The sequence below is a fragment of the Lithobates pipiens genome, unplaced genomic scaffold, assembly GCF_037356315.1.
Source record: "Lithobates pipiens isolate NorthernLeopardFrog02 unplaced genomic scaffold, aLitPip1_a1.2 Scaffold_8, whole genome shotgun sequence".
In the NCBI taxonomy this organism is placed as follows: domain Eukaryota; kingdom Metazoa; phylum Chordata; class Amphibia; order Anura; family Ranidae; genus Lithobates; species Lithobates pipiens.
Window position 1 is genome coordinate 433,097,319 of NW_027507903.1, and position 72,089 is coordinate 433,169,407.

At 44.5% G+C, this 72,089-nt stretch overlaps 1 pseudogene; it reads right to left on the bottom strand.

Moving 5' to 3' along the window:
- Positions 1 to 49,890: 49,890 nt before the first annotated feature.
- On the bottom strand, positions 49,891 to 51,204 carry LOC143963086 (small ribosomal subunit protein uS14 pseudogene; annotated as a pseudogene).
- Between the last annotated feature and the right edge of the window lie 20,885 nt (positions 51,205 to 72,089).

Sequence of the window (72,089 nt, forward strand, 5' to 3'; positions counted from 1 at the left end):
TGTCACACACCACTTTACCAACTGTCAAATTGAGCGGTGTTAGCCACTCATCTGCCTGTGAACGCAAAGCTGAAAGGAGTGCCGGGCCAGTGTGGCTCTTTGCTTCCAGGCACAACAGACGCAGCACGGCATGGCAACGTCTCACCTGGCATGTGGAATAGGTTCTGGGGAGCTTGGGCGGTGCAGTGGAAGAGACGCTAGCAGCGGAAAAGGAGGAGGCAGCTGAGGAGGAGAGGGAGGAGGATGGAGTAGGAGGAGGAGAAGAAGAGTCAGGCCTGCATGCAATCCGTGGCGGTAAAACCAAATCTACACGGGTGCCACGGGTTACATGCTTGACGGCCGTCAGAAGGTTCACCCAGTGGGCAGTAAAACTGATATACCTTCCCTGCCCGTGTTTGCTAGACCACGTGTCTGTGGTCAGATGTATCTTGGCACCGACACTGTGTGCCAGAGATACATTCACTTGCCGCTGAACATGGCCATATAGCTCTGGGATGCCCTTCTCTGAGAAATACTTCCTTCCTGGGACCTTCCATTGTGGTGTTCCAATGGCCACAAATTTGCGAAAGGCCTCCGAGTCCACCAGTTTATATGGCAGTAGTTGGCGGGCTATGAGTTCTGACAAGCCAGCCGCCAACCGTTGGGCAAGAGGGTTATCCGGCATCATCATTTTTTTACGCTCAAACATTAGGCCCACGGAAGCCTGCCTTTTTGCAGAAAAATGTGAGCTTGGCGTGATGGAAGGTGGAGTGGAGGACAATTGTGAGGAGAGAGGAGAAGGAGAAGTAGAAGACGAGGCTGGACGGTGAGAGCCTGCAGTGTGGCTTTGTGTGTTCCGTTGCTCCCACTGGGCTCGGTGATGGCTGCTCATGTGCCTTCTTAAGGCGGTCGTCCCTAGGTGAGTATTGGGCTTACCGCGACTAACGCGTTGACTGCAAAGATTGCAGATGGCAACGCTATTGTCAGCAGCGGACACGTTAAAAAAAGCCCACACTGCGGAGCCATGTGCCGGTGTCCTGGGAGCGCCAGATGTGACCGTACATGGTCGATGACTCGCTCCTGATACATTTGCAGTCTGCTTTGTCCCTGCTGTGCAATGTAAGTCATTGCTGCTTCTCCTCCCTATCTGCTGGTCCATATCTCCCTCTGAACTCCCCTCCTCTTCCTCTCTTGTGGGCACCCACGTGACATCACTAGACACGTCATCATCAACGTCACCTTCCCCACCGCTATAAGTAGAGATCTCGGAGTAGGCAGCAACACCGGGGACCAACCTCCTCCTTGGGCTGATCTGGGTACTGGCGTCAGACTGCTGAGTAGCGCTTGTTGCTACCTCCTCTTCCTGATCCAATACCAAGAGTGGCTGCGCATCAGAAATGTCCTCTTGATATGGATCGGAAAATAATTCCAGTGACTCAAGCGGAAGGTATGTGGTGGTGGTGGTGGTGGTCGTGTTGTTGGTGGTAGTGTCTTTGGGGGTGCACATAGCAGAGAGTGAAGAAGAGGGTGCAGATCGAGAGGATGAGGAGGGTGCAGAAGAGTAAGGCTGAGCGAGCCACTCAACCAAGTCTGGTGCATCCTTTAAAGTAATTGAACGCACCTTCTGCAACTTCCCACTTTGGCTCAAGCCTGTTGCTCCTGCCCTACCCCTACCACCCCTGCGGAAGGGCCTGCCTCTTCCTCTGCATGTCATTTTTTAAATGACCCTGTGACAAAACTCTTAGTCCCTATACCGCTGAAGGACTGCTGCAGTATAGGTGAGCGGTCAGCAGTGGTGCACGTCAACCCTATCTATTGTGGACCTATAGCGGTCCTTACAGAACAGCAGACTGTACCGCACTCAAGCCTATGTACCGTAGCACCCTATACCAAGTTACCAGTCCTTATAAGAACTTTTGTGGACCAAGCAGGTTGTGTATTAGTGTTTAGCAGACTGTACGTCAGTCCCTATACCGCTGAAGGACTGCTGCAGTATAGGGCAGCGGTCAGCAGTGGTGCACGTCAACCCTATCTATTGTGGACCGATAGCGGTCCTTACAGAACAGCAGACTGTACCGCACTCAAGCCTATGTACCGTAGCACCCTATACCAAGTTACCAGTCCTTATAAGAACTTTTGTGGACCAAGCAGGTTGTGTATTAGTGTTTAGCAGACTGTACGTCAGTCCCTATACCGCTGAAGGACTGCTGCAGTATAGGGCAGCGGTCAGCAGTGGTGCACGTCAACCCTATCTATTGTGGACCGATAGCGGTCCTTACAGAACAGCAGACTGTACCGCACTCAAGCCTATGTACCGTAGCACCCTATACCAAGTTACCAGTCCTTATAAGAACTTTTGTGGACCAAGCAGGTTGTGTATTAGTGTTTAGCAGACTGTACGTCAGTCCCTATACCGCTGAAGGACTGCTGCAGTATAGGGCAGCGGTCAGCAGTGGTGCACGTCAACCCTATCTATTGTGGACCGATAGCGGTCCTTACAGAACAGCAGACTGTACCGCACTCAAGCCTATGTACCGTAGCACCCTATACCAAGTTACCAGTCCTTATAAGAACTTTTGTGGAACAAGCAGGTTGTGTGTTAGTGATTAGCAGACTGTACGTCAGTCCCTATACCGCTGAAGGACTGCTGCAGTATAGGTGAGCGGTCAGCAGTGGTGCACGTCAACCCTATCTATTGTGGACCGATAGCGGTCCTTACAGAACAGCAGACTGTACCGCACTCAAGCCTATGTACCGTAGCACCCTATACCAAGTTACCAGTCCTTATAAGAACTTTTGTGGACCAAGCAGGTTGTGTATTAGTGTTTAGCAGACTGTACGTCAGTCCCTATACCGCTGAAGGACTGCTGCAGTATAGGGCAGCGGTCAGCAGTGGTGCACGTCAACCCTATCTATTGTGGACCGATAGCGGTCCTTACAGAACAGCAGACTGTACCGCACTCAAGCCTATGTACCGTAGCACCCTATACCAAGTTACCAGTCCTTATAAGAACTTTTGTGGAACAAGCAGGTTGTGTATTAGTGTTTAGCAGACTGTACGTCAGTCCCTATACCGCTGAAGGACTGCTGCAGTATAGGTGAGCGGTCAGCAGTGGTGCACGTCAACCCTATCTATTGTGGACCGATAGCGGTCCTTACAGAACAGCAGACTGTACCGCACTCAAGCCTATGTACCGTAGCACCCTATACCAAGTTACCAGTCCTTATAAGAACTTTTGTGGAACAAGCAGGTTGTGTGTTAGTGATTAGCAGACTGTACGTCAGTCCCTATACCGCTGAAGGACTGCTGCAGTATAGGTGAGCGGTCAGCAGTGGTGCACGTCAACCCTATCTATTGTGGACCGATAGCGGTCCTTACAGAACAGCAGACTGTACCGCACTCAAGCCTATGTACCGTAGCACCCTATACCAAGTTACCAGTCCTTATAAGAACTTTTGTGGAACAAGCAGGTTGTGTATTAGTGTTTAGCAGACTGTACGTCAGTCCCTATACCGCTGAAGGACTGCTGCAGTATAGGTGAGCGGTCAGCAGTGGTGCACGTCAACCCTATCTATTGTGGACCGATAGCGGTCCTTACAGAACAGCAGACTGTACCGCACTCAAGCCTATGTACCGTAGCACCCTATACCAAGTTACCAGTCCTTATAAGAACTTTTGTGGACCAAGCAGGTTGTGTATTAGTTTTTAGCAGACTGTACGTCAGTCCCTATACCGCTGAAGGACTGCTGCAGTATAGGGCAGCGGTCAGCAGTGGTGCACGTCAACCCTATCTATTGTGGACCGATAGCGGTCCTTACAGAACAGCAGACTGTACCGCACTCAAGCCTATGTACCGTAGCACCCTATACCAAGTTACCAGTCCTTATAAGAACTTTTGTGGAACAAGCAGGTTGTGTGTTAGTGATTAGCAGACTGTACGTCAGTCCCTATACCGCTGAAGGACTGCTGCAGTATAGGGCAGCGGTCAGCAGTGGTGCACGTCAACCCTATCTATTGTGGACCGATAGCGGTCCTTACAGAACAGCAGACTGTACCGCACTCAAGCCTATGTACCGTAGCACCCTATACCAAGTTACCAGTCCTTATAAGAACTTTTGTGGAACAAGTGAGTTGTGAATGTTTAGCAGACTGCAGCAGAAGGGCAGCAGTCAAGTATAATATCCTTTCTATATTTGGAAGAAAGAATATTATACATGTACAAGCCTATTACTGTACCACTGATACCAGTCCTGAAAAGAACCTTTGTGGAACTAATAATAACAGCAAGTCTTTAAAATTACCCTCACTGCCTGACAACACTGCTTCCTTCCTGTCCCTATACAAATTGGCAAAAAAAGAGAACGATTAGTGGTTACTGGAACAGCTCTTTTGTGGACCTTGATAGTAACAGCTAATGATGATGATGATGATGATGATGATGAAAGACTAATCTGGCTGTCCCTGTAGCATACACCGTCCTTTCCCTTTCTCTAAACTAACAAAAGACACTCAGGCTGCTGCAAGAATCAGCAGCACAGCAAACCTATCAACACCTAACACCTATACCAGTCCTGAAAAGAACTTTTGTGTACCAAATAGCTAGTGGTTTATCTCTCCCTACTCCACACAGGAACCTGTCCCTATCTTAACAGAAGAAAGAATGTAAAATGGCCACCGGATCGGGTGTATTTATAGGTTAGGGGGAATGTACAAGTGTCCATGTGCTGTCATGTCTCAATTGGCTGTCCTGTATCACATGATAAACGTGTCACCAAAGGTTAAAGTTCTTGTATACATTAAACACGTAAGTCCGCCGCGGCGAACGACGGAAAAAGGCGTTCGAACGTGCGGACCGCGAATGTCGGAAATTCGCCGCGAAACGACCGCCGGGCGAACCGTTCGGCCATCACTATAGATAACAGCATAGAGGAAGAGAGAGCTGGGAGGAGGTGAGGGATGTACTCTCCCTCCTCTCTGTACATATAAGTTAACAGAATAGCCCTTTCATGATTGGACTGTAAAGGGCATTATGTAATTTTGCTGCAGCAACCCTGGAGACTGTTTGCGGCACCACATATGAAAAACCCTGGTCTACATTATACCACTTCATAGGCAGGTTCAAGGCACCACTTAAGCATATTTTTCAAAGAATTCAGCATTTTATTTTTTAATTTTAAGCATTATTAAAATTTCTACTCCCCAGAAAATGGGAGTGAAGGGCCCTGGGATCAGTGGGGCCCTTCATGTTTTTTTTTTTACACAGGGGCCCTGGAGGTTCTAGTTACGCCTCTGGGGCCAAACCACCACTTCCAAGACTCCTTGTTCTTCTTTACATTGAAGATAGTTCTTAATGACATTGGCTGTATGTTTAGGGTCATGGCACTGAATTTGGGGCTAATCACACACCTTCCTGATGGTTCTTCCTGTATTTTTCAGCATTGAGGACACCATTGATCCTGACCAAATCGCCAACTACATTTGCAGAAATGCAGCCCCACACTTGCAAGGAACCTTCACCATGCTTCCTTGTTGCCTGCAGGAGCTCATTATTGTAACACTCTGCAGCCCTTCAGTGAACAAACTGCCTCCTACAGCCAAATATTTAAAATTTTACCTCATCAGTCCAGAGCACCTGCTGCCATTTTGCTGTACTCCAGTTGCTATGTTTTCATGCATAGTTAAGTCGCTTAGCCTTGTTTCCACGTTGTAAGTATGGCTTTTTGATTGCATTCTTCCATGGAGATCACTTCTGGCCAGACATCTCCAGACAGTAGAGGGGTGTACCTGGATCCCACTGGTTTCCATCAGTTGCGTGCTAATGGCACTGTTGGACATCTTCTGATGTTGTAGGAAAATAAGTTTGATGTGTCTTTCATCTGCTTCGTTAGGTTTCCTTGGCCAACCACATTGTCTACGGTCTTGAACGTTGCTTATTTTTTTTCTGCTTCTTCAAAAGAGCTTGAACGGCACATGTTAAAATCCCAGTCTGATTTGATATCTTTTCCTGGGAGAGACCTTGCTGATGCAGTAAAACTACCTTGTGTCCTGCTGCTGTCCTCAGTCTTTCCATGCTGTATATGACCTGTGACATGAAACTGTCTTCCGCAACCTCACCTTTGTAGCACAGTTTGGCTGTTCCTCACCCAGTTTTAAGCCTCCTACACAGCTGTTTCTCTTTCAGTTAATGACTGTGTTTAAACCTACATATGAAATTGATGATCATTAGCACCTGCTTGGTATAATTGGGTAATCCTAAACCTGACTCTAATCCTACAAAATCCCTAACTTTATGCAGCTGTACAAAGTTTGCAAGTGTACAAATTTATGTTGGTTTGAATTCAAAGGGTAGTCACAAAAAATGTTGATTTGCTTTAGATTTTTCTTCTGTTTGCTCACTTTGCATTTTGTAAATTGATAAAAATAAACAAATAAAATATATATTTTTGAAAGCAGTCTTCACAGCATTTCTTCACACCTGCCTAAAACTTTTGTACAGTACTGTATTCCAGAGACAAACTGTAGCGTTTTCATAAAAAGCAAATCTAGACAAGTAATTTTATCTAGGCACTTCTATATAATGTATGAAACAACATTTTCAGCTAGGAAAAATATGCTGACCCAGTTGTAGGATGGAGGAAGTTGACACCGGCCTGTCATGAAGAAATAAAGACATCAGGGAATTACAGTGATTAACCGATTCAGCCTTGTAAGATTTTACCCCCTTCCTGACCAGAGCACTTTTTACGATTTAGCACTGTGTCGCTTTAACTGACAATTACGCGGTCGTGTGACGTGGCTCCCAAAAAAACTTGACGTTTTTTGATCACCCCTGTGGTTTTTATTTTTTGCGATATAAACAAAAGAAGAGCAACAATTTTGAAAAAAAAAGCAATATTTTTTACTTTTTAAAAAAATATCCCTCAAAAAAATATTTAAAAAAAAAACAAATTTCTTCCTCAGTTTAGGCCAATATGTATCCTTCTACATGTTTTTGGTAATAAAAAAAAATAAAAAACGCAATAAAATGCAAAAAAAGCGCAAAAGTTATAGCGTAAAAATATCCACTGATTACTGTATAAATGTCACTGGCAGGGAAGGGAGTTAACACTAGAGGGTGATCAAGGGGTTAAATTTGTGTCCTAGGGAGTGATTCTAACTGTGTGGGGATGGAACTGCCTGAAGGAGGAGACCGATTGCTGTTCATACTTAGTATGAACAACAGATGTGTCTTCTCACCCCTGACAGAATGGAGATCTGTCTGTTTACATTGACAGACCTCCGTTTTGTGTCTCTCAGGAGCAATTGTGGGTGCATGGTGAACATCGCGGCACCCGGGCATGTGCTTTGTCATCACGTCGTGGGTGTGCGTGCACGCCCCCTAGTGGGCTTAAAGCGCCTGACGTATACCTACAGTGATTTTCCTAGGCGAGCCAGCCTGGCACAGTATAACTGCGCGGGTGGTCATCTAGCGGCTAACAGATCAAACTGTCCAGCAAAAGTGGTAGTTAGAGGGTTGAGACAAACCATTAAAGTAGAAGTATTGGATGGTACGAATAAATAGTATTAATGACCCTCATCACAGAACAGCTTTTCTTTCTGTTCTGTCCCATTCTAAAGTCCTGGTAAGGGATAAGTAATTGTCCTCTTCGGGTTTGAAAGTTTTAAAGGGGGTGGATACATCTGGAGTGATCTGCCCCCTCAATCTTTCCTTCTTCAGCTCTCAGCTGTGGCCTCGCTTTCCCCACAGAGTCACAAGCTTGAATGTGCATGCTTGTCATGTGCCTGTTTCTGTGACATTATACTGCTAGCATGCTGATGATGGATTTACAACTCCAGGAAACTTTACTGTACAAGAAAAGAATATTGAAATGTTCTCCAGCTGCTTCCCTGCTCCACTCTGCAGAGAGAAAGCACCTCTGAGTAGTGATGGACGAACTTCCGACAAGACGTTTCGCGAACGCGGACCGCGAACACGGCCGATAGTTCGTGAACCGGAACGTTCGCGGCGGGCCCCATTGACTTCAATGGGAGGCGAACTTCGCAAACCTACAGGTCAAATTTGCAGCCACAAAATAATTAATAGCTGTGCAAACATAGTCCCACCACATGGCCAATGACATAACACATGTATGAGGTGAATCTGGGATCGACAACTACAAGCATTCTTTTATTATATGGGACATTGTTGTGACAATTCAGGACTGTGGAGCGCATGAAGGCAATGGAGGAGAGGGAAGGTCAGGGACCAGGGTAGGCAAAGAAGAGGGTGCAGGAGATGATCACCAGCAGCGTGACATACAGCAATGACACCTGCACCGTGATAGAGTCATCTGACAGCAGCACCGTAACAGAGAGCACTGACATCAGCAGCGTGACATACAGCAATGACACGTGCACCGTGATAGAGTGATCTGACAACAGCACCATGATAGAGAGCACTGACATCAGCAGCATGACATAAAGCACTCACACGAGCACCGTGATATACAGCACTGACAGCAGCACCGTGATAGAGAGCACTGACATCAGCAGCGTGACATAAAGCACTCACACAAGCACCGTGATATACAGCACTGACAGCAGCACCGTGATAGAGAGCACTGACATCAGCAGCGTGACATAAAGCACTCACACCAGCACCGTGATATACAGCACTGACAGCAGCACCGTGATAGAGAGCACTGACATCAGCAGCGTGACATAAAGCACTCACACCAGCACCGTGATATACAGCACTGACAGCAGCACCGTGATAGAGAGTACTGACATCAGCAGCGTGACATAAAGCACTCACACCAGCACCGTGATATACAGCACTGACAGCAGCACCGTGATAGAGAACACTGACATCAGCAGCGTGACATAAAGCACTCACACCAGCACCTTGATATACAGCACTGACAGCAGCACCATGATAGAGAGCACTGACATCAGCACCGTGATATACAGCACTGACACCTGCACCGTAAGCAGCCCCAGGAGGAAGTCAGCATAGCACAGGGATGGTGGGAGCCCCTCATAATGAGCATAGCACAGGGATGGTGGGAGCCCCTCATAATGAGCATAGCACAGGGATGGTGGAAGCCCCTCATAATAAGCAGCCCCAGGAGGATGTCAGCATAGCACAGGGATGGTGGGAGCCCCTCATAATAAGCAGCCCCAGGAGGATATCAGCATAGCATAGGGATGGTGGGAGCCCCTCATAATAAGCAGCCCCAGGAGGAAGTCAGCACAGCACAGGGATGGTGGGAGCCCCTCATAATGAGCATAGCACAGGGATGGTGGGAGCACCTCAAAATATGCACAGCAGAGGTACAGCCCAAGGAGGAAGTCAGCACAGCACAGGGATGGTGGGAGCTCCTCATAATAAGCAGCCCCAGTAGAAATATGACACCGCTCAACCTCTTCAAAGAGGAGGGTACGGGCATATAGTACGGTGTGCTTTTTTTGGTCAAGGAAGTGAGCCAAATGAAGAAATAAGGTCTCTGTGCTCGATTAAAAAAATTGTTTATAGACATATACATGGTCTACTGGTCACATGTGTTGAATTCCTCCGAGATCCATGCCTCATTCATTTTTAGAAATGTGAGGTAGTTAACACTGTCGTGAGCTAGGCGAGTACACTTATCGGTCACGATCCCCCCTGCTGCGCTGAACGTCCTTTCGGACGGGACACTGGATGAGGGGCAAGCCAACAGTTCGATTGCAAATTGGGCAAGCTCTGGCCAGAGGTCAAGCCTGCCCACCCAGTAGTCCAGGGGTTCATCACTCCTCAGAGCGTCCACATCGGCCGTTAACCCGATGTAGTCGGACACCTGACGGTCTAGGCGTTCCCTGATGCTGGATCCGGATGACACCTGTCGATGGGTCGGCTGAAAGAATGACCTCATATCCGAAGTCACCAACACATCTTCAAACCGGCCTCTTCTTGCAGGCGCTGTTGGATTGGTACCCGCAACTCCTTCTCTGGGAGTGGGAATTGCTCCTCTGCCAGCGCACGCAAAAGCAGAATGCAGCATTTCTCGAAGCAAGGCCTGGAAGTGCTGCATTCTGACAGCCCTCTGTGACGGCGGTAACATTTCCGCCATTTTGTGTTTGTACCGGGGGTCTAAGTACGTTGCCACCCAGTACTGGTCCTTGACCCTTATGTTTTTTATACGGGGGTCCCTATTAAAACACTGGAGCATGAAGGCCCCCATTTGCACTAAAGTAGAAGCGTTGTGGTGGCCTGGCTCCTGCTCATCATCCAGGATAATGTCGCCCTCTTCATTCTCCTCTCCCCATCCACGCACAACAGGGATTCCAGAAAGGTTTAAAGCATGCTCTTCTTGCTCCTCCTCATCCGCCCCGGCACCATCCTCCTCTGACTCCTCTTCAGACTCCTGTTGCTGACTTGTCTCAGATAGAGTAGCCCCCCCTGGGAATTCATCCAGCATTGCGACTTCCTCATCTTCCCGCTCCTGCTCCTCCACAGCTTGATCAATGACACGACGCAATGCACGCTCCATAAAGAAGGCATAAGGTACCATGTCACTGATGGCGCCATGGCTGCGACTGACCAGTTTGGTGATCTCCTCAAATAGGCGCAGAAGTCTGCATGCGTCGCGCATGAGCAGCCACTGGCTCCCCAGAACCGGTTCTGCCGCAGAGTTCATACAGGTAGACGTTAACTGCACGTTTCTGCTGGAGCAGCCTATCAAGCATATAGAAGGTTGAGTTCCATCGCGTCGGGCAATCGCAAATAAGACGTCTGACCGGCAGATTGTGTCGCCGCTGAATGTCAGCAAGGCGAGCCATGGCCGTGTAAGATCTTCTGAAATGGGCCGAGATTTTCCTTGCATGCCGCAAGATGTCCTGGACCCCAGGGTATTTGACAAGGAATCACTGCACGACCAAGTTTAAGACGTGTGCCATGCATGGCACGTGCGTGATTTTTCCCTGTTTCAATGCGCTAAGCAGATTGGCACCGTTGTCACACACCACTTCAATTGTCAAATTGAGGGGTGTTAGCCACTGATCTGCCTGTGAACGCAAAGCTGAAAGCAGTGCCGGGCCAGTGTGGCTCTTGGCTTCCAGGCACAACAGACGCAGCACGGCATGGCAACGTCTCACCTGGCATGTCGAATAGGTTCTGGGGAGCTTGGGCGGCGCAGCGGAAGAGATGCTAGCAGCGGAAAAGGAGGAGTCAGCTGAGGAGGAGAGGGAGGAGGATGGAGTAGGAGGAGGAGGAGAAGAAGAGTCAGGCCTGCATGCAATCTGTGGTGGTAAAACCAAATCTACACGGGTGCCATGGGTTACATGCTTGACGGCCGTCAGAAGGTTCACCCAGTGGGCAGTAAAAGTGATATACCTTCCCTGCCCGTGTTTGCTAGACCACGTGTCTGTGCTCAGATGTATCTTGGCACCGACACTGTGTGAACATGGCCATATAGCTCTGGGATGCCCTTCTCTGAGAAATACTTCCTTCCTGGGACCTTCCATGGTGGTGTTCCAATGGCCACAAATTTGCGAAAGGCCTCCGAGTCCACCAGTTTATATGGCAGTAGTTGGCGGGCTATGAGTTCTGACAAGCCAGCCGTCAACCGTTGGGCAAGAGGGTTATCCGGCGTCTTCATTTTTTTACGCTCGAACATTAGGCCCATGGAAGCCTGCCTTTTTGCAGAAAAACGTGAGCTTGGCTTGATGGAAGGTGGAGTGGAGGACAATTGTGAGGAGAGAGGAGAAGGAGAAGTAGAAAGGTGAAAGCCTGCAGTGTGGCTTTGTGTGTTCCGTTGCTCCCACTCGGCTCGGTGATGGCTGCTCATGTGCCTTCTTAAGGCGGTCGTCCCTAGGTGAGTGTTGGGCTTACCGCGACTAATGCGTTGACTGCAAAGATTGCAGATGGCAACGCTATTGTCAGCAGCAGACACGTTAAAAAAAGCCCACACTGCGGAGCCATGTGCCGGTGTCCTGGGAGCGCCAGATGTGACCGTACATGGTCGATGACTCGCTCCTGATACATTTGCAGTCTGCTTTGTCCCTCCTGTGCAATGTAAGTTATTCCTGCTTCTCCTCCCTATCTGCTGGTCCATATCTCCCTCTGAACTCCCCTCCTCTTCTTCTCTTGTGGGCACCCACGTGACATCACTAGACACGTCATCATCAACATCACCTTCCCCACCGCTATAAGTAGAGATCTCGGAGTAGGCAGCAACACCGGGGACCAACCTCCTCCTTGGGCTGATCTGGGTACTGTCGTCAGACTGCTGAGTAGCGGTTGTTGCTACCTCCTCTTCCTGATCCAATGCCAAGAGTGGCTGCGCATCAGAAATGTCCTCTTGATATGGATCGGAAAATAATTCCTGTGACTCAAGCGGAAGGTATGTGGTGGTGTTGTTGGTGGTAGTGTCTTTGGGGGTGCACATAGCAGAGAGTGAAGAAGAGGGTGCAGATCGAGAGGATGAGGAGGGTGCAGAAGAGTAAGGCTGAGCGAGCCACTCAACCAAGTCTGGTGCGTCCTTTAAAGTAATTGAACGCACCTTCTGTAACTTCCCACTTTGGCTCAAGCCTGTTGCTCCTGCCCTACCCCTACCACCCCTGCGGAAGGGCCTGCCTCTTCCTCTGCCTGTCATTTTTTAAATGACCCTGTGACAAAACTCTCAGTCCCTATACCGATGAAGGACTGCTGCAGTATAGGGCAGCGGTCAGCAGTAGTGCACCTCAACCATATGTATTGTGGACCGATACCAGTCCTTATAGAATGGCAGACTGTACCTCACTCAACCCTATGTACTGTAGTACCCTATACTTTACCATTCCTTATAAGGACCTTTGTGGACCAAGTAGGTTGTGTGTGAGTGATTAGCAGACTGTACGTCAGTCCCTATACCGATGAAGGACTGCTGCAGTATAGGGCAGCGGTCAGCAGTAGTGCACCTCATCCCTATGTATTGTGGACCGATACCAGTCCTTATAGAATGGCAGACTGTACCTCACTCAACCCTATGTACTGTAGTACCCTATACCTTACCAGTCCTTATAAGGACCTTTGTGGACCAAGTAGGTTGTGTGTGAGTGATTAGCAGACTGTACGTCAGTCCCTATACCGATGAAGGACTGCTGCAGTATAGGGCAGCGGTCAGCAGTAGTGCACCTCATCCCTATGTATTGTGGACCGATACCCGTCCTTATAGAATGGCAGACTGTACCTCACTCAACCCTATGTACTGTAGTACCCTATACCTTACCAATCCTTATAAGGACCTTTGTGGACCAAGTAGGTTGTGTGTGAGTGATTAGCAGACTGTACGTCAGTCCCTATACCGATGAACGACTGCTGCAGTATAGGGCAGCGGTCAGCAGTAGTGCACCTCAACCCTATGTATTGTGGACCGATACCAGTCCTTATAGAATAGCAGACTGTACCTCACTCAACCCTATGTACTGTAGCACCCTAGAGAGACCAAGTTACCAGTCCTTATAAGGACTTTTGTGGACCAAGTAGGTTGTGTGTGAGTGATTAGCAGACTGTACGTCAGTCCCTATACCGATGAAGGACTGCTGCAGTATAGGGCAGCGGTCAGCAGTAGTGCACCTCAACCCTATGTATTGTGGACCGATACCAGTCCTTATAGAATGGCAGACTGTACCTCACTCAACCCTATGTACTGTAGTACCCTATACCTTACCAGTCCTTATAAGGACCTTTGTGGACCAAGTAGGTTGTGTGTGAGTGATTAGCAGACTGTACGTCAGTCCCTATACCGATGAAGGACTGCTGCAGTATAGGGCAGCGGTCAGCAGTAGTGCACCTCAACCCTATGTATTGTGGACCGATACCAGTCCTTATAGAATGGCAGACTGTACCTCACTGAACCCTATGTACTGTAGTACCCTATACTTTACCATTCCTTATAAGGACCTTTGTGGACCAAGTAGGTTGTGTGTGAGTGATTAGCAGACTGTACGTCAGTCCCTATACCGATGAAGGACTGCTGCAGTATAGGGCAGCGGTCAGCAGTAGTGCACCTCATCCCTATGTATTGTGGACCGATACCAGTCCTTATAGAATGGCAGACTTTACCTCACTCAACCCTATGTACTGTAGTACCCTATACCTTACCAGTCCTTATAAGGACCTTTGTGGACCAAGTAGGTTGTGTGTGAGTGATTAGCAGACTGTACGTCAGTCCCTATACCGATGAAGGACTGCTGCAGTATAGGGCAGCGGTCAGCAGTATTGCACCTCATCCCTATGTATTGTGGACCGATACCAGTCCTTATAGAATGGCAGACTGTACCTCACTCAACCCTATGTACTGTAGTACCCTATACCTTACCAATCCTTATAAGGACCTTTGTGGACCAAGTAGGTTGTGTGTGAGTGATTAGCAGACTGTACGTCAGTCCCTATACCGATGAACGACTGCTGCAGTATAGGGCAGCGGTCAGCAGTAGTGCACCTCAACCCTATGTATTGTGGACCGATACCAGTCCTTATAGAATAGCAGACTGTACCTCACTCAACCCTATGTACTGTAGCACCCTAGACAGACCAAGTTACCAGTCCTTATAAGGACTTTTGTGGACCAAGTAGGTTGTGTGTGAGTGATTAGCAGACTGTACGTCAGTCCCTATACCGATGAAGGACTGCTGCACTATAGGGCAGCGGTCAGCAGTAGTGCACCTCAACCCTATGTATTGTGGACCGATACCAGTCCTTATAGAATGGCAGACTGTACCTCACTCAACCCTATGTACTGTAGTACCCTATACCTTACCAGTCCTTATAAGGACCTTTGTGGACCAAGTAGGTTGTGTGCGAGTGATTAGCAGACTGTACGTCAGTCCCTATACCGATGAAGGACTGCTGCAGTATAGGGCAGCGGTCAGCAGTAGTGCACCTCATCCCTATGTATTGTGGACCGATACCAGTCCTTATAGAATGGCAGACTGTACCTCACTCAACCCTATGTACTGTAGTACCCTATACCTTACCAGTCCTTATAAGGACCTTTGTGGACCAAGTAGGTTGTGTGTGAGTGATTAGCAGACTGTACGTCAGTCCCTATACCGATGAAGGACTGCTGCAGTATAGGGCAGCGGTCAGCAGTAGTGCACCTCATCCCTATGTATTGTGGACCGATACCAGTCCTTATAGAATGGCAGACTGTACCTCACTCAACCCTATGTACTGTAGTACCCTATACCTTACCAGTCCTTATAAGGACCTTTGTGGACCAAGTAGGTTGTGTGTGAGTGATTAGCAGACTGTACGTCAGTCCCTATACCGATGAAGGACTGCTGCAGTATAGGGCAGCGGTCAGCAGTAGTGCACCTCAACCCTATGTATTGTGGACCGATACCAGTCCTTATAGAATGGCAGACTGTACCTCACTGAACCCTATGTACTGTAGTACCCTATACTTTACCATTCCTTATAAGGACCTTTGTGGACCAAGTAGGTTGTGTGTGAGTGATTAGCAGACTGTACGTCAGTCCCTATACCGATGAAGGACTGCTGCAGTATAGGGCAGCGGTCAGCAGTAGTGCACCTCATCCCTATGTATTGTGGACCGATACCAGTCCTTATAGAATGGCAGACTGTACCTCACTCAACCCTATGTACTGTAGTACCCTATACCTTACCAGTCCTTATAAGGACCTTTGTGGACCAAGTAGGTTGTGTGTGAGTGATTAGCAGACTGTACGTCAGTCCCTATACCGATGAAGGACTGCTGCAGTATAGGGCAGCGGTCAGCAGTATTGCACCTCATCCCTATGTATTGTGGACCGATACCAGTCCTTATAGAATGGCAGACTGTACCTCACTCAACCCTATGTACTGTAGTACCCTATACCTTACCAATCCTTATAAGGACCTTTGTGGACCAAGTAGGTTGTGTGTGAGTGATTAGCAGACTGTACGTCAGTCCCTATACCGATGAACGACTGCTGCAGTATAGGGCAGCGGTCAGCAGTAGTGCACCTCAACCCTATGTATTGTGGACCGATACCAGTCCTTATAGAATAGCAGACTGTACCTCACTCAACCCTATGTACTGTAGCACCCTAGACAGACCAAGTTACCAGTCCTTATAAGGACTTTTGTGGACCAAGTAGGTTGTGTGTGAGTGATTAGCAGAATGTACGTCAGTCCCTATACCGATGAAGGACTGCTGCAGTATAGGGCAGCGGTCAGCAGTAGTGCACCTCAACCCTATGTATTGTGGACCGATACCAGTCCTTATAGAATGGCAGACTGTACCTCACTCAACCCTATGTACTGTAGTACCCTATACCTTACCAATCCTTATAAGGACCTTTGTGGACCAAGTAGGTTGTGTGTGAGTGATTAGCAGACTGTACGTCAGTCCCTATACCGATGAACGACTGCTGCAGTATAGGGCAGCGGTCAGCAGTAGTGCACCTCAACCCTATGTATTGTGGACCGATACCAGTCCTTATAGAATAGCAGACTGTACCTCACTCAACCCTATGTACTGTAGCACCCTAGACAGACCAAGTTACCAGTCCTTATAAGGACTTTTGTGGACCAAGTAGGTTGTGTGTGAGTGATTAGCAGACTGTACGTCAGTCCCTATACCGATGAAGGACTGCTGCACTATAGGGCAGCGGTCAGCAGTAGTGCACCTCAACCCTATGTATTGTGGACCGATACCAGTCCTTATAGAATGGCAGACTGTACCTCACTCAACCCTATGTACTGTAGTACCCTATACCTTACCAGTCCTTATAAGGACCTTTGTGGACCAAGTAGGTTGTGTGCGAGTGATTAGCAGACTGTACGTCAGTCCCTATACCGATGAAGGACTGCTGCAGTATAGGGCAGCGGTCAGCAGTAGTGCACCTCATCCCTATGTATTGTGGACCGATACCAGTCCTTATAGAATGGCAGACTGTACCTCACTCAACCCTATGTACTGTAGTACCCTATACCTTACCAGTCCTTATAAGGACCTTTGTGGACCAAGTAGGTTGTGTGTGAGTGATTAGCAGACTGTACGTCAGTCCCTATACCGATGAAGGACTGCTGCAGTATAGGGCAGCGGTCAGCAGTAGTGCACCTCATCCCTATGTATTGTGGACCGATACCAGTCCTTATAGAATAGCAGACTGTACCTCACTCAACCCTATGTACTGTAGTACCCTATACCTTACCAGTCCTTATAAGGACCTTTGTGGACCAAGTAGGTTGTGTGTGAGTGATTAGCAGACTGTACGTCAGTCCCTATACCGATGAACGACTGCTGCAGTATAGGGCAGCGGTCAGCAGTAGTGCACCTCAACCCTATGTATTGTGGACCGATACCAGTCCTTATAGAATAGCAGACTGTACCTCACTCAACCCTATGTACTGTAGCACCCTAGACAGACCAAGTTACCAGTCCTTATAAGGACTTTTGTGGACCAAGTAGGTTGTGTGTGAGTGATTATCAGACTGTACGTCAGTCCCTATACTGATGAAGGACTGCTGCAGTATAGGGCAGCGGTCAGCAGTAGTGCACCTCAACCCTATGTATTGTGGACCGATACCAGTCCTTATAGAATGGCAGACTGTACCTCACTCAACCCTATGTACTGTAGTACCCTATACCTTACCAGTCCTTATAAGGACCTTTGTGGACCAAGTAGGTTGTGTGTGAGTGATTAGCAGACTGTACGTCAGTCCCTATACCGATGAAGGACTGCTGCAGTATAGGGCAGCGGTCAGCAGTAGTGCACCTCAACCCTATGTATTGTGGACTGATACCAGTCCTTATAGAATAGCAGACTGTACCTCACTCAACCCTATGTACTGTAGCACCCTAGACAGACCAAGTTACCAGTCCTTATTAGGACTTTTGTGGACCAAGTAGGTTGTGTGTGAGTGATTAGCAGACTGTACGTCAGTCCCTATACCGATGAAGGACTGCTGCAGTATAGGGCAGCGATCAGCAGTAGTGCACCTCAACCCTATGTATTGTGGACCGATACCAGTCCTTATAGAATGGCAGACTGTACCTCACTCAACCCTATGTATTGTAGCACCCTAGACAGACCAAGTTACCAGTCCTTATAATGAGCTTTGTGGAACAAGTGGGTTGTGAATGATTAGCAGACTGCAGCAGAAGGGCAGCAGTCAAGTATAATATTCTTTCTATATTTGGAAGAAAGAATATTATACGTGTACAAGCCTATTACCATACCACTGATACCAGTCCTGAAAAGAACCTTTGTGGAACTAATAGTAACAGCTACTGATTAAACTGACCCTCACTGCCTCACACACTGCTTCCTGCCTGTCCCTATATAAACTGACAAAACAGAGGCTACTGGAACAATAACTGGAATAGCACTTTTGTGGACCTGATAGTAACAGCTAATGATGATGACTAAACTGACTGCCCCTACAGCAGACACACCGTCCTGTCCCTTTCTCTAAACTGACAAAAGACACTCAGGCTGCTGCAACAATCACTAGCACAGCACTGCCTATCCTGAACTACACCTAACACCTATACCAGTCCTGAAAATAACTTTTGTGTACCAAATAGCTAGCGATTTGGGTCACTGTAATCTCTCCCTGCTCCACACAGCAACCTCTCCCTATAGTGACAGAAGAAAGAATGTAAAATGGCTGCCGGATCGGGTGTATTTATAGGTTAGGGGGAATGTCCAAGTGTCCATGTGCTGTAATGTCTCAATTGGCTGTCCTGTACCCCATGATGGATGTGTTATCATAGGTCAAAGTTCTTTTACACAGTAAACGCGGAAGTCCACCGGGCGAACGGCGCCAATAGTCCGCCGTTCGGCCATCACTACTTCTGAGAAAGATCGGCAGGGCATAAGTTCTTCTGCTTCTCTGTGGCACTGACATGTTGAGAGTTCAGCCTGGATGGGAGCAGGTAGGAGGGAGAAAGCAGCTGCATCTGTGTGAAGAAAACTCAGATTGAGAACAGCCTGAAAAAGAAAAATGGTCTAGTGTCACCCGCAAGTCATCTCCATCCCAATACTATACATAAAAACATTGAAAAATCACCCTGGGCCTTTATATGAGGTGAGTGCGGTTAGCCAAATAACATACCATAAGTAAACTGGCTCAGACAAAAAAAGTGTTCACTTTTAACCAGTTCCCGACTGGCACCCGCCGATATACGTAGACAGAATGGCACGAGTACGCAAAACAACATACACATACGCCGCTCGTGCCTGCGGGCAGAACCGACCAGTCTTCAGGTCCAGGCCAATGATTTGTGTCCTGGACCTGCTGATTGATTCTGACCAATGAAATGCCTCCTCTGCCTGTGTAATGTAAACACAGGCAGAGGAAGTGATGTCACCTCCCGTCCTGGAATTATTTTCGGTTTCAGAGCAGAGAGAGAGGACATCTAAAAGTGAGTTGCACCAACACTACACTGACACAGTACATGTAGGCACACATTTCACCCCCCCCCCCCCCAGTTATCCCCTTCACTCTCTGTCACTGTGTCACCAATTGCAGTTTTCAGATTTCTCACTGATTACTGCATTGGTGTCACTTGTGACATTAATCAGCATTAGGGAAGCTGTAGGCCCAGGTAGCTTTAGGGTACAACCCATTAACCCCCTAATAAAGGTTTAACCCCTTGATCACGTCCCAGTTAACCCTTTCACCGCCTGTCACCAATGTCAATAGTAGATCTATTTTCTGATCGCTATATTAGTGTCACGGGTGACGCTAGTTAGCCAGTTAGTTGGTTAATTTCACCGTCAGGTTTTTATAGCATCAGGTTACCCACCGTATATTACCTAATAAAGGTTTAACCCCCTGATCACCCAGCGGGTGACATCAGTTAAGGTCGGCGTTAGTCCCAGGCAGCGTCATATTAGTGCCAGTAGCACTAACACCCACGCACACACCATACACCTCCCTTAGTAGCATAGTGTCTTAACGGTTCAATATCTTTTATCTGATCAGATCTATACAAGCGTTCCCAGTAGTTTAGGTATTCTAAAAAATACAGTGTTAGCGGTATCAGATACCTGCTAGCACCTGCGTTTAGCCCATCAGCCCAGCCCAGCCCACCCAAGTGCAGTATTAATCAATCACTTTCAATAACAAAACACAACATGCATAACTGCAGGGTTCGCAGAGTCAGGCCTGATCCCTTGCGAATGCTAACAGTTTTTTTTAGTAGCGATTGAAGCAGTCGCTGACAACCAGTTGCTCCTTTTGCCTGTGAGTCGCACTAGTTACCTGTAAATTTAGAGGCCAAAATGTCCAAACAGAGGTACACTAGTGAAGACACCTACACATTTCTAAGCATGACAGATGAGAGTGAAGAGGAAGTCACCCATCTGTCAGATTCAGGCTCAGAACACAAACCAGCAGACAGCAGCGGCACCCTGACAGATAGTTCTGATGACGGAGTAGTGGTCCCTGCTAAGGTCAAGCGTACCCGAGCCCATTCATCTTCTGTTGTTGAGATGCAAGAACTGCAGGGCTCTCGTATGGAGTAGAGAGCCAGTACTGGTGCCCCTCATCCTTCTGGTGAACTGGCAAGCAACAGCTATCTAGTACACCCTGGTCATACATCCAGCACTGCAGTATCACATGGTGACGTGGCGAGTCCCATAAGTGCAGTTCAAGCTGGTGCGGTGGCTAGCACAAGTAGTGTCCCGCAGCCACCAAGAAGACAAACACAGGCCATAGTGCCCTTCCCGCTGCATATGCCAATCCTAATTGGGAGCCCACCACTTCTGCAGCATCCATACTTCCCCCATTCACTGGCCAACCCGGAATTCAGGGAGACACTGTTGGTTTTACGTCACTTGATTTTTATTCACTGTTTTTCACGGATGATCTCTATAGATCTATTGTGGTGCAAAGCAATTTGTATGCTGGTCAATTCATCGCCACTAATCCCCAGTTGGCCCTTGCCAAAGATTGGAAACCTATTACGGTTTCCGAATTTAAGACCTTTCTGGACCCTTTCTGGACCCATGCCTCCTCATGGACATAACTAAAAAAAGTGAGTTGCGGTCATATTGGTCCACTGACCCAATGCAGCATATGCTTCCATGACAGGGCTAGATACGAGCAGATCTTGTGGTTCATGCATTTTAATGTTGTCCTCGGGGTGACCCTGAATTTGAACGGCTCTACAAAATTCGTCCCCTCGTAAACCACATCAACCAACATTTTGCAGCCTTGTTTTCTCCCGATCAAGTTGTCTCTGTTGAAGAGTCGCTGTTTAAGTTTTCTGGCCGCTTGTCTTTGAAACAGTATCTTCCCAGCAAGCGTGGCCGATATGGGGTCAAGTTGTATAAGCTCTGTGACAGGGCAACAGGCTATACATATAAATAAACAAATCATGTGCTGCGCTATCCCCTTTATGATCTGTTGAACCTGCAGCAAAAACCTAAATACAAAATTGTTAATTAAAGTGATGTGCTTATAAATCAAATCCAAGAATATAATAATAATATTAATATTAATATGAAGTCGCCATTCAGCTTTCAACATATAAACGTGAATATACACACATTTCATAAAATATAAATATTGATACAAAAGTGATCCATAAAGTGCACAGGCGCATATAAGTCTGTGATACTCTGACAACCCAGGATCAGTTTTCAGTGTCCTTAATACAGCAATAATAAATGTGACTTGATAGGTGACTGCCAATATAGCAATCTGCAGTAGTGATTACACTCAGGTGCACCCCACCCCAAGGTAATGATCGCTCACCAAGTTTGGTCAATACACACTTTTGAATCATCAAAACGGATTCCAGGTATGGTTGCAAGGTCCAAACACTGCTCAAAGATGTAGCCTCCGCACATATAAATATCAAAAAGAAATTCCATAGTGTGATACCGTTTTACAAGATTTTATTTACTGCAAACAAAGCCCTATTATAGGGTACTCACATGGGTCTGGTGCATTAGTGCACCGCTCCATAGCATGCCTTAATAGCGCCAAGCCATGGATGAGATTGTGTGCTTGTTAGAATATTATTCCAAATTCATAATTCGGCATTTATAAGTATAATAGTTCAGTTCAGTGTAGGTAAAAATATAAAAAAATAAGCTTATGAAAACATGTGTTTCAATGGTACTGCCTTCTGTCCATATTGACCTCGTGTGTGTCCTCCAAGAAGAAGCAGGAAATGACGTTCTTAGACTTCTGGCAGAATTCAGCTGTCCCAAGTCATCAGTCTCTGTGTGAATATGTCAGTATCATGTGTGGGTGTCTGAGTGTGAGTGCCCGTGTGAGTGTCTGTCAATGAGTGTCCGCCTTCAGTCTCGAAACATCTCGGCTTTTATGCTACATGTGAATGTCATAACCTCACAAATTTAGTACCTTGTATGGCACACATTCATATCTGCTACTTGATCAAGGTCATTCACACATACTATTTATTATGATTAATCATAATAAATAGTATGTGTGAATGACCTTGATCAAGTGTTCAGTGAAACATATCCTCATCGAAAGCGGAGTTATTAATACGTTTCTGAATTTAACCAATTTGAGCATGACATATATGGTATCTTGGTACAGAATGTCATGAGAAGACAAAAATAGACATGTGTCTACGTAGCTAAAGCAATGATACATTGTGGATTATATCTTGTTAAAATAAGTTTAGAGTAGTCTCAGTTATGTTAATACATATTAGTATATAGTTATTTAATGTAAAGTTGCTAATATGTGTTCATATTATGTAAATGTATGGTTATGACATTATATGAACAGCACATTATGTCACGTATGGAGTTTTACATGTGAGCTTGTCAATCAAGCTCCATATGACTCTCTGAGTATCTACTTACATTGCAGAAGTTAGCAGATATGAATGTGTGCCATACAAGGTACTAAATTTGTGAGGTTATGACGTTCACATGTAGCATAAAAGCCGAGATGTTTCGAGATTGAAGGAGGGCACTCATTAACGGACACATACACGTACCCTCATACTCTCACAGACACACACACACCCTGACATATTCATACAGAGACTGATGACTTGGGACAGCTGAATTCTGCCAGAAGTCTAAGAATGTCATTTCCTGCTTCTTCTTGGAGGACAGACACGAGGTCAATATGGACAGAAGGCAGCACCATTGAAACAAAACATGCTTTCATAAAGCTCATTACAGCTTGACAACTATTCAATTTTATATATTTTTACCTACACTAAACTGAACTATTGTACTTTTTACATTGTATTTATGATGCCAACTGTGTGACAAATAAACTCACACTTTCTTTAAGTCAGTTTGACTATCAATTGATATTGATTTGGAAACGCCTCTGAGATACAGAATATTAGACAATATTAATATTCTTCAGTGCTCCTAATCCATAACGTAGACCAGCTGTCTCCTGCGCCATCCAGTCCCCTCCCCTATGTATGTGAAATATCATGGGGATGCTGATGATATTTATCTATCTGTGATTCTCACACATTAGTATGTGTAGCGCCGGTACGAGTACGCGCTATGTTCGTAAATTTAGTTTTTGCTCAAAACTATAGTTACGTTTTGGGGTTAATTGTGCTAAATTGTGCTTTGGCATCAGTTTGGCTGGGCTGTATTAAGGTTCTGCCTGATCATAGGTGGGATTCGCACCTGTGAGAGGCCTTAGAACGCAGTCTGGTTGAACGCATTAGGTACCAATTTCTCTCTCTGAGCCAATCAGTGGGTGTTTGTCTCGCTGTGTATTCTGGGAGAGGGTATTTAGGGTGCTGAAGTCACGTGGTTTTGGGTTCCGGTCCAGAAGTTGTTGCTGACTCCGTGGTCCTGATCCCCCTGACCAGCCCCCAGGGGCCCTCATGGCCTGGGGTGCAGATCCGAGCCTCAGAACTGGCTAGTCCGAGGTGCAATAACTGGTAGGAGAATTCTAAGGTGTTCCGGTGCCGTCTTGGGTTTGGAGAGGCCCAGCAACTCTACATGCAACCAGGGGAGGTCTCTTCAGTAAGACCCCATTCACACCTGAGCGTTTTGTAGCTTGACGCCTGAAGCTACAAAACGCTGTAGGGGAAAAAATCCATTATTCTCAATGGAGATGGTTCACATCTCCACTCCAAGTCGCCTGAAGCCCTACGCCTGAAGCTCAAACAAGTTCCGGACCCTTTTTTGTCGCGTGAATTGGACTGATTTGGGCGTTTTTCTTCTTTTAACATTGGTGACCTTGTGCCCTGCACAAATTCGCGGCAAATCGCGGTAAAAACGTGGTAAAAAACCGCTGCAAATCGCGGTAAAAAACGCCGCAAAAAAACGCTACGCTCAGGTGTGAATGCAGCCTAAGAGAGCCACACACAAGGCTGGCTGCTCGGTAAGAGCCTGGAAGCTGAGCTGCCATGGACATTGATTGAATTCACAATTCTTACGGTATCGCTGGACCGGCTGAAAGATTCTGGTACAGTAAGAAAAGTTCCTACTTCTATTCTTCCGGTTACAACTATGTTTTTCAACCAAGACTGTGTGAGAGACTTTGCAAAGCTAGAATTATCTGTTGACTGTTAAATCCAAGCTCAAGGATTTATCCAACAGTTAAAGAATCCAGTTGCGAGTGGCTATTCCCTGAATTATGTACAGAGAGAGACTTTTATTTGAGGTCAGCAGTTCCGAGCACCTGAGCTAAACTTTATCCTGATGCCCTCTATTCCCAACTTAGAGACAGAGTTTGTTCAACTGTTTTATGCAAAATAAAAATCCTAACAAGGAATTCAAGTGTCAGTCTCTTCAATTACTAGGTTATCAACCCTGGGAACCCCTAGACAAGGACAACGAGTACGAGCTGGTGGAGGTAATCGGTAAGCCCAGAAAAATTCAGCCGCTCCTTCAGGGATAAGTGCCACATAGGGGATGTGATTAGCGCTAGCAGCTGTCATTATACTATTATAAGATAGAGAAACTTTGATTTGGTATCTTGCAAGACCTTTACTATATTTTTTTAAGCTATACATATAGTTTGATGGTTTACAAGGGAAAAGATAGTCACGTGTAGCCCAAGAACTGCCCAAACTACATAGGAAGTGCTGGCAAGATTGTTTGGGACTTGGTGTCACCCTTATTCGGAAAGAGGTACTACTTGTACATGGACTGTTATTACACGAGTATGCCACTTTTTAGTCACTTGTTTGATCATGGAATTGGTGCATGTGACACCATACGATCTACTCACCGGGGCTTACCCCATTGACTTAGACTGGGGAGAGAGCCTGCTTGAAGTCTAATAATTTGCTCGCAGTGAAGTGGAGGGGTAATCGGAATGTTTTCGATCTGTCCCTCCTTCACGCAGATACGACAGTCCAATTTACAACAGGGACTGGTGTTGTGGAGAAATCCCTCTGTGTCCACGAATACAACCTTAATATGGGAGTGGTGGACCTCAACGACCAGTTGTTTGCGCCATACCTAGTTGCCTGTAAGGCCAGACGCTCGTACAAAAAAAGTGCCTGTATATTTATTCCAATTGGCTCTGCTGAACACGCTGAATGTGCTATACAAAGCATCAGGACAAACTGGATCCTTCCTTAAATTCCAGGAAGAGATCGTCACAGCCCTTCTGATGGTGCTGTGGCCCAACTTCCCAATCCAAATGCAGTGAGCCGGCTGCATATGAGGCATTTTCCATATGTCCTCTCTGGTACCCCTACCCAACGATCACCCCAAAGAAGATGTTGTGTCTGTAGAAAACGCGGATATAGACAATGCCCCCGCTATTATTGTCCCTCCTGTCCTGGCCAACCTGTTCTTTGCATGAGTGAATATTTCGAACATTACCACACACTACTGGAGTATTAGCATAGGGTACAGCACGGCACAGTCTAGGGTAAACTTTCACAGGCTCTCCAAAGATGCCATCGCATACAAATTAAAGTTTAAAAAAGAAAAAGCCAAAAATAGTTGTCGTTTTATTGTTCTCTCTCTATTGTTCTGCTAAGTTTTACTGTATTTTTTTTAACTGCAATGTTTTATTGTTACTATGTTTTATCATGTTTGCTTTTCAGGTATGTAATTATTTTATACTTTACTGTTTACTGTGTTTTATGGTTAACAATTATTTTCTTTTCAGGTATGCCATTCAGCTGCAGCCCTGATTTATTTATCTTGACAGCAACAGCATTTGCTCTCACGATATGTAAACCAGCGACTTCAGCGTTGTGGGAGGGGATTTCCCCGTCACAGTTAAAAAAAACTGCTGTATGTTTGCCCATCATTAGAAGTGGGTGGACCACCGATCAATCTCTTTTTTTCATTCAGCCCAGAGGCTGCATGAAAAAAATAACATTATAATATATGCACAACAAGGACCAGCAATGTACTGGTATGTTGCTGGACTTTGAGTGGTTACACCAGAATGATGCCAGGTTTAGGTAAAATGCTTTAAAAAATATTTTTTCATGTAAACAAAAAGTGTCAGAAAGGGCTTTGTCTTCAAGTGGTTAGAAGAGTGGGTGATGTGTGGCATAAGCTTCTAATGTTGTGCATAAAATATATCCCTGTACTCAGGAGAATTACCAGAATGTATTTTGGGGTGTAATTTCACATATGATCATGGCATGTTTAAGCAATATCCATTTAGTGACAACTGTGTGAAAAAAAATAGTTTGTAGACGGTATAACTAGGGTTGAGTGGACAACTGGATGTTCAGGTTTTACGGGTTCGGCCTAACTTCGCAAAAAAAATTGACGTCAGTTGGGACCTGAACTTTTGAGGACTAAAATGGCTCTAAAAAAGTAATGGAAAGGGCTAAAGGGCTGCAAATGGCAGCAAAATGTTGTTATGAGCATGACAAGTGCTCTGCAAACAAATGTGGATAGGGAAATAACTTGAAATAACATACAAATAAAAAATAATATGCTGGAGGCCTCCTTCTCAGAAGAAGAGGTACAGGAAGTCATTAAGAACCTCAAATCAGGTTCTGCTCCAGGCCCCAATGGTCTCCCTAACCCCTATTACAAGACATTTACCACCACCCTGACTCCACATTTGACAACATTTTTTAACACAAAGACACAAGGAACTCCACTTGATCCTCACCTAAACACAGCCTACATTGCAGTAATACCGAAACCAGATAAAAACCTGGAAGAAGTCAGTAATTATAGACCCATCTCCCTCATCAATAGCGACCTAAAAAGCCTTACCAAAGTCCTTGCAAATCGTCTAGCTTCCTTCATTAAGCGATATGTTCATAAGGACCAAATGGGGTTCATCCCAGGCAGACAGGTCCCTGATCAGATCAGAAGAGCCATAGACATAGTCTCCATCCTCCAGACAAACTGGCCAGGAGGTCCAAAACAATCAGGCATGCTTTTATCACTAGACCTTCAAAAGGACTTCGATTCAGTCTCCTGGCCATACATCTTTACAATCCTTGAACGTTGGGGCTTGGCGACAAGTTTATGGGCCTGATCCAAGCTCTTTTTTCAAATCCTAAAGCCTATATTACGCTTCAAGGCCACTACTCCAAACCAATACATATAGCCAAAGGCACCAGACAAGGCTGTCCTTTATCTCCGCTAATCTTTGCAATAGCAATTGAGACACTCGCCATCTCCATTCACCAGGACCCCAACATACAAGGAGTTCAATGTGGCTCTCAGGTTCACAAATGTGGCCTGTTTGCAGATAATAAACACTGATGTCTAGTCACGGATTCCTATCTTATGGAAAAAGACACATAGTCATTTCCATCCCTCTCCTTACATTCACTCCTAGGGGTCGGTGGTTAAGTTCCTCCTCTCAGGCACAGCTAGCTCCCATTGGGGGTGTCCAGGGAGGAGGAACACCTCTGACCATTAAACAGGAATACCAACCCTTCACTCTAACAATACCATGTCTGTCTAAAATGATTTTACATTTTATATCTCTGACGTGTAACACTCGATTCATCTTGTTGCGCTGCCTTTAACCTTTCTATGTTTTGACTGAATCAATATTCTGAATGTCACTTTCAAATGTATTATTCTTGTTGTGATACAAAATAAAATACTTTGAAAAGAAAAAAATAATAATCTTGACTTAGGAGAACGAGGTCCATATGGAGTAGGAGGTTGAGGTGGCGGTAGATGTGGTGGTGTAGGTGGAAGCGGCGGTGGAGCAGGATGAGGTAGCCAACACTGTTTTTTGTTTTAAATTTTATTTATTTTTAAATTAGGGTACACCCCAAAAGAGTGAGAAAGATCAAAAATACAACAATGGCTGGGTAAGGCCGGTATACATGTCTATTCTGCACAAGGTATGGACAAGTCCTGTGGAATCCATGCCTGGTTCATTGAACGTGAGCTTGTCCACATTGGCTCTTCACAGGCGGCTGCGCTTGTCTGTGATAACGACCCCTGCCGTGCTAAATACACTATACGACCCCTGCCAGATAATACACTGGCTGCAGGGCAGGCCAGCACCTCCAAGGCATAAAGGGCAAGCTCAGGCCATGTGCCCAATTTGGAGACCCAGAAGTTGAAGGGGGCAGACCTGTCATTCAGTACGTGTAGGCGTGTGCACACATACTGCTGCACCATGTTGGTGAAATGCTGCCTCCTACTAAGACGTTCCATATCAGCTAGTGGTGTTGATTCCTGTAGCTTTTCCACATTTCGGCCATGCTAACCCTGCCTTCTGAGGTGCTGGCGGTGCCCCGGCTGCGTTGGCGACCTCTTCCTCCTCGTCTGTCTTCGCCTTGTGCTTCCACTGTGCCCCCGCTGTCAGGTGGGAATGCCACCAGCAGCGCGTCTACCAGCAAGCGCTTCTACACATCTTACGAACACGCTCCAGTGATCGAATTAAGGACAGTATGTTGTCCTTGTAATGGGGATCCAGCAGCGTGGCCACCCAGTAATCAACACCAGTTAGAATGTGGGCAACTCGGCGGTCATTGCGGAGACACTGCAGCATGTAATCGCTCATGTGTGCCAGGCTGCACAGAGGCAACGAAAAGCTGTCCTCTGTGGGAGGTGTATCATCTGTGTCCTCTGTATCCCCCCAGCCACGCACCAGCGATGGCCATGAGCTGGTCTGAGTGCCACCCTGCTGTGAACATGGTTTCTCCTCCTCCTCCGCATCCTCCACTTCGTCATCCTCCAGAACTGTGCCCTTGCTGGACAATTCTGTACCTGCCGTTTGTTGGAGACACTTGTGAATGACTGCCCTGAAAGCCTTTGAAATGATCCCTCTTGCTCCTCCTCCTCCTGTGCCACATCCTCTTCCATCATCGCCCAAAGCGTTTTTTCAAGGAGGCATAGAACTGGGATAGTAATGCTGAGAACGTCATCATCGGCACTGGCCATGTTGGTGGAGTACTCAAAACGGCACAACAAGGCACACAGCTCTCACATGGAGGCTCAGTTATTGGTGGTGAAGTTATGCTGTTCCGCAGAGCGACTCACACGTGCGTGCTGCAGCTGAAACTCCCCATCACCTGCTGCTGCTCGCACAGTCTGGCCAGCATGTGCCAGGTGGAGTTCCACCTTGTGGGCACGTCACATATGAGGCGGTGAGCGGGAAGGCCGAAGTTCCGCTGCAGCATTGACAGGCGAGCAGCAGCAGGGTGAGAATGCTGAAAGTGCGCACAGATGGCCCACACTTTCTGCAGCAGCTCTGGCATATGGGGGTAATTTTTGAGGAACCTCTGGACCACCAAGTTCAGCATATGCCCTGGGGAAGGGAATGTGTGTCAAACCGGATAGGCCCAGAGCGGCTACGAGATTTCGCCCATTATTGCACACCACCAGGCCGGGCTTGAGGCTCACTGCCACCAACCACTCATCGGTCTGCTGTTCCATGTCCCTCCACAAATGCTACGCGGTGTGGGGTTTTTCCCCCAAACAGGAAAGAGTCACCTGGAAAAGTGGTGGCGGCTGTGGGACAGCCAATGCCATCAGGCTTTTAAAACTCTGCTTCTCCACCAGACGGAATGACAGCATTTCAAAGGCCAGGAATTTTGAAATGCTGGCAATCAGGGCCAGGGGTCGCGGGTGGGTAGGGAGGTACTTCCTCTTCCTCTCCAGTGTTTGGGAGATAGAGAGCTGAACGCTTCCATGGGATATTGTGGAGATGGTTGGTGACCCAGGTGGTAGTGTTGCTGACAGATCTTCTGTTTGCAGGTTGGCAGATGCCACTGTCACTACAGAGGTGGATGAAGAGGCCGAGACTGCAGCAGAAGAGGAAGCAGGAGGAGACAGGGACCTTTCTTGGTTTTTGAGGTGTCTACTCCACTGCAGCTCGTGCTTTGCACTTAGATGCCTGGTCATGCAGGTTGTGCTCAGGTTGAGAACGTTTATGCCTCGCTTCAAGCTCTGATTGCACAGCGTGCAAACCACTCGTGTCTTGTCATCAGCACATTGTCTGAAGAAATGCCACACTAGGGGATTCCTTGGACCTGACTTTGGTGTGCTCGGTCCCTTGCTGTATTGGACAGTAGCAGGCATACTGTCTAAGGGACAGACTAGGGGCGGATTGACCATTCTGGCACTCAGTGACGGACGAAACTATAGATGCCCCGCCTTTGTACTGCCTCCTCAGCCAATGGAAACAGTGTACACGACCCCTTCCGGCTCATTTGATTTCAGAGCAGGAGATTGCCAACAGCTGGAGGAGGGGACACAGTGTGCAGTGTGGGAAGGGCTGCATCCTGCTGGAAGATAAGCTTGCTGAGATGAACTGAGTGTATTTTTGTCAGTGGCTTAATCTAGTGAGCAGCAGGGCTCTGAAGCTCTTAGATCGATTTTCTGTGTGAGAAGTGCCATGCTTCTGGAGGAAGGATGTTCTGAACTTCTCCCCCAATCTCTGCTACCCTGCCTACTCATTACCTGCCCACCAGTACACAGGCACAGTCCCCTCCTCTCCTGCATTACCACCTAAAGTGTCTGTGAGCTGCTGGGGCACTACAAGTCCCAGCATGCCTGGAGATGGGGGCAGCAGTGTGTTTTTTAGGCAGATTTTTGGGTGTGCTGGTGTCTGTGCATATGTGTGTATATGTATGGTGTGTGTGTGCGTGTGTGTGTGTGTATATATATATATATATATATATATATATATATATATATATATATATATATATATATATACATACATATAGCGAAAGTATTCGGCCCCCTTGAACTTTTCAACCTTTTGCCACATTTCAGGCTTCAAACATAAAGATATAAGATTTGAATTTTTTGTGAAGAATCACCAACAAGTGGGACACAATTGTGAAGTGGAACAAAATCTATTGGATAATTTAAACTTTTTTAGCAAATAAAAAAACTGAAAAGTGGTGCGTGCAAAATTATTTGGCCCCTTTACTTTCAGTGCAGCAGACTCACTCCAGAAGTTCAGCAAGGATCTCTGAATGATCCAATGTTGTCCTAAATGACTGATGGTGATAAATAGAATCCACCTGTGTGTAATCAAGTCTCTGTATAAATGCACCTGCTCTGTGATAGTCTCAGGGTTCTGTTGAAAGCGCAGAGAGCATCATGAAGACCAAGGAACACACCAGGCAGGTCCGTAATACTGTTGTGGAGAAGTTTAAAGCTGGATTTGGATACAAAAAGATTTCCCAAGCTTTAAACATCCCAAGGAGCACTGTGCAAGCGATCATTTTGAAATGGAAGGAGTATCAGACCACTGCAAATCTACCAAGACCTGGCTGTCCCTCTAAACTTTCAGCTCAGACAAGGAAAAGACTGATCAGAGATGCAGCCAAGAGGCCCATGATCACTCTGGATGAACTGCAGAGAACTACAGCTGAGGTGGGAGAGTCTGTCCATAGGACAACAATCAGTCATACACTGCACAAATCTGGCCTTTATGGAAGAGTGGCAAGAAGAAAGCCATTTCTATAAGGTATCCATAAAAAGTCTCGTCTAAAGTTTGCCACAAGCCACCTGGGAGACACACCAAACATGTGGAAGAAGGTGTTCTGGTCAGATAAAACCAAAATCAAACTTTTTGTCCACAATGCAAAACGATATGTTTGGCGTAAAAGCAACACAGCTCATCACCCTCAACACACCATCCCCACTGTCAAACATGGTGGTGGCAGCATCATGGTTTGGGCCTGCTTTTCTTCAGCAGGGACAGGGAAGATGGTTAAAATTGAGGGGAAGATGGATGCAGCCAAATACAGGACCATTCTGGATGAAAACCTGTTGGAGTCTGCAAAAGACCTGAAACTGGGACGGAGATTTATCTTCCAACAAGACAATGATCCCAAACATACAGCAAAATCTACAAAGGAATGGTTCACAAATAAACGTATCCAGGTGTTAGAATGGCCAAGTCAAAGTCCAGACCTGAATCCAATCGAGACTCTGTGGAAAGAGCTGAAAACTGCTGTTCACAAACGCTCTCCATCCAACCTCAATGAGCTCGAGCTGTTTTGCAAGGAAGAATGGGCAAGAATTTCAGTCTCTCGATGTGCAAAACTGATAGAGACATACCCCAAGCGACTTGTAGCTGTAATCGCAGCAAAAGGTGGCTCTACAAAGTATTAACGCAAGGGGGCCGAATAATTTTGCACGCCCCACTTTTAATTTTTTTATTAGTTAAAAAGTTTCAAAAATCCAATAGATTTCGTTCCACTTCACAATTGTGTCCCACTTGTTGGTGATTCTTCACAAAAAATAAAAATGTTATATCTTTATGTATGAAGCCTGAAATGTGGCAAAAGGTTGAAAAGTTCAAGGGGGCCGAATACTTTCACAAGGTACTGTATATATATATATATATATATATATATATATATATATACACATACATATATATATATATATATATATATACACCGTGGGGATCGAAAGTTTGGGCACCCCAGGTAAAAATGTGTATTAATGTGCATAACGCAGCCAAGGAAAGATGGAAAAATCTCCAAATGGCATCAAATTACAGATTAGACATTCTTATAATAGGCCAAAAATAAGTTAGATTTTATTTCCATCATTTACACTTTCAAAATTACAGAAAACAAAAAAATGGCATCTGCAAAAGTTTGGGCACCCTGCAGAATTTATAGCATGCACTGCCCCCTTTGCAAAGCTGAGACCTGCCAGTGTCATGGATTGTTCTCAATCATCGTCTGGGTAGACCAGGTGATGTCAATCTGAAAGGTTTTAAATGGCCAGACTCATCTGACCTTGCCCCAACAATCAGCACCATGGGTTCTTCTAAGCAGTTGTCTAGAAAACTGAAACTGAAAGTAGTTGACGCTCACAAAGCTGGAGAAGGCTATAAGAAGATAGCAAAGCGTTTTCAGATGACAATATCCTCTGTTCAGAATGTAATTAAGAAATAGCAGTCATCAGGAACAGTGGAAGTTAAAGCAAGATCTGGAAGACCAAGAAAAATATCAGACAGAACAGTTCGCAGGATTGTGAGAAAAGCAATTCAAAACCCATGTTTGACTGCACAATCCCTCCAGAAAGATCTGGCAGACACTGGAGTTGTGGTACACTATTCCACTATAAAGAGATACTTGTACAAATATGGTCTTCATGGAAGAGTCATCAGAAGAAAACCTCTTCTACGTCCTCACCACAAAAATCAGCGTTTGAACTTTGCAAATGAACATATAGTAAGCCTGAGGCATTTTGGAAACAAGTTCTGTGGACCAATGAGGTTAAAATAGAACTTTTTGGCTGGAATGAGCAAAGGTACGTTTGGAGAAGAAAGGGCACAGAATTTAATGAAAAGAGCCTCTGTCCAACTGTTAAGCATGGGGGTGGATCAATCATGCTTTGGGGTTGTATTGCAACCAGTGGCACAGGGAACATTTCACGAGTAGAAGAAAAAATTGATTCAATAAAATTTCAGCAAATTTTGGATGGTAACTTGATGCCATCTGTGAAAAAGCTGAAGTTAAAGAGAGGATGGCTTCTACAAATGGAAAATGATCCTAAACACACCTCAAAATCCACGGGGGATTACATCAAGAGGTGTAAACTGAAGGTTTTGCCATGGCCACGGCCACAATCTCCTGACCTCAACATTATTGAAAATCTATGGAAAGACCTTAAAAGAGCAGTGCGTGACAGACAGCCCAGAAATCTCAAAGAACTGGAACACTTTTGTAAGGAAGAATGGGCAAAGATACCTCAAACAAGAATTGAAAGACTCTTGGCTGGCTACAAAAAGCGTTTACAAGCTGTGATACTTTCCAAAGGGGGCAGTACAAGATATTAACTCTGCAGGGTGCCCAAACTTTTGCAGACGCCATTTTTTTATTTTCTGTAATTTTGAAAGTGTAAATGATGGAAAAAAAAATCTAACTTTTTTTGACATATAAGAATGTCTAATCTGTAATTTGATACCATTTGGAGATTTTTCCATCTTTCCTTGGATTCGTTATGCACATTAATACACATTTTTACCTGGGGCGCCCAAACTTTCGATCCCCACTATATATATACACACTGTGTGTGTGTGTGTGTATGTATGGTGTGTGCGTGTGTATTTTTAGGTGAGGCCATGGCTTCGGTCTAGTCGAATCGAGTTTTTTTGTTATGGACACCGCACCGGTCCTGAGGAGCTGCGGGCAGGAGTTTTTAGGCGAGGTCATGGCTTCAGCCTAGTCCGTGGCATCCAGCCTCGCAGACTAGACCGAAGTCACGGCCTTGCTAAAAACTCCTGCCTGCAGTACCTTGTGACCAGCACAATGGTGAAAAAAAAATCTAAAAAAATCGATTTGCTTAAATTTTGAATGGATTTGACCTCTCAACTTGATTCAAGATTTAACTTGAATTTTTTTTCCCAGCCCTAAAATATATATGTGTGTGTGTATGGTGTGTGTCTGTGTGTCTATGTGTATACTGTGTGTCTATCCGTGGCGGTGCGTCTATAAGGGGCACATAGGCGCTGCCCCCTCTCTTCTGGCACCTCTCTATCAACATAGATAGATTCATGCAATGCATTTTGCCCTAAATGTATGACTGAAATTTCGTTTATTGTATTTTTTTTATAACAAAAAGTAGAAAATAATTTTTTTTTTCTAAATTTTCAGTCTTTTTTTGTTTATGTCGCTGAAAAAAAATCCGGCAAAGGTGATCAAATACCACCAAAAGGAAGCTCTATTTGTGGGAAAAAAAGAAGCAAATTAGTTTGGGTACAGCACTGCATTACCGCACAATTACCAGTTAAACGACACAGTCCTAAATTGTAAAAAGTGCTCTGGTCAGGAAGGGGGTTAAAGTGGTTAATGTGCAGAAAAGTATATGTGATGGAAACGTTTACATTTTTAAAAATGAACCTTCATTCTGAGGTTCACGTGTATCTGTGAGACTGTCACTTGTGACATAGTAAATAATATTTTGTGGGTTCAATGACTGTAGTATAGGTGAGAAACGAATACATCGACTAGGCATAGATTCTGTTTAATCACCCCCTGTATACTCCATTGTTAGGCAAAATCTGTCCTCTGTGTCACTTAATACTAATCTACTACTGACGTTTCAACTCTACTGACCCTTGTCATCCGCCCTGCTGACCCCGTACACTGCCCTGCTGACTCTTTTACCCTGCCATACAAATTTCTAACCCTGTGTCCCCCTTACATTTTTTTACTGCACCCCCACATTAGACAGGCTGATTGGTAAGCTGCAATATATGTTTTTATTTGGTTGAAAATAACTTCATTTTTTTATTATGGAAAAAACAACAGTATGAGCCGGACATCACAAATGTGGAAAACCTAAAACTCTGCAGTAAAAGATGAGTGAGGAATTGTGGAATTTTGAATTTCCAGAGCATATAAGAAGACAGGAGCTAAATTGGTCTTATGCCGCGTACACACGACCGGACTTTCCGGCAGACTAGGACCGAAGGGATCAGTGTGTCGGACAAGCTGATCGTGTGTGGGCTAGTCCGACCACTTTGAATAAAAAAAAATCCGATAGACTTAGAAATAGTGCATGTTTCAAATCTATCCAACGGACTCAAGTCCGACGGACTAAAAATCGGGAAAACCGATCGTCTGTGTGCTAGTCCGATGGACCAAATACGACGCAAGGGCAGCTATTGGCTACTGGCTATTGAATTTCCTTGTTTAGTCCCATTTACGTCATCAAGTTCAAAGCGAACGGACTTAGTCCAGTCATGTGTGGCCAAGTCCGTTCATTCAGAAAGTCCATCGGACCTCTGCCGAAAGTCCGTCAGGAAGACCGTCGGACCTAGTCCGTCGAAAAGTCCGGTCGTGTGTACGTGGCATTAGTCTACAGGTATAACAAAAACATTTTTTTTAATGGACTGATGTTACATTGCCATATAATTGCACATCGTGAACACTAAAAAAATCTGATACTAGGTTATTTTTTTATGCATTCTTTATTTATATTTTTTGATAAGATACAGACATGAATGACATATCAGGGTAGTAGAGATCAAAAGGGTACACCAACATCAACAACTCAAATATAAGTCTTGTTTGATAAGAAGGCAAACTTTGAGAGGTGGAGATATAAAAAAAAAAAAAAAATGGTACCTAGCAAGGCCCCAATAAAAAAAGGACTGCATGAAGAAAACTTAGAAAAATGCAATGAAACAAACGTCAATGTAAAAGGGGTCAGGGGTCAGCAGGACGGTGTACAGGGGTCAGTAAGGCAAAAGGCAGAGGGTCAGCAGGGCAGAGTACAGGGGTAGGCAGGGCAGTGTACAGTGGGCCAGCAGGGAAGATGACAGGGGTCATCGGGGCAGAAAAAAGGAGTTAGCAGGGCAGAGGACAGGGATAAGCAGAACAGAGGGCGGGGTCAGAGGGGCAGAGAACAGGGGTCAGTTGGGCGGATGACAGGGGTCTACGGGGGTGGAGGACAGGGGTCAGCAGGGCAGTGTACATATGTCACATCGCTATCATCATCTTGCTGAAAGATCCTTAGCGTGGCGGATGCTTTAATGCAGTTCCTCATATATGATCAGGACACATTGACTACCCCTTTGCTGCAGCTATTGAGAAATCACTCTTCCTAGAAGCTTTGACTACCGTATAGGACTTAAAGGCTTGTTTCATGCCTCTCCTCTACCCAGTATGCTATCCTATGTTATTATTTTTGTAACCATTGCTGAATCGGGTTTCAACACTAATATGGACCAGTCATACAGTACATGTAATAACACTTGCCTGCAGGGATGTACCGGCCACCGGTACTACCGGGAGTTACCGAAGAGGAGGACTGCTGGCTCAGTGGGCTGGTTAGGCGCAGTCCTGGAGTCGCTCTTCACTGATAGGAATGATCATGATTTCATTCCTGTCACCAAGGAGCAGCTGCTGACACTTGCTGGAGTGAGGATTAGGCTTTCTGCTCCCTCCAGCCTGCAGGGGGAGATAGACAGCCGGCACACTTTCCTTCCTCTCTCTCCTCATCACTTGTCACTATCACATGACTGGAAAGAGGAAGAGAAGCTACCTTCATTCTGGAGAGCTGTGAGTACACGTGGGAAAGGGAGGAGAGGGGTTACACTCTGATGTAACATCCCTAAAGCACCTCAAAGAAACTGCTTGCATGACTTTTTTTGACGTCCTGCCAGTGCAGCGCCCCAGTGTGGAAGCACTTGGGCTTTCACACTGGGATTGCAGATGAGGCTTTTTTGCAGGCACTTTACAGGCGCTATTTTTAGCGCCTGAAAAATGCCTTCAGAGTGAAAGGGGTCTCACAGTGAGGGCCTATCTTGTAACATATTCCTGGTATTTATTGCTCATGGAGGACTTATATGATGTGGCAAGTATCCTTGATTGTACCTTGGGAGAATCACCCACCCAGGTCTTTTTTCAGAATGCTCCAGAAAGTACAGTGGGGTTCCAAAAGAATCAAAATTAAGCAATTTGTCAAACAAAGAAATTGGAGAAGCCACCACCAGCATAAGGAAGGCTTACCAGAGCAATTGGACTCAACGAGGCATATGCCCAATGAGTCATCAAGCAATGAGCCTACAAATGACATTGCGTTAAACATTTCCATCTACTTACAAGCACTTTTTTATCTGCTCAAATGTGAGTGTTCCTCAAATTTTTAATAAATATCCTTTGTAATGTGGATTTACACTATGTGGAACTTTTGTTTAATTTTTGTCTTTATCCTGTGAGCTTATGGGAAGGATCCAACCAATCTCCCTTCTCTGTTGAGAGTCACCTGAGGGAAAGTGTGATCACCATCCTCCTGTGTCAACATTTACAGATGTGGATGTCGGAACGGTATTTTACATTGTGGAACAAAGAAAGTCTGGGTTCTTTTTAATATGGTTTAACCAGTTGCCTACTGGGCACTTAAACCCCCCTCCTGCCCAGACCAATTTTCAGCTTTCAGTGCTCTCACACTTTGAATGACAATTACACTATACCCACATTAATTTTTTGTCCTTTTTTTCATACAAATAGAGCTTTATTTTGGTGGCATTTGATCACCTCTGGGTTTTTTTATTTTTTGCGCTATAAATGAAAAAAGACGGAAAATTTTGAAAAACAAAATTTCTTAGTTAATGTGATAAAATTTTACAAATTATAAATTTTTCTTCATAAATTTTGGCCACAATTTAAACTGCTACATATCTTTGGTAAAAATAACCCAAATTAGTGAATATTATTTGGTCTATGTGAAAGTTATAGAGTCTACAATTTGTGGTGCGAATCATAAAAAATTTAGCACACCTGATGTACTGGTCTCCTATCTCATTTCTTGCGACCCGAACAAGCCAGGAAAGTACAAATACCCCCCAAATGACCCCTTTTTTGAAAGTAGACACTCCAAGGTATTTAGTAAAATGCATGGTGAGGTTTTTGATGTTGCCATTTTTTTCCCACAATTCTTTGCAAAATTAAGATTTATTTTTTTTCACAAAATTTTCATTGTAATAGGTTATTTCTCCCACATGGCATGTGTATACGACAAATGACGCCCAAAATACATTCTGCTACTCCTCCTGAGTATTACAATACTACATGTGTGGGACTTTTACACAGCCTGGCCACATACAGAGGCCCAATATTGAAATAGCACCATCAGGCGTTCTAGGAGCATAAATTACACATCTAATTTCTCACCCACCTATTACAATTTTGAAGGCCCTGGAACACCAGGACAATGGAAATGCTCACAAAGTGACTCCATTTTGGAAAGCTAACACCCCAACGTATAATCTATGAGGCATAATGACTCTTTTGAACGGTTCATTTTTTTCCAGGAGTTTTGGGAAAATGTGGGAAAAAAATGAAAACGCATTTTTTTTTACTCTAAGTTGATTTATAAGATATTTACAACACATAGCATGTACATAGCAAAAATGACACCCCAAAATACATTCTGCTACTCCTCCTGAGTATGGAAATACCAAATGTGTGAAACTTCTACACAGCCTGGCCACATACAGAGGCCCAACATGCAAGGAACACCATCAGGTGTTCCAGGGACACATAGCATGCACATACCAAGAATTACACCCCAAAATACATTCTGCTGAGCAAGGAGTAAACAAAAAATTACCTGTGGTTTTAGTAGCGCAGTTGTCCACAGGATGATAGCACTGGTCCAGGCAGCAGGCAGGGACTTGGTCAGCAAAAGCGAACACAATTTTCCAGGCAACAGGCAGGTATACTCTCCATAGTCAATACAGGCAGCAGGCAGGGATGCTGTCCATATACAGTCCAGGGTCAGTGCAGGCAGAGATTGTCAGCAGTGCCAAAATATTGGTCCTGGTAGTAGGCAGGAACATGGTCCATCCATGTGGTGTGGTCAGTTCATGCGACAGGCAGAGGCGTGATGGCGTAGGTCCTACAGGCAACAGGCAGAAGTAGGGCATCGTTCAGGACAGAATGGGGGCAGGGGTAGAGGCTTCTCCCACCCAAATCTCTTTGAAGCCTCCGAGTCTCCAGACCCTAATCTAGGAATGAGAAAACAAATTAAATTGTTTTCTTCATCCAGAAAAACAATTCTGGAGCCCCTCACATATGTGAGACCACTGTGTTATGAATCCCACTAGTCCACTGGCAGGGTACAAGGTCAGTCCAAGAGGCAGGCAAGAGGCATGGTCAAACAGTCCAAGGTCAGTTCCAGATCGGGCAGAGGTATGTACAGAATCGGTAGGCAGAAGCGTGGTCGAATAACAGTCCAGGGTCAGTTCCAGATCAGGCAGAGGTATAAACAGAATCAGTAGGCAGAAGCATGGTCGAATAACAAGCAAGGGTCAGTTACAGAGCAAGCAGAGGCATAAGGGGTGTGAAGGTAAATGGCAGGAAGGGTTATGTTTACCGTATGTTTACCATACTTCACTAATAATTCACTGAAGTATGGTAACGGTGGAAACAGTCACCTATGCAGAGGCCTGGTTGGGAAGGACATTGGCACAATGATAAGTGGTGTCTCTTTTAAATCCTCATTTGGTGCACACCTGGCATTTTTTCTGACGTTTTTGGCCTGTTGGTCTGGGAGGGATTTTATCGGGAAAGTGGCGTTCAGAGAGTCTGCTAATCACATTGGATCTAATGTTTTCTGGTGGGCCGTTTGGGTATATAAGGGCAGTGGTGATTTCCTGCTGGTAGCCAAGGAAGGGTTTGGGTCTTTCAGTGGATTTGCGATAGATTACATAAGTGTTGTATATGGCCAAATTAAAGAAATAAATTTAAACTTTTTTATACCACTGGTATGTTTTTCTTGCGGAAAAGGTAGGGTTCGAGCATCTGGTCGTTGAAGTCGACACCCCCCATGTACATGTTGGGCCATTCCTCCTGGTGATCTCAACGAATGTATTGTTGTGGATCGAAGAAAGCATGTACACATCCCTTCTGTCCCTCCACTTCACAGCCATAATTTCCTCATTCCGTAAACTCGCCGCTTCCCCTCTTCTTAACTTTTTTTTTTTTTTTTTTTTTCAAATATAAATTTTTATTACTTTTCAAACAATGCCCAACATGGGCATAAACATATAATACAACATAGAAGTGGGATACAAAAGAAAAGGGGAGGGAGGGAAGAGGGGAACCAACATCAAACCTATTACCGAGTTCACAGGAGGGACAGGGTCATAAAAAAAAAAAAAAAAAAAAAAAAAAATAAAAAAAAAAAAAAAACATTGTGCATGGCTCATCCATAACATCTCAAATACCGAAACGTGATTGGGAGCCTTAATCCCTTCAGTTCCCCCATCTCCGGCTCTCATCAGAACCTCGATACCCCGGTAGAGACCCAATACCAAGACAGAGACCATTAAGAATAGGGGAAGGGGTCCTGACAGGGAAGACTAAGAGAGGGGGGAGAGGGGGGTGAGGTGAGGGGTGGGGAAAGGAGAGGGATGGGGAGGAAGAGGGGGGGGGAAAAGAAGAAGGGGAGAGGTGGAGGGGGGGGGGGAGGGGGGGGATTTCTGGTTGATTCAGGACTGCCCTACCCCCCCATGCAGTATCTATCGCCGAACATATTACAAAGTTCTCAAAAGTACCCCTTCGGGCGAGAAAATAAATTGGTGCCAGGGTGCCCATGTTTTCCTAAATCTTTCCTGCTGTTGCCTCCCCGTAAGCACCAGGTCCTCCAGTCTACTAATTTCCTCCACCTTACGAACCCAGGACGCCACCGATGGAGGGGCCTCGCTTTTCCAGTGGAGCGGTATACATGCTCTTGCGGCATTCACCAATGGGCATAAAATGGATTTTTTGTACTTTTTAATAGACATGGCATTCATGTGCAGGAGGAAAAAGGCCGGGTCATTAGGGACATTATACTCCGTAAATTTTTGAGTAACGGTCCTCACAGTGGACCAAAAATAAGACAACTTCGAGCATGCCCAAAATACATGCAACAAAGTGCCCTGTTCCAGTCCGCATCTCCAACAAAGCGCAGAGGTGGTCGGATAGAAAGAATGCAAAACCTGTGGAGTTAAGTACCATCTCGTCAAGATTTTATAGTTCGTTTCCTGTATAGTAGTACAGATGGTAGATTTCAGGGCCAATGCTACAATGTTGTGAATCTGGGTCGGAGTAAACGTACAGTTCAAGTCCCTCTCCCATTTTGTCATGAAGGTCAGATGAGCATTATCCCCGGGTGTGATAAGGAGATTATACATTGTGGACAACGTTCTTGGAAGCACCCCGTTACCAGAGCAACATTCCTCAAAGGCGGTCAACGGTCCATCAAATCGGAGGGGGAATGAAAGGGTTCGAAGAAAATGTCTAAGTTGGACAGCAGTCCAGAAAGCTAATTTATAAGGTCCCGATGTATTACAGAGCACCTCTATGGATGGCCAATCCCCATCTATCCGGAAACATCGTGCTTGTGTGCGCCCACTACTGGACATAACCTGTAGAAGATGGGGGTCCATCCCAGGGGAGAATTGTGGGTTCCCCATAATAGGAAATAGCGGGGAGTTAGACGTGGAAAGCAGCCCCTTTGAGCAAATCTGTGACCCCACCCGTAGAGTCGTCCCTATCAAGGGATGCCTCTTCATGTAGGCTGGGAGGTGTCTATAACACCAGATGGCCCCTGTTAATGGCACCCGGACCAGGGCCTGCTCCAACCGGATCCAAAGCTTCAGATCCCGGTGCCTGCACCAGTCTACAATTCTACCGAGGTGTACCGCCTGATAATATTTCTTTACATCAGGAACGGCAAGGCCGCCGAAGGGTTTGGGCATGGAGAGTAAATTCCGGGCCAATCTCTGCTTCTTATGTGCCCAAATAAAACCAGTAAATAAACCGTGAACCTGTCGGAAATATGATGTGGGTACCGAAATAGGGAGTGCCTGCAGCAAATATAAAAATTTGGGCAGGATGCACATCTTAAGCAGGTTGCACCTGCCAAACCATGAATGAAGGCCTTTGTTCCAGGATTCCAGAAGAGTCCTGGTTCTGATCAGTAAGGGAGGGAAATTGAGTTTAAAGACGTGATTTAGATTTGCCGGGACAAAAGTCCCCAGATACGACAGTGCCGTGGGCGTCCATTTAAAATTAAAGCTGGACCGAAGCCCCTGTATGGTCGCTTGCGACAGTGCCACTCCCATGGCTTCTGATTTAGTGTAGTTAATCTTTAGATTGGAGACTTGCCCGTATTCCTCGAATTCCCGGAGGAGATTCGGGAGGGATATCGCTGGATTGGAGAGGGAGAAAAGCAAGTCATCCGCATACGCAGAGACCTTGAAGTGAGCATCACCCACCACTATGCCTTGGATATCGGGGTTATTCCTAATTCTACATAAAAAGGGCTCCAAGGAAAGGGCAAAAAGAAGCGGCGACAGCGGGCAGCCCTGCCTGGTTCCATTTTTAATCAACAGGGGTTCCGATAATATCCCGTTCACCTTAATTTGTGCCGTCGGAGTAGCATATAATTGGGCTATCCACCTAAGCATTTTCTCACCTAAGCCTATGTGGTGGAGGACAGTGGACATATACTCCCAGTTAACCCTGTCGAAGGCTTTTTCGGCGTCTGTATTAAGGAAAATAGAAGGAGTAGGACCCTGGTTCGCAACGTGGATCAGGTTCAATACCTTGATTGTACTGTCTCTGGCTTCCCTCGTAGGAATAAAGCCCACCTGATCCTGATGGACTAGGGACTGCACATGTCTGGCCAATCGTGTTGCTATTATCTTGGTAAATAATTTAAGATCCGTATTTAACAGTGAGATGGGTCTGTAGCTACTACAGGCCAAGGGGTCTTTGCCTTCTTTAGGGATGACCGTAATATGAGCCCGAGTAGTATCAGTGACAAAGGTGGCCGTGTTCCCTATTTCATTAAAAAAGGTCACCATACGAGGGCTAAGGATGGAAAATAACGTCTTATAATACGGGAGGGTGAAACCATCCGGTCCAGGCGCCCTCCCAGGTTTAGCCGTGTTAAGCACCGACTCCAACTCCTCAGGGGTTATCGGGGCCTCTAACTCAGCTACACTGTCAGATGATAGTTTGGGAGTCTGGCTAGAGCTTACATACGCCTCCATCAGAGGTCGTCCTCCCGGGAGAGGTGGTAAATTGTAAAGGGTATTGTAGAAGTTTTTGAATGCAGCCGCTATCTGGTGCGGGAGGCCGACATCTACATTCGCTTCCGACCTGATTCGAGGGACATAGGTCTGTGTCTTGATGTCTCGGACCGCCCGCGCCAGACTGCGCCCGCACTTATTACCCGATTCATAAGCCATAAGTCTGCATTTTTGTAACGCCGCCTTGGCTTTGTAGCCAAGGAGGTCATTGACCTTGCTTCGAATAGAGGAAAGTTCAGCCTCCACGGATGGATCCAGGGAGACCTTGTGTTTTGACTCCAGAACCTGGAGTTCGGCCAGAAGTGAGTCCAACTGTTTCCCAGTCTCTTTTTTGATGCGCGAGCCGTGTTTAATCAGAACACCCCGAATAACCGTTTTGTGTACTTCCCACACCACCCCCGGGGAGGAGTCAGCCGTCGTGTTCGTCTGGAAGTAAAGAGTAAGCTCCCTAGTCACCTCTTCCAATATTTCAGGTCAGTTAACTTTTTGTTGACGAGGCCTTGAGGAAAGCCCTTCCGGTTCCGCGTGCTGGAGTGTTCTTTCTGTGAAGGTTGCGGAACAGGGGTAAACTTGTATAAAAGTTGTCCACATACAGATGGTAGCCTTTCTCCAGGAGTGGGTTTATGAGTTCCCAAACGACTTTCCCACTCGATCCAATGTATTCTGGGCAATTAGGGGAATGTAGCTGGGTGTCCTTCCCTTCGTATACCATGAAGGAATATGTATACCCTGTGGCTAGGTCACCCAATTTATACATCTTCACCCCATAGCGGGCCCTTTTGGTGGGAATAAATTGTTTTAAGCCCAGCCTGCCAGAAAATTTGATAAGAGACTCATCCACACATATGTGTTGGTCTGGGGTAAACAACTGGGGGAAGATCTCAGAAAAAGAATTTATTAGTGGCCGAATTTTATAAAGCTTATCAAAATTTGGGTCGTTTCGGGGAGGGCACTGGGTATTGTCGTTATAGTGTAGGAATCTCATAATCATGAGATATCTGGTCCTGGGCATTATTGAGGAAAAGATGGGCATGTGGTAGATGGGGCGGGATGACCAATATGCACGTAATTCATTTTTTCTGGTTAGTCCCATACAGAATGTGAGGCCCAAAACATTTTTAAACACCTCCACTGTTAGGGCTCTCCACTCGTAGGGACGGGCATAAGAAGACGTTGGATTACTTGCTATAAATTGTGCATACAGGTTGCACTGGGCCACAATCGATGCAAGCATGTCCTCAGTACAAATTTAATGGAAAAAGTCTATCGGGGAAAAAATTTCTGTGTCCACCTGGACTCCTGGGGGGGCAGTGAAAGGGGGAACATTAGCTTCTCCTGAATTAGGAGGAAGCTACAAGGGGTTCTGAAGGGAATAGGGAAGGCTGGCATGGGACCTAACCCTTTGGGACTGAGGTGACACCCCACTGGTACTTGGCCTTTACCTCACTCGTACGCCTTTGTCTGACGGACAGACTCTCATCTTCCTCCTCTGAGGCTGTCATTGTACCACTGCTTAGGACAGGCTTGTAGTCCACATCAGACTCAGAATCTGAATATGAGGAGGAATCTGAAGCGGAGAGCTCCCCGTTGCTCTTGTCGGCCTCAAGAATATCGTATGCCTCCTCGGCTGAAAATAATCTTTGTGACATTCTTAGTGATCACAAATGGCACTGATATGTGACACTGATGTGGCAGATGACACTGACAGGTGACACTGATGTGGCAGTTGACACTAGCAGGTGACACTAACAGGTGGCACTGATCACAGATGACACTGATGTGGCACGTGACACTGACAGGTGACACTGATGGGGCAGGTGACACTGACAGGTGGCACTGAGAGATGGTACTGATACTTGGCACTGACGACAAGTGGCACTGACAGATAGCACTGATACGTTGCACTCGCGGCAGGTGGCACTGATACGAGGCACTGACACGTGACACTGGTAGATGGCACTGGTGGCAGCTGGCACTGGCAGATGGCACTGGCAGATGGTACTGGCAGATGGGGCTGGCTTACAGAGATCTGTGATTGGCCGTGTCCTTTGTCCTCTGGTTAGTCCCATACAGAATGTGAGGCCCAAAACATTTTTAAACACCTCCACTGTTAGGGCTCTCCACTCGTAGGGACGGGCATAAGAAGACGTTGGATTACTTGCTATAAATTGTGCATACAGGTTGCACTGGGCCACAATCGATGCAAGCATGTCCTCAGTAAAAATTTAATGGAAAAAGTCTATCGGGGAAAAAATTTCTGTGTCCACCTGGACTCCTGGGGGGGCAGTGAAAGGGGGAACATTAGCTTCTCCTGAATTAGGAGGAAGCCACAAGGGGTTCTGAAGGGAATAGGGAAGGCTGGCATGGGACCTAACCCTTTGGGACTGAGGTGACACCCCACTGGTACTTGGCCTTTACCTCACTCGTACGCCTTTGTCTGACGGACAAACTCTCATCTTCCTCCTCTGAGGCTGTCATTGTACCACTGCTTAGGACAGGCTTGTAGTCCACATCAGACTCAGAATCTGAATATGAGGAGGAATCTGAAGCGGAGAGCTCCCCGTTGCTCTTGTCGGCCTCAAGAATATCGTATGCCTCCTCGGCTGAAAATAATCTTTGTGACATTCTTAGTGATCACAAATGGCACTGATATGTGACACTGATGTGGCAGATGACACTGACAGGTGACACTGATGTGGCAGTTGACACTAGCAGGTGACACTAACAGGTGGCACTGATCACAGATGACACTGATGTGGCACGTGACACTGACAGGTGACACTGATGGGGCAGGTGACACTGACAGGTGGCACTGAGAGATGGTACTGATACTTGGCACTGACGACAAGTGGCACTGACAGATAGCACTGATACGTTGCACTCGCGGCAGGTGGCACTGATACGAGGCACTGACACGTGACACTGGTAGATGGCACTGGTGGCAGCTGGCACTGGCAGATGGCACTGGCAGATGGCACTGGCAGATGGGGCTGGCTTACAGAGATCTGTGATTGGCCGTGTCCTTTGTCCTCTGGTTAGTCCCATACAGAATGTGAGGCCCAAAACATTTTTAAACACCTCCACTGTTAGGGCTCTCCACTCGTAGGGACGGGCATAAGAAGACGTTGGATTACTTGCTATAAATTGTGCATACAGGTTGCACTGGGCCACAATCGATGCAAGCATGTCCTCAGTACAAATTTAATGGAAAAAGTCTATCGGGGAAAAAATTTCTGTGTCCACCTGGACTCCTGGGGGGGCAGTGAAAGGGGGAACATTAGCTTCTCCTGAATTAGGAGGAAGCCACAAGGGGTTCTGAAGGGAATAGGGAAGGCTGGCATGGGACCTAACCCTTTGGGACTGAGGTGACACCCCACTGGTACTTGGCCTTTACCTCACTCGTACGCCTTTGTCTGACGGACAGACTCTCATCTTCCTCCTCTGAGGCTGTCATTGTACCACTGCTTAGGACAGGCTTGTAGTCCACATCAGACTCAGAATCTGAATATGAGGAGGAATCTGAAGCGGAGAGCTCCCCGTTGCTCTTGTCGGCCTCAAGAATATCGTATGCCTCCTCGGCTGAAAATAATCTTTGTGACATTCTTAGTGATCACAAATGGCACTGATATGTGACACTGATGTGGCAGATAACACTGACAGGTGACACTGATGTGGCAGTTGACACTAGCAGGTGACACTAACAGGTGGCACTGATCACAGATGACACTGATGTGGCACGTGACACTGACAGGTGACACTGATGGGGCAGGTGACACTGACAGGTGGCACTGAGAGATGGTACTGATACTTGGCACTGACGACAAGTGGCACTGACAGATAGCACTGATACGTTGCACTCGCGGCAGGTGGCACTGATACGAGGCACTGACACGTGACACTGGTAGATGGCACTGGTGGCAGCTGGCACTGGCAGATGGCACTGGCAGATGGCACTGGCAGATGGGGCTGGCTCACAGAGATCTGTGATTGGCCGTGTCCTTTGGACACGGCCAACACAGATTTTCCCTGATGCGCATCCTCCAGGGCTCGCGGGGGGAGAGTAAACACGAGAACATCCAGGGACGCCCTCCAGGCAGTTAGCGTCCGCGCTGTAGCCGTCTTTCGGCTATAGCGTGGGCGCGAAGTGGTTAAAAGCAATGTTTACGCCCAAAACGATTGTACTGTATACAAATATGGAATTACATTTTTATATATCTAATTTGAAGGGATAAAAATGTTTCACATTACATCTTAAAAACAACAAAATGAATCATACTTCCAATGTGTAGCTCATGCAGCAAATTGCGATAATTAAACATTGAACAAGAATCATTTCCTATATAGATTCATTATACACAGAGGTATTAATTACCAGTCCCAATGTGACTGAGAAATAAATGGCAAATTGTGTCAGTGTATAATTAGGAATCTGAAACAGGTTACGTAATGGTTATATAGTAATTGCTTTGCTTTATAATTTCTAAAAGGTTTTATCAGCTGCTGCGATGTAATTCCATACAAGCTCGCTGAAGACCATTGGCAAAGAAGGCCTAAAACCAAATTCTCTGGCCTTGCATGCTCATAACAGAGTATAAATGGAAAAAGGTAAAGTGTATAGGCAAAGTGTATGTGGGAAAAAATGCATTTAGTGACATTTTTGTGAATCCTAGCTCCATGTATAATCTTTGGTTCACTATGCTCTTGACCACCACAAGGGACACACTTTAGAAAAAAAAGACCTGTCATTGTTGAAAACAACCCTTAATTGTACCTATTTCTTGAGGCTGCATAGACATGTGCAAATGTATAGTTCTTAATGAAAAAAAAAAAAAGATTAATCTGTCGTTAGTCTAGTATCCAAATTGTTAGTTTAACTGTAATGTAACTTCTTAGCCCTTGTACACACAGTCGGACATTCCGATGGACAATGTCCGATAGGACTGTGTTGTCGGATAATCCGACAGTGTGTGGGCTCCATCGGACTGTTTCCGTCTGAGTATCCGACGGACCAAGTTTTCCAGCTGGGCTATAAAATTTTCCGAAAACATGATCCGATCGGACTTTGTCCGATCATGTGTAGAGAATTCCGATCGGACAAAGTGTCACGCATGCTCAGATCAAATTCCTAGACCAAAGCTATTGGCTACTAGCCTGAACGTAGTCCCATCCTAACGAAATAACCTCATCACGTTAAGTACGATCGGATTTTCTGACAACTTTGTCCAACTGTGTGTATGCAACAGTTTTGGACATAATCCGTCGGACAAAATCCGACGGATTTGGTTGTCTAAATGTCCGACCGTGTGTACAAGGGCTAAGACAGAGATATCAAGGTAACATCTGAAATGGTATTTGCTGACCAGAATTATAAAAAATCTACAATAGTGACATTTACTTGAAGGTTTTTTTTTCACAAGACTAGCATAAAATTTACTATATGGCCAAAAATTTGTAAACACCGGACTACTTAGTCTACTATGTGGCCAAAGCTAAGGAGTTTCTAGAGAATGGAGCAATTAATTCTAGATTGATTGTTTGTCCATCAAACAGTTGTGCACTTCCAATCTTGTAGTAACGGTTTAGGGAAGGCCATTTTCTGTACCATTACGATTGTAATTCTGTGCACAAAGCCAGGTCCCTAAAGAGATGGTTTGATGAGTTTTGTGTAGAGGATCTCAGGTGGCCTGATCAGAGCCCTAACCACAACCTGGACTTATTGAAACTCCCTTTGCAAGCCAGGTCTTCTCTTCCAACATCAGTACCTCACCAAACAAATGTTTTTTTTGGGTGAATGGTCACACTCCACAGACACACTCCAAAATCTTGTGAAAATTCCTTCTACAAGAATATAGGATGTTATAGCATTAAAGGTTCAGCTTCTCTTTAAATCAGGCCAAAAAAATACAAAAAAGGTGTTTGTAAGGAATGTACTTTTAATCCATATGATTGCAGATATACTGTACACAGCAGCTGTTGCTATTCCACTAACACCTATGGTCTCCACGTTTCCATTATCTTTATTCATGGCTTTGCTCCTTGCTGAAGAAAACCTAAGAACAGATCTATACACAGCTGTTTTATTTTTTCCACATAGTTAAATGTATATGTACATAAAACTGAAATACACTGGGAATTATGTTATGAAGAATATTAAAACACTCTGATAGAATTTAAAATGGTTTCCACATATGACAACGTGATCCAAGTCATTTGCAGAATGCTGTAAAAGCTCTCTTTTATAATACTTGAAATACAGTGATTCATGGTTAACGTGCTACCTTTTGCAGCTAAGCTCTGCTTTGACAGCATTCTTTGAAGTCATAGCTCTTAGTCCTATTCCTAAATGTTCCATCACTTCCTTCGACCTTTACATGTGCAAGAAACTCTTTGGAAAAGGTCAGATTGGCAGGCAGGCTAATCATATATTACATTTCTACACTATTAGGAAGGTCAAAACCCTTAATTGGAAAGTCAGGTTATCAAAACACGGATAGCTTAAAAAGGAAAATTTGATTTTTACAAGGTCTTTGAGAATCCTTAATAATAGTGCAATTCTTAGGTAACTTTTAGGACAAAATGATTAGCTTTAAATGATACATTCTCAGACATTACATATTAAGATTACATTGCTCTTTAAGTCTGAAGTGAAAATAACACATTAACAGAAAGAGCTGATCATCATGCCATAGAGAAAAGAGGAGAAGTTAGTCTCAGGTGGAGTGCTTTAACACATCACCTACTGGCAGAACAGAAGGTGAAACCTTATAGATAATCTAAAAATCAAAACAATCTCATAAAAAACCCTTAAAGTGTAACTTCACCATTGGTACCATCTTATTGGATGATATTGAGATATGGCTGATGAGGCCACACATGGCATGTTATGATCTTCCCAGTCAGGACTGCACATACGCAACACACTCCCATTTCTATGGAGACCTCTAGAGAAGGGATGAGGAACTGTTTTTTTTTTTTTTTTAGGGTATAAACAAGTTTTATTCACATGTGTAATGTTCTTCAAAGTATTGGGTACCAACTGTAAGATGTAAACCAACATAATTTACATGTTCTTCAATGCCTTAAGTACCAACTGCACTTCTCATCTGAAGTATTAAAGAATGGCCATAGATTTTGTCCAAAAGGTATTTGTTTAGTCCAGGCTGAAAGAGCCAATATCCTTTACGTACTGCCTGAAGCACTATCGGCACACGTTAAGTCCGTATTTGCGGCTCAGTTCATCTCTATTTGAACAAACACAGCAGAGGCGGGATTCCTGGCCAAACTTTCTTGGGTTATTCCAGTACAGCTGCTGGTGGTCCATTGTGCTCGCCTCTCTGCTTGGGAAAAGGAAAGAAGTATAACTCTTTTGATGTTACCAGGAAAGGAGGTGTGGGTTTTGGTACATGATGCTCTCCAGTTGTAGCCCTGAGTTTTTCATGCTGAGATCTTGGTAGACAATGTTTGGATAGGACCACAACATAGGATAATGAGAGGGGGTGGCATTCAGGATTATCATTACAAAAGTACACAAACAACAGAATCCAGAAGAGAGAATCAAGTCATAAACTGAACATCCACTACAATCACAGTCCAAACACCTAAAGCCTACACAAGACAAAGAAAACATTTTTTGTTAACATACTGCAACATTTATATTTATGGCTTGATCACGCTTGTGATCACAGTGGTGATACCGGAGTTGCCCTTTATCAATGAAGTGGTGTCCAGGTCTTTTCAAAAACATACCTTAACATACACCTATGAAAAAAATGCAGTATATAAAAAGAGGGAAGCCATGATATCAAAGCACAGTGTGTACTGTTCCCTGAATTAATTCCTCATAGTGTTGCATCAACACATTCAGAACATGTATACTCACATGCACATGCAATGAAGAAAAGAAGAGCAAACTGCAGGAAAAATATGGACAAAGGGAAGGATGTATGTGGAAAGAGGAAATGAATGATGTGCAAAGGTCATTGTGCAACAGAGGATATGTCTATTCCGACTGTGACAAATTGCATAAAGTGTCATCTCCGAGGCTGTTTATTTTTATTCTGAATATGATGGGCTTATTCTACTCAGAGTTGGTTGACATTTTCCAGCCTGAGAACCTACATATATGGACTCTAGATAAAGAGATACAGTACAGATTTTTAACATACAGTAGGCTAAAACATTAACCTTTTATAATCCATAAATTCCATTTGCCACTTTCAGGAATGCACTGAACAGAGCATATCTGTCAGGGCCAATTTAGATGGCTACTTAATTGGCAGGCCCGGATTTTAGTTTTTTAGTTGTGTGACAATAAAAACAAACCTTTTCTACCATTGATAACATTTAAAAAGTACTAGTTGGCTGACTATTATACCAACCCACTGATGTTAAAACATTCCGAGTCCCTGGCCTGGAAAACTGTATAGATTGGGAAAGTCACGGAAGGGATCAGAAGTTTTTTTATACTTGTTCTGGGTTCTTGAATTAATGTATGGAAGCAATAGGGTTATCCTGTTTGCATGACTGGTATTTGGAGAATGACGTTATAAACAGCCTTCAGTGGCTGCCAGGTTCTGTTTTTCTAGAAACTCTAAAACACATACTAGCAAGAACCTACTAACCTCCTGGGTATGCTGGGAGGGAGGCACATGGATTCAGGTGTTGTCATATATAGTTACCAGGACACAAAATGGAAAATGCATTCAATATGGATGTCTACCACTGATGAAAGAATGAGAGCAGCACATAGATAAACAAAGAGTGCTGCATATCCCAGTACAGACCACAATGATAACTGAGATTGACCAGGTGTCTGACACATAGACAGTATTTGAATTGTGAAGAAATGGTTGTTCACCTTTCAGACCCAAACATTTTTCTATATACTTCTCTAATCAAGAAAATGCTAATGTCAAGATAAAGCCTGATTCATGTTTAACCACTTAATGATAAGCCTCCATCGTTTAACACAAGTATTTTGATGCTAAATACCGTTGTTATGGCAGCAGCTAGCTGCCATAACCTCAGCATTTTTAAAAATGGCAGGCGGCTGGCTTTCAGATGAAAGTGTTCACAGTGGCAGATTCGCCATGAGCGGTCATCTCCGCCGTTTACCAGAGCCGTCGGTAGTGGCGCAGACTATCACATCCGCTCCCCTGTTAGGCTGGATACTGAGTGAGGGAAAGATGGCCCCCACTTGGCTCCATAGCGTTGGTCTTAAAGGGGAATTTTTTTTTTGTAAAAAAAAAAAAAAAAAAAAACATTTATTTATTTTTTATTTTTGTGTAAATATGAGATCTGGGGTCTTTTTGACCCCAGATCTCACATTTAAGAGGCTCTGTCATGCTTTTTTTCTATTAAAAATGATGTTTACAATCCTTGTAATAGGAATAAAAGTGACCCAAATTTTTTTGGGGAAAAGGACAATGTAAAAAAAAAAAAAAAAAAAAAAAAAAAAGTAAAATAAATAATAAAAAAAAAATGTAAGCGCAGAAGCAGATGCATACGTAAGTCATGCCTGTACAGTGTTCAAACCACACATGTGAGGTATCCCCAAGATCGTTAGAGTGAGAGCAATAATTCTAGCTCTGTATCTCCTCTGTAACTCAAAACTGGTAACCTGTAGAAATTGTTAAACGTTGCCTTTGGAGATTTTTAAGGTAAAAGTTTGTCGCCATTCCACAAGTGGGCGCAATTTTGAAGCGTGACATGTTGGGTATCAGTTTACTATAACATAACATTATGTTTCACAAAAAAAAAATTGGGCTAACTTTACTGTTGTCTTATTTTTTGAGTAAAAAAAAGTGTATATTTTCCAAAAAAATTGCGCTTGTAAGACCACTTTGTAAATACGGTGTGACATAAAGCATTGCAATGACTGCCATTTTATTCTCTAGCGTGTCGAAATAAATATGTATAATGTTTGGGTGTTATAAGTAACTTTCGAGCAAAAAAAAAAAAAGATTTTAACTTGGAAACACTGAGTCTGAAAAATAGGTTTGGTCCTTAAATTGGTTGTATAGTCAAAATTTTAACTTTTACCTACAGGTAAGCCTATAATAAGGCTTACCTGTACGTAAAAAAAAAAGCTCCTAAACCTGTATGGTTTAGGAGATATTCCCCCTGCAATGAGCCGCTGACTGCAGCGGCGCATGTGCACAGGGGATTCTCAGCTGAAAGCCTGGCAGGCGCCGGACCTGGCCGGAAAGAAGTCTCCCACGACCATGCGCGGGAGTGACGACATCGCGCCTCCAGCCACTCACAGCACTGGAGCCACGATACCCGGAAGACACACTGAGGCAACATGTCAGCTACCTCAGCGTGGACCAGGGTAAGGTAAGGCTAAGGTAAGTATTTCATAGTGAGCTAGTATGCGGTGCATACTAGCCCATTATGCCTTTTGCCTTACAGGTGTAGAAAAAAAGTCTTAGCGGGTTTACTACCGCTTTAAATAGTTAAATTATAATAAGGATGAATACAATCATTTGCACTGGTGGATCTTTGATCAAAGTAATAAAAAAAGCAGCTAGAAAATGTAACAATAACAATGCACAACTCCGGAATATTGCTGCACTCCTTAGGGCCAGTTCACACTGCGGGCGATGCGAGGCGAGGCGACACGACTCGCCTCGCCGCAGTGTGACAAGTCGCCCCCGTTCTGTACAATGGAACCGTTCTGAGAGGAGCGACTCGAGTCGCTCCGACTCAGAAAAAAGGTTCCTGTACTACTTCTGGGTGACCTCGGGGCGACTTGCATTGACTTCTATACAGAAGTCATCTGCAAGTTGCCGCTGAGGTCGCGGCAGGTCGCGGCGAGGCAAGTCGGTGTCGCCTCGCCTCGCCTGCAGTGTGAACCGGCCCTAAGTATCTTTATTGAAGAATTAAAATGACACCACAGGTATGACAGAAACATTAAAAATGGACATGTTTCACGCTAAAATCAGTGCTTACTCCAATCAGTAGCCTTCTCATCAGTGCCCACCAGTGCCACCTCATCAGTGCCCATCAGTACAGTCTATCAGTTCCCATCAATGCCCATAAGTGCCTCATCAGTGCCAGCTCATCAGAGCTCATCAGTGTCACGTCATCAGGGCAGCCTATCAGTGCCCATCAGTGTAGCCTCATCAGCGTACATCAATGAAAGAGAAAAATTACCTGTTTGCCAAATTTTTTTTTTTTTTTCAAAATTTTTGGTCTTTACTCACTTATTTTGCAAAAAATAAATAACCCAGTGGTGATTAAATACCACCAAAAGAAAGCTATATTTGTGTGAGAAAAATGATAAAAATTTTGTTTGGGTACAGTGTTGCAAGACCACGCAATTGTCATTCAAAGTGCCATAGCGCTGAAAGCTGAACATTGGCCAGGGCAGGAAGGGGGTAAAAGTGCCCAGTAGGCAAGTGGTTAAAAAGTAAAAACAAATCGTTTTTGACTGTTATACTTTCTCTCCATCACTGTTCTCCACAGACTCACCTGCTGTTAATACTTGGTTCTGCACTCAGCAGCATTTAGAATATGCCTACCACCAAAGGAAGAAAATGGTACAGATGTACTCCAAAGGGAGGAACCCTGACCTTGAGTTGGCCTTTAAAATGTGTTTACTGTGACTACCCAATCACGTGCTAGCAAAAATTCCTTTTTTTAATCTCCCCTACACATGAGTGGGTCTTAAAAGCAAGATTGGGTATTAAAAACTAGTTCACAAATTTTACCAACATTTCTTTGCTTAGTGAATATCCTTTAATTTTTTTAATCAAAAATTCAGTTTATATTTTCTATATACAGTAATACCTTGGATTACGAGCATAGTTTGTTCCAGAAGAATGCTTGTAATCCAAAGTACTTTTGTATATCAAAGCGTGTTTCCCCATAAGAAATAATGCAAACTCAGACAATTTGTTCCACAACCACTACTGGTGTATGCAGTACTGTATGTGGCCAGAGGTGCAGGGACGCTTGTGTATGCAGTACTGTATGTGGCTAGAGGTGTGGAGCGCTGGTGGCTCCTAGCACTTCCTGGAGAACTCAGAGACACTTGGGAACTGTTGACACTTCCGGGTGCTCTGATGCACGTTACGCCCACCCCACCCAGCTAGGAATGTCGCAGAGTGTCTCTGAGCATCTCTGAGTTCTCCAGGAAGTGCTGGGAGCCACCAGTGTCCCCAGACCTCTGCACACATATAGTAATATATACACCAGCAGCTTTACTGTATACACCAGCGGCTTTACTACATAGATGAGCACCAGACTCCTTAATACATTGTGAGTGTAATTCCACTTTTTTACATTAAAACTGTGAAACTGTGATCCTTGTACTGCTCGTATATGAAGTCAGCACTCGTATACCAAGTCAAAATGTAAAAAAAATGGGGTTTAGTCAGGGAGTTTCTCATAAATTTACATGCCAAGAGTAGTTATCTTGGTCGATTGATAGAGATCTATTAATTTCTCCCTAAGTTTGGCCTTGTTGCACTTTTATCTTCTACCACTAGGTGACTGGGTACTTGGTGGTACTAGATATGAGAAGGGAAACCCAAGGTCTGGTTATGAGTATATGGGGTATCTCAGCCAATGGGCAGGTGTTCTCTTGAATCCCTTGGCCTGCTGGGAGAACCTATATATTTGGGTGGGGTCAGGTGATCTATGTTCTGTGCCACCTGTCCCACTACGAACCTTAATAGAAGGCATAAATTGGGATAAAATCTTAGAAACAAAGAATGCAGAGGAGAGATGGGTTTGCTTTAAGAGCATATTAAATAATGACATTAGCCAATGCATCCCATTGGGTAATAAATTTAAAAGAGCAAACAAAAGTCCTGGATGGCTTAACTCCAATGTAAAAATACATATAAAAGCAAAGGAGAAGTCCTTCAAAAAATACAAGGTTGAGGGATCATCATCAGCATTCAGACGTTATGACGAATGCAACAAGAAATGTAAGGGTGCAATAAGGACGGCTAAGATAGAACATGAAAGACACATAGCGGAGGAGAGCAAAAAAATCCCAAGAAATTCCTTAAGTATGTAAACAGTAAAAAAGGGAGGCCAGACTATATTGGCCCCATAAAGAATGAGGAAGGACATCTGGTTACAAAGGATGGGGAGATGGCAAAGGTATTGAATTTATTCTTCTCCTCACGAGGGAATCAGGGGGCTTCAGTAACCAAAACTGCAGTGTTTATCTTCATGACACATCACAGGAAGCACCTCCATGGTTAACAGAGGACAGAATTAAAATTAGACTTGGGAAACTTAACATTAATAAATTACCGGGACCAGATGGCTTGCACCCGAGAGTACTTAGGGAACTCAGTCAAGCAATTGCCAGACCATTGCTCCTAATTTTTACTGACAGTCTACTGACTGGATTGGTACCAGCTGATTGGAGAAAAGCCAATATAGCACCAATATTTATAAAGGGCCAAAAATACATCCTTGGGAATTACAGACCAATTAGCCTAACATCAATAGTATATAAACTCTTGGAGGACATGGGGCTGGAGCCAGAGGTGGTGGATGGAACTGGGGGTGTGGCCACCCATTCCATGCTGTTCAGGTGGCTGCTATGGCCAATCCAGCAGCTGAAAATGAAGAAGCAGAGAAAGCAGCCGTGCAAGTCTCCTGTCAGAGAAGGACTTTGGCCACCCATGCTCGCCATGCTATTGTGCGCATGCGTGGCGGATTAGCGCTCTGGCGCACGCACGTGCACGGACCGACGGTGTGGTGTGCACATGGGCACAATGGTACACGTGCGCACACAGTGGCCCACCAGTGTGCATGACGGTACATGGGTGTGTGCGACGGTGCACGAGTGTGCGCCATGGCGCACACGCTATGGTGTGGCTATTTTAGTCAGCTCTGGCATCCAAACAGGTTGCTGGATTGTTGTGAGCTTCCCGTTTGTGCCTGTTTCCTGCTGTTTGCCCGATTACCTGTTTTTGACCCAGACCGTCCCTGACTATGCTGCTCTCATCCTTGATTGACCCTTGGCTTGCTTAACGGACCTCTCCTGATCTTCCTTACGGACTCTCTTGATTGATTACCAAGATTTGACCCTTGGCCTGCCTTACAGACTTTCTTGCCTGATTTCATGGATCTGTCCTTTGGCCTCCTTCACGTACTTGCTATCCTGTTACCTGATCCCCTGTTATTTCCTGGACTGTTTACTATCACGCACAGGGTCATTAGCCAGTTCCGGATTCCCAGTAACCCACTACTCAGCTCCTCAGCTTCTTCGGGAACCTACACCTGTTGGTGGCCAGTGCTTCTGCGTGCCACCCGCTACATGTATCACCTCCAAGGGACGGGGTGCACGTAGTTGCAAGGGCTAACCGCTCTCGGCATTGCGGCCTCGGTAAGTACTTGTTGTGACATCTACCTTCACTTCCAGTGGTGCAGTAAGTGATGGAGGGAGACAGGTTCCTTCTCACTGACTTACACTACATACTGCTCACTGACTGACACTTCATACTGCTCACTGGCACTACATACTGCTCAATGGCTGACACTACATACAGCTCACTGACTGACACTACATACTATTCACTGACTGGCACTACATACTTCTCCCTGACTGACACTATACGCTACTCATTGACTTACATCACCATAATGCTGGCTGACTGAAACCACATACTGCTCACTGACTGTTCTACCACTACATACTGGCCTATCCTGCCAGTACATACTGCTAGTGCTAACTGATTACTACAGGTACAAGGTGACTCTGTGTCAACCTACAGACCACTGAACTCTGCCTCACATATTAACTTTTAGATCTTGTTCACACTAGGTGTGGTGCAGGAATGTGTGCGAAAATTTCCTGCACTGCACATAAATGTGCTGCCTTTTCCAGACGCATGCGGGTGCCATTAATTATTAGTGGCACCACCATGCATCTAGGAAATGCACATGTATGTGTGCCTACTAAAATGCATGATACCTAAGATTTAAAAAAATTAGCTGACACCTTTTTTGCTTGTTTCACATGCACAGGGCAGACCATTGGGAAATGCGATGCAAGGAAATGCGCAAAAAAGGGCGCACTTCCTGGTGTGCCCTGAGATTGTGCAAAGCTCTAAGACCCCTTTCACACCAAGGCAGTTTTCAGGCTTTTTAGCGCTAGAAATAACCTCTGAAAAGCGCCTGAAAGCTGCCTCCCATTCATTGCCATGTGTGCCTTCACACCCATGCGGTGTGCTTGCGGGACAGTAGAAAAAGTCCTGCAAGCAGCTTCTTTGGGGCAGTTTAAGAGTGCTATAGCGCTCCCAAAACGTCCCTACTCATTGAAATGAATGGGTAGTGCTTCCAAAGCGCATTAAAAATGCCGCAAGAGGGTCTTTATTCCTCTTGACCTCAAAAAAAACGCCTCACTAGTGCCCGAAAAGCGCCGCTAAAGCACATCAAAAGGCGCTTTAGCTCTGTTTTAGCGGTGATTCAGTGTGAAAGGGGTCTAAAAGGTGCCTTTACTTAAAAAAGGCTGCCTTACCAAGAACAGACAGAAAGACATCTACTGTCTATCCTCCAATGACTAGCATATTGCTTGGACACAACTTTTCAATCTTTTTTTAGACGAAATTTCTAAGTGCCAGTTTTACACTATACAACTTTCTCACCGCTCTGGGGAGTCACTTTCTTTTTGGCGTTCTTTCTTGAGTGTAAAACTTAAATTTAGACTTACCTGTTTTTTTATCTCTTGCTATTGAGAGATGATTGTCAACCAGTGGGGTGTGATATTTCTTGGCACCATCATTGCATTTACCTAAATCGAATGCCCTAAAAAGTCTAAAAATAACATGTGGATCTCATACAGATTGATGAAGAGTTTAAACAAAAGATAAACCCCTATTGAATGATAATATCCTATATCCTTTCAAAGTCTGTTTAAAATAAATATGCAGGGTCATGAGAATTTAGACCCACCCGGAGCTCCTTTTACTATTCAGATCCATGAAGCCAAGCATGTACATGTTTGAAATGGAACTGTTGACCTGTTCCTGTTCAAAGTTGCCATAAACATTGGAAAGGATACAGGTTTTCTCTGTAGTAGCTAAAGAAATAGTTTGTCAGCTTCCTCCACACAGGAACATGCAAACGGAAATGACTGAATATCTTTCATGCTTTGAGTAAGCAATGACCATGAGTGCTTGGACTTGGAACAGCTAAAGTTCTTGCACGCAGTTTTCAAAGGACATCTGTCATCAGAACATGATATAGGCATAATGTATGGGTAAAGTGGAAGTCAAGGAAGCAGAAAAAGGACATAGTTTAGTAGATGAGCTCCCGGTGCATGCATTAAAAACCTTCAATTCTAAAAATTAATTAAGGTACCCTAAAATCATCTTCTAAAAACAGATCACATGACCTGGCTGTACCTGTTTTTAGAAATATTGCAGTCTAGAGGTAGTTGTCATTGCAGAGGTGCAAGTTGGTGACCTGGTGGTCAATGACAATAAGAAGAATGTTCCTCTACATAATAGATATGAATCAGGGAGATGCTATGTTGTCTACCACTCTCTATACAGAATGTGATGAGTTATGGGTGATTCTGCCACCACCAGTATACATTCCAACCATAGTGGCACTAGAAGGGCCAGGATCCCTGACATTTTGTTGTGGTAGTCTCAATGTAGTCCACAGGGACTGAATAAAGTAGATTCAGATAGATCATGAATTAGTGCTAAGGTAAAGCAACTTTGTTTGGGGTAAGGATGGTCAAAGTTAAAAAAAAATCTTTGAAACCCACGTAACTGGGAATTTATGTCATGGTCTTCAAGTTAAATACTGGTGCTATGGCTGCAGCAATATGCCATAACCCCAGTATTGTTTCTCTCAGCCCATGATTTTCTAACTGAAAAAAGGGATCCGAGTAGCTGATTAGCCACTGGAACACTTTCAGAAGTGGTGGGAGGGGTTGCTCCCCCCCCCCCCCCGCTGATTTCCAGTGGATCTTGGGCTGACCTGGATGATCAGTGGGTCTAGAAAGGGATTCAGTGGTTGCGGTGGCTGACTACAGAGATTAGCTGAGTAAAGATGGCCTCCGTTAATTTCTATGGTCCTAGGAGGATTGGAGCAACATCATGATGTCACTTCCGGCCCGATATAAACATGTTTTTTTGGGAAAGCATGAGATCAATGCTTTTTTTCCTTTTTTTCTCCATCCCATGCTTTTCATTGTAGAGGAGAGATATGCAGTCTTATGTCCCGTACACACGATCGGACATTTATCAGACATTCCGACAACAAAATCCATGGATTTTGGCTTACACATGACTTGCATACACACAGTCTCACAAATCTTGTCAGAAATTCTGAACGTCAAGACAACACATACGTCGAGCTGAGAAAAATGAAGTTCAATAGCCAGTGCGGCTCTTCTGCTTAAAACTAGCACCTGACTAAAAGCATTGTGAAAAAATGGAAAAAACAGCGCTGTCTCAAAACGTTGAAATGAATATCCATTAAGAAAATAAATAAATAAATACATTTAAAAAATTTCTGCTGCAACTTGATGTGAGATACACACAATAGGAAGCAATTTAAAAAAGAAAAGCTGCGCGGAAAATCATATACCATAGTGCTAAATTATATCATTACCACCATAACAAAACCATATGTGCAGAAATTATTGATTTAAAAACACAAATAAGAAATGAAAAACAATAATAGTAAAAAGCAAAAAGCAAATATATAAATAGTCCAAATTATAAACGCAGGAGAATGAGAAGATTAAACTTCAGTCCACTTAGGTGACACCGCACACAGCACACTCAGGCCGCGTACACACGGGCGGACTGTCCGCCCAACTAGGTTCGTCAAACAGTTTGACAAACAGTCCGTTCAAAATTAGCATGAACGGACTTGACCACACACGACGAACGAACAGTCCGCTGAAAACTTGCGCGATGACGTGAACGGCACGTACGACGGGACGAGAAATTCGAAGTCCAATACACTGCAATGCAACCTTCGCCGTGTAAATTCTTTCTGAGCATGCGCGAGACTTAGTTTATCGAACAAGCCTACACACGAGCGGACTGTCCGCTCAAACCAAGTTTCAGCGGACAGTCTTACGGAAATTCCGAAAAACTTTGTTCGTCAGACTGTCCGCTGAAACTGTCCGCTGAAGCCCACACACGAGCGGACTGTCCGCTGAAACACTGTTCAGTGGACAAAGTTGGGCGAACAGTCCGCCCGTGTGTACGCGGCCTCAATGTATGAAGCAAGTGCACCCAGAAAAGAATCCTCCACCACTAGATCCAGTGAGGCTTACCAGCTAGCCAGATCTCTTTTTAAGGAGATCACACGTGCCTGCAATTTTAACCCCCGATCTGGACCTTTAAGTAACACAGTTGTCGCTTCCAATCAGTATATCACCTCCTCAGAGCGCCTGTTAATGCTGAGCTGACAGTTACAGGTTTGTTTCCTTCCAAGTAGCAACAAAATTAAAATGGCTGATTCATTCCTGGAGATCACTGCAGTCCCCTGAGAATTCAGATCCACTGCCACCATAATGCAGCTCATGTAAAAGCATTGCCTATGGAAATTTTTAAAAAGGAGCTCCAGGTTCCTTAGGGAAACAAATTTAAGTAAGCAGCTACAAATACTGTAGCCACTAACTTTTAATATTAGAATATTTACCTGTCCAGGGATCCAGCAATGCCCTCGCTCAAGCGCTGATTTTTCAGTGGGCTTTTGGGTGCTGCCACCGCCATCTCCACTAGGGGAAACTAGCAGTGAAGCCTTCCAGCTTCACATCTGGTTCCCTACTGCCCATGTGCAAAGCGTGTTGCGCTCTGTGAATGGGCTGGCTATATGGGAAGAAGGAGGGGGGCTGCACCGGAAAACTCAGCCAGAAGTACCAAATGTGGCAGCGGAGGGGGGAGAAGGCAGATTAGTGGAGCATCCCCTTTTGGGTGGACCTCTGCTTTAAGTAACATAGTTTGGCATCATTCCATGAGCATGAGCAATTTTATTTACTTCAGCCCCGGAAGATATGGCTGCTGAATGACCAGGCCATGTTTTGCGATTCGGCACTGCGTTGCTTTAACTGAAAATTGTGTGGGTGTGCGACGTTGACGTCCTTTTTCCCTCAAAAATAGAGCTTCTTTTGGTGGTAGTTGATCATATCTGCGGTTTTTATTTTTTTCCCTATAAATAAAAAATAGCAACAATTTTGAAAAAAACACAATGGGGGTTATTTACGAAAGGCAAATACACTTTGCACTGCAAGTGCACTTGGAAGTGCAGTCACTCTAAATCTAAGGGGTAGAGCTGAAATGAGTGGAAGCTCTGCTGATTTTATCATCCAATCATGTGCAAGCTAAAATGCTGTTTTTTATTTTCCTTGCATGTCCCCCTCAGATCTACAGCGACTTTACTTCCAAGTGCACTTGCAGTGCAAAGTGGATTTTCCTTTAGTAAATAACTCCTAATATTTTGTACTTTTTTCTATAATACATTTTTTTTAACCACTTAACATTCGCCCTATAGCCAAATGACGGCTACAGGGCAGTTTCTTAACTCTGGGAGGCAGTCATATGACGTCCTCCCAGAATTCCGCTCTTGCGCGCCCCCGGGGCGCGCACTCGAGAGCATCCATGACCTCATCGGCCGTTTACCACGTGATCGCTCTGTCAAATGACGGAGTGATCACCCCTCTCGATCGGTACAACGGAGGGGGAAGAGATCGGTGTCAGCAGCGCTGTGGGCTGCATCTGCAGTGCCCACATCGCTGCTCACCGAAATTTAACCCCTCAATTCCCTGCCAATACTCTGCAATACCCTCCAATACTCTGCAATACTCTGCAATACCTGCCAATACTCTGCAATACCCCCCAATACTCTGCAATACCCCGAAATACTCTGCAATACCCCCCAATACTCTGCAATGCCCCCCAATACTCTGCAATGCCCGCCAAAACTCTGCAATGCCCGCCAATACTCTGCAAAGCCCGCCAATACTCTGCAATTCCTGCCAATACTCTGCAATACCTGCCAATACTCTGCAATACCCACCAATACTCTGCAATACCCCCCAATACTCTGCAATACCCGCCAATACTCTGCAATACCCACCAATACTCTGCAATACCCCCAATACTCTGCAATGCCCGCCAATACCCTGCAATACCCGCCAATACTCTGCAATACCAGCCAATACTCTGCAATACCCTGCCAATACTCTGCCATTAATTGTCATACCCAGCCATACTCGGAGATACCCAGCCATACTTGGAGATACTCTGCAATACTCAGCCATACTCAGTGATACCCTGCAATACCCAGCCATAGACGTCCCCCCGCCCTCCGTTGCTTCTTCCAAACTAAAATAAATAAAGTAAAATGAACAATAAAACATTTTTTTTTTTAAAGCGCCCCTGTCCCCATGTGCTCGCATGCAGAAGCGAACGCATACGTAAGTCTCGCCCACATATGAAAACAGTGTTCAAACCACACATGTGAGGTATCACTGCGAACGTTAGAGCGAGAGCAATAATTCTAGCCCTAGACCTTCTCTGTAACTCAAAACATGTTTTGTTTTTTTTTAAGCACAAAACATGTTTTTTTCCCCCAAAAAAACTAGTTAGAAAAATTGCTGCGCAAATAACGTGAGTGATAAAAAGTTGCAACGACCACCATTGTATTCTCTAGGGTCTTTGCTAAAAAAACGTATATAATGTTTTGGGGTTCTATGTAATTTTCTAGAAAATAAATGAGGATTTTTACATGTAGGAGAGAAATGTCAGAATTGTCCTGGATGCTCCAGAACGCCTGATGGCGCTCCCTGCATGTTGGGCCTCTGTATGTGGCCACGCTGTGTAAAAGTCTCAAACATGTGGTATTGCCATACTCGGGAGTAATAGCAGAATGTGTTTTGGGGTGTAGTTTGTGGTATGCATATGCTGTGTGTGAGAAATAAACTGGTAATATGACAATTTTGTGAGAAAAAAAAAAGGAAAAAAAATCTTGATATTGCAAAGAATTGTGGGAAAAAATTACAACTTCAAAAACCTCATCATGCCTCTTACTAAATACCTTGGAATGTCTTCTTTCATTGGCTAGAGAGAGGAGAGAGTACAACCCATGCCTCCTCTACAGTGCCAGCTTGATGCTCAAATCACTGTCTTGCAGGAGAAGTGATGGTCAGGCAGCAGTCAATTAGCAGACAAACCAGAGGTAATATTATTATATAGATGGAGTTTCTAGACCAATTCACAACAATGGACAACTTTAAAGCACAACTCCCATCAAATATTTTGTCTAGTTTTGCATACAGAAGAGTTAGAACCTCTGTCAGTTTTTTTATTGCAGTTTGTGCCCCTATCAGAGAGTTTTTCCCCCACTTCCTCTCTGGGTGACACCTTTCAACACAGAAAGTGATGAGAAAACAGGGACACACACAGCAATAAATTCCCAACAAAGATTCTAACCTTCATGACTCTGCTGCATGTGAAAACTGAAGACACATACTGCATGAAAAAATGTGTTTCATTTTGATTCGTTCTTTAAATAATTTAGTTTAGTTAAATCCGTTAAATTTGCTAAAAAAAAATCGGAATTGGTTTTGTTTCATTTATTTGTTTTCTCGAATTTGATTAGAATTTTCAGAATTTGGTCGAATTGAATTCAACTCGACCGAATTTGGAAAATTCGAATTGGCATTCGAATTAGAATTTATTGTATTCAAAATTTTGAATTTTTGGAATTCTTTCTATTTTTTTCTATTCTATTCTACTCTCTTATTTTCTATTCTATTCTAATATTTTCTACAGTGCCTTACAAAAGTATTCACCCCCTTGGCTTTTTACCTATTTTGTTACATCACAGCCTTTAGTTCAATGTTTTTTTTAATCTGAATTATATGTGATGGATCAGAACACTATAGTCTAAGTTGGTGAAGTAAAATTAGAAAAATATATACATAAAACTATTTTCCAGAAATAAAAAAACTGATAATTGGCATGTGCGGTTATATTCACCCCCTTTGTTATGAAGCCCATAAAAATCTCTGGTGCAACCAATTACCTTCAGAAGTCACATAATTAGTGAAATGATGTCCACCTGTGTGCAATCTAAGTGTCACATGATCTTTCATGATATATACACACCTTTTTGAAAGGCCACAGAGGCTGCAACACCTAAGCAAGAAGCACCACAAACCAAACACTGCCATGAAGACCATGACAATGTTGTTGAGAAGTACAAGTCAGGGTTTGGTTATAAAAAAAAAAAATCTAAATCTTTGATGATCCCTAGAAGCACCATCAAATCTATCATAACCTCCATAATATTCAAACGGAAAGAGCACAACAGCAAACCTGCCAAGAGATGGCCATACACCAAAATTCATGGACCAGGCAAGGAGGGCATTAATCAGAGAGGTAGCTCATAGACCTAAGGTAACCCTAGAGGAGCTGCAGAGTTCCACAGCAGAGACTGGAGTATCTGTACATAGGATGACAATAAGCCGTATGCTCCATAGAGTTGGACTTTATGGCAGAGTGGCCAGAAGAAAGCCATTACTTTCAGCAAAAAACAAAATGGCACATTTTGAGTTTGAGAAAAGGCATGTGGGAGACTCCCAAAATGTATGGAGGAAGGTGCTCTGGTCCGATGAGACTAAAATTTAACTTTTTGGCCATCAAAGAAAACGCTATATCTGGCGCAAACCCAACACATCACATCACCCAAACAACAAGTAAGAAAGATAGTGGTGCGCTGTACGTCGGAGGGGTATGCCTATCGGTAAGGGCAATATACTGAATCCACAGTTAGGAGGTGTAGAATAAAGTTTAAAAAAACGAATACAAATAGGAATATAATAAAAATATGTGCCTGTGTGGCATATTAAACAATAATACTTATTGCTGCTAATATATAATCCAGAACATTGATAAATAAAATACAGTAGACAACGGTAAAAAAATAAGCAATATCAATTCCAAAGTGCAGCGTGTTGCGATCACAAAAATCGCATAAAGTGCAGGTGCTCTAATGTGATGCGCATAGTCAAACTTTCAAATATAAACAGGAATATGGTGACAAACAATACTGGTGTATCAGACAAAAGTCAGTTTCAAGTGCAAAGTGCTGCGATTATTCCTATATTCCTATAATCGCACAGGGTGTGACTCCTTCAACATGGTAATCTGTGAACAATATTGCAATGGAGAGGGCAGTGGTGCTGGTAAGAGGGGATATATCCTTCGTGGTTCCGTGTATATCGATGATGGATGTCCCCTTACCTTACCTGCAAGGTAACAGCGTGTATACAGATCTTTAGGATCCTTTGGCGGAGTTTCCCTTTAGTGTGGAAATTCCAGGTCCTGACAAATGGTGTGGTCCCTTTAAGGGATTTCTCTGGGGTATTGCAGTCAGGGTTCCTCAATGGTATAGCGTATATGTGGGTTTAAGCAGACATGGAGGAAGGATACTCCATAGTGTGAAATGTTGGATACTCCATAGTGTGAAATGTTTCAACAGTCAGATTTATTTATTTAAAAATGTATAAAAATACTCACAAACACAGAGTCTGTATACTCACAAACGAGCTGCGGGCTCGGTCTACGTCACTTCCGGTCGCTTAGTGTCCCGACGCGTGTTCGTCACGGGTCACGTGACTTCATCAGGGGAAAGTTTCCCCTGATGAAGTCACGTGACCCGTGATGAACACGCGTCGGGACACTAAGCGACCTGAAGTGACGTAGACCGAGCCCGCAGTTAGTTTGTACACTGTCTATGCAGACTCTGTGTTTGTGAGTATTTTTATACATTTTTAAATAAATAAATCTGACTGTTGAAACATTTCACACTATGGAGTATCCTTCCTCCATGTCTGCTTAAACCCACATACACGCTATACCATTGAGGAACCCTGACTGCAATACCCCAGAGAAATCCCTTAAAGGGACCACACCATTTGTCAGGACCTGGGAATTCCACACTAAAGGGAAACTCCGCCAAAGGATCCTAAAGATTTGTATACACGCTGTTACCGTACAGCGGTAAGGTAAAGGGACATCCATCATCGGTATACACGGAACCACAAAGGATATATCCCCTCTCACCAGCACCACTGCCCTCTCCATTGCAATATTGTTCACAGATTACCATGTTGAAGGAGTCACACCCTGTGCGATTATAGGAATAATCGCAGCACTTTGCACTTGAAACTGACTTTTGTCTGATACACCAGTATTGTTTGTCACCATATTCCTGTTTATATTTGAAAGTTTGCCTATGCGCATCACATTAGAGCACCTGCACTTTATGCGATTTTTGTGATCGCAACACGCTGCACTTTGGAATTGATATTGCTTATTTTTTTACCGTTGTCTACTGTATTTTATTTATCAATGTTCTGGATTATATATTAGCAGCAATAAGTATTATTGTTTAATATGCCACACAGGTACATATTTTTATTATATTCCTATTTGTATTCGTTTTTTTAAACTTTATTCTACACCTCCTAACTGTGGATTCAGTATATTGCCCTTACCGATAGGCATACCCCTCCGACGTACAGCGCACCACTATCTTTCTTACTTATTATTCCTCTGGGTTCAGACATTTCCCTCCCAGTGTGTGCAGCAGTACATTATCTCCCTTTCGTTGCCTTGACTTGGCTTAGGAATAATTTCCTTCACTAATCACCCAAACAACACCATCACATCACCCACAGTGAAACATGGTGGTGGCAGAATCATGCTGTGGGGATGTTTTTCCAGCAGTTGGGACTGGGAAACTTGTCAGAGTTGAGGGAAAGATGGATGATGCTAAATACAGATATATATTCTTGAGCAAAACCTGTACCACTCTGTGTGTGATTTGAGGCTAGGACGGAGGATCACCTTCCAGAATGACCCCAAACGCACTGCTAAAGCAACACTTGAGTGGTTTAAGGGGAAACATGTAAATGTGTTGGAATGTCCTAGTCAAAGCGCAGACCTCAATCCAATAGAAAATCTGTGGTCAGACTTAAAGATTGCTGTTCACATGGGCAAACCATCCAACTTGAAGGAGCTGGTGCAGTTTTACAAATGACGAATGGGCAAAAATGCCAGTGGTAAGATGTACCAAGGTCATAGAGACTTATCCAAGGCGACTTGGAGCTGTGATAACCACAAAAGGTGGCTCTACAAAGTTTTGACTTTAGGGGGCTGAATAGTTATGCACATTGACTTTTTCTGTAGTTTTGTCCTATTTGTTGTTTGCTTCACAATAAAAAAAAAAACATCTTCAAAGTTGTGGACATGTTTTGTAAATTAAATGATGCAAATCCTCAAACAATCCAGGTTGTGAGGCAACATAACATGAAAAATCCCAAGGGGGAGGGGGGGGGGCTTGAATACTTTTGCAAGGCACTGTATTTGAATTCAAATACTTATTCTTATTATGCTTTAGAAATTCAAATTTCAGAAGATGGTTATATTCTTTCTAATTTATTTTATTCTATTCCATTGTTTTTTTCTATTATTTTCTTTTTTTTTTTTATTATATTCTATAATAATCTGTTCTATTCAAAATCCAAATTTCAGAAGACGTTATATTCTTTCTATTTTATACTATTCTGTTTTATAGTTTTTTCTATTCTATTCTTTTATATTGTATTCTCTTCTTTTCTATTCTATTCGATTCAAATTCAATGCTATTGCTTAATATTCTATTTTATTCTTGTTTTTTAATTTAATTTCCAATTCAATTCTAATTCAAAATCGGCCAAATTTAATTTAATTCTTTCAGATTTGTTTTAGTTCCTTACTATTGTAACTCGGAAAATCGGATACATCTGAATTTCCGAATAACATTTTTTTTCCCGAATTTCAATTCAGAACTAAACGAACTGCACGTCTAAACATTTCTGCTTGTAGAAGGCAAGTCATAACAGGGGTAATAGTTGTAGCACTAATATGAGGCAGTGAGACCCTCAGATGAAGCACTTACCAACATTCTTTACTTTAAAGCTGAACTCCAGTTAAGTACACATTTAAAATACATATATGGAACTGAAAAGGGATTTGTATTTCTGTCCATCCTTTCCTGAGATTTAGACAACTTTGACAGACAGTACAGCCAGCCTGGAGACCTGATTTTTCTGTACTGCAGTGAAGCAACACAACTAAGTATTGTCTCTTCCCTCAGCCAGTGATAAGACAATGAAAAAGGAAACGGCAAACTGGTTAGCTAATTTCTCTGTCACATAGCTGTATGAATAGATGTCTTTATCTGCCTGAAGTTTAGCTATAAATTGGACAGCAGCAAACATTGACATTCTGAAATATTTTGTGCTCTTACCTGTTGTAGACAAGTGCAATTTGTATGCCCCACTGCAGGTAGTGCTTGACTGATGCGGCAATGCAGAAGGGGAATGAAGTTGTGTGGAACTTAGTTCCTCTATGATTTCTTGCGGTCACAAGGAGACAGCTGTCCAATTGGACGCTGGTGCCCCATGTGACTCCAGCAGCCATCTTGGGTCAGGCAGAGTCTCTTTAAGACTCCGGCTTCCAGGTTTGGTGCGCTTTATGTGAGTGGCTAGTGTAGGGACAAGATCCCTGTCTGGCAGGGACAGAGCTTAGAGGTAGAGAAAGGTTCCAGAGGAGTGTGGAATATGCAGGGATTACATCAACCTCTTTTTAGGAAGCACCCCCTTTGGATGAGGACCGGCCAGGTTGCATTCTACTTCTTGTTGCAGACACTTGTAGCACCCTGATGTTTAGGCAGGGTTGCTATCAAATTTAGTTGCCAGGCGATAATTGCTGCCTTGGCCAATTGTTAGGAGATTAACGGATTCCTCTCTAAATCTGGACTTGCTGCACCCTTTCTCTTCTGTCACTGGGTAGCACTATGCTAGTGACATTAGATAAGACAGGGGCTTTGTAGGCTCAGACATGAATGGATGGGGTGTCTCAGCCAATGGGTGGGGGTTTCTTTAAGCCCCTTGGCCTGCTTGGTGAGCCCATTTATTTGGGTGGAGTCAGGTGTTTGGGGTTCTGTGCCACCTGGACGGCTGTCTGGGTGGATGTGTGTTGTACTGCCCTGGGCTGCTAGGCCAGAAGCCTGAGGCTTATCTCAGAGACATCTGGCTGCTAGGTTGTCTGAGGCTTATCCAGAAGCAGGAGCGGCATAGGGTTTGGATTGCGGGCTTGCAGTCCAACCAGAAGTAGCGGTTCAGCCGGATGGGGAACCAACTGTCCATCCACCTTGTTAGCGGAGACCACTGTAAGTAATCTGAAGTCAGTACCAGAGCACTCTTCTCACCACCTGGGGATGGTGAAGAAGTGGGAAAGCTTCAGTGAGTGATAAGTCAGGGACCCAGCATGACAGCAGAGGTGATGCTTGCGGAGCACCAGTGAGTGCCAAGCCAGGGACCTGGTGGGTCAGCAGGGGTGACGCTTGAAGAGTATCTGTGAGTGCCAAGCCAGGGGCCCAGCAGGGAAGCGGGGTGATGCTTGAGGAAGATACTGAGTGCTAAAAGTGGAAGAGCTCAGGGGTTCTACCTGTGGTATTTCTACCACCTCTAAGAACAAAGACCATCAGCTGTAGTGACAATATGGAAAAACTCATGATCTTGCCAAGAGCAAAATTTGGGGTCTTCCATCACTGACCTCCAAAAAGCAATAACCTAGTTGATTGGCATTTCATTTGACCATCTGGCTTCAACACCTTAGAGTAATCGACAGAACCATTTATACAGATTAAGAAAGTCAATTACTTACATGCTTGTTCCGGATCAGTGACTCAAAGTAATAAATCAAGGTGACCGGAATGGCAGTCAGGTATTTTAAGAAGAGAAGTCACATATGGAAATTTCTTTCTGGAGATGGTTAATTTATATCAAATGCAGAAACATTATCCAGCTGCCTAATTCACAGAGCCTGTATTAATAATGCTCTATCCTTTTATGTGAATAGATATGCATGTAGCAGCCTCCAGCTAATAGACCATTCTGCAAGTTTGAACGAAAGGGGGGATATTTTTAGTTTGTACTAATAAGAAACTGGGAAGCCAAGACTGGATAGTCAAAGCTAAATGTATTTGTCCTTGGTCATACTTGCACATACAGTGTGACAATGATTGCCCTTTAATGTCTGGTGTATATATGGGATATGTACTGTATGTAGTAAAATACAATACAAATTTAAAACTGGGGTAGGTTTTTATGCAAGCCAAATACAAATATGTTTAAGTACACAGTACCCTCTG